The following is a 71,636-nucleotide window of genomic DNA, read 5'->3' on the forward strand; positions in this document are numbered from 1 at the left end:
GGATATTACTAAAATTGATTTACAAAGACCTCTGTGAAACTTGGAAATTAAACTGGAATGCGTGGTGTTCCTCTGGGCAAGATGCAAAGGTGGCTTCCCGGGTTCCTGTCCAGGTGGATTCGAAGAATGAAGCCACGGACAAAAGGTGGTACAGGAAAAGGTGGAAATTTATTGAGAAACAAGCACAGACTCCCATGTGGGGAGGGAGAAAGACCCACAAGTCCCTCTTTCTTAGGGTTTATAAAGGCTGCAGTTCTTTGTGTCCTGATATCCCCTCTGATTGGTCACTATAGCAGCTTCAGAGCTCAAACCCCATGTGAGGGTTCCCTCTTTTTCTCCCCTTTGTTTTTCTATTCCATGTGGCCTTCCTCTCTCTTTATTCTGAGAATGGGTGGCTCCCTCTCCCTTTATTCTGTAAATGTATACCTTTTGACAGCTCCCAATCCCCTTATTTTGTGAATGTATGCCCTTTGGCAGCTCCCAGCTTTGCAGCCCCAGGGTTCTCCCTCATGGACCCCTTAATTCCTAAATCTCCCTAAACTTGTCTATTTTTACCCCTAAAAACTCCTTTCATCTGTTTAATTGGCTTAAAGAAATTAAGCACTTATGCAAATTAATAAAAATAATAAAAACTCACTCAAATGTTTTTTAGGTTCTGGGTAAATATTTAGTATTGAAGCTAATTTAAGTTGTTGGTTTAATTAACTTAAAAAGTCCTGTCTTTAGATTTATACACATTTTTATGATACTTTTATTTTACCTGAGTTTACTGAAATAAGTTCATGTTTTCTCTCTTACAAAATTTGTCAACAGAAAAAATCGTTTGGGATAATAATTCTGTCTGATGTCTCATAAAGTTTCTGTGGGTAATCTAAACATAATTGTTGAGAACTAATAAATTAAGTATTTGTAAATAGAATAAAAAGTGTTTTAAGTAAACTTTTTAGCAATAATTATATTTTTTATGTACTTAAAAATTGCTTCCTCAATCTCTGGTAAATTGAAACTTAAAAATTAGCTAGCTACATTAAAATGATGGTTAGTCATTGAATAGCTAGATCGTTTCCAAATAAAACACAAAAATATTAATTACTAAACATAGATTATTTACTTTTGGCTTCTTACTACAAAGGAACTAAAAGACAAATTTGGATTTGTTAACGTTTTGCACTTTGTTGAGGAAGCATATGTTTCCAAAAATTATAAAATATATTTGTCAATAAAAGAGGCTGTGTTTTTAGAGATCATTAAACAACTTAATGGTTTTGTCAATCTGTAGAAGCCTGCTATAACAACTTGTAGTTGCTTACTTTTCGTTTTTTAAATGAGAAATTAACATTTTTAATGGTTAAGAATTCTAATTCAGGTGGAAGAAATTACTATAACATTGGTTATAATACCAGCATAAGGTTGCTTTCACTGGAATGTCATGTTTGAGAGAGACACACATCAACCCAGACCGCATTAGGCATCCTCCTCAGTTTATGCAGCCCCACGCAATGGACTTGTTCCGCTTGCATCCAGTTTTTTCATCAGTTCCCTTGACCTTGCCTGATGCTTGAGGGTGATAGGTACAGTGAAAATGCCAAGAAGTTTCCAAGGCTATACGTCAAGGCTTGCATGATTTGCTCAGTGAAGTGAGTGCCTCAATCACCAGAGATTGTGAAAGTTAGACCCAAACTGGGAAGCAAATTTCCTAAAAGTTTCTTTGCCACTGTGAAGGCATCAGCCTTGTAGCAGGGCGAAGCTTCAATTCATCTGGAAAGCACACGACAACAACAAGAACATATTGCTAGCCCACACTAAGGGACAGTTGCATGAAGTCCAGCTTAAATGCACTGTGGTAAATGAAGGAATAACAACAGCTGAAAAGTAAGGTTTGCCAGGGAGCCTTGAAGAATACGTGACCATCTTGGGTTTCCCATAGCCCAGACTACTTGTTTAATTTATAGCCACTGTTTACCCACATTAGTTTCTCTAACTTAGGAGCAGACTGCTATCATGTTACAAGGGCGTCAGGATGGTGAAAGTCTGGCAATAGGGGGCCGTTTTTGCGGAAGTAGAATGGATGAAGAGTTGCCTCTTATGAATGAACAATAAAAGTGGTTTCTTGAGACGGAATCTACTCTTGGTAAAGATGGTGTGAAGACTGTTGAAATTACAACTGGGGATTTAGAATATTACATAAGCTCAGTTGATAAAGCAGAGGCAGGCCTTGAGAGGATTGACTGCAATTTTGAAAGAAGTTCTACTGTGGGTAATATGCTATCAAACAGCATCACATGCTGCAGATAAATCATTCATGAAATGAAGAGTCAATCAATGTGGAAAACTTGACTATTGTCTCATTTTAAAAATCGCTTCAACCATCACCACCCTAACAGTCAACAGCCATCAGCATCAAGACAAGAGCCTCCACCAGCAAAAATACTACAACTTGCCAGAGGCTTAGATAATGGTTAGCAATTTTTAGCAGTAGAGTATTTTTAACATCTTTGTAGATATTAGATTCTGGTCCCATTTATTGTCTTTGAGGCTTTGTTATAGAACTATAAACTGGGCTGCATTCTGAGTTTTAATTTTCTACAACTCACCAAACTAAAGTTTCCAATTTTCTCCCACCCTTCCCATTTCTCGCACGAAGCTCCTGGGAAGGGACAGTCCAAGGTCTTCCTCATGACCCAGATGGCAGCCTGACTTCAGGGGCTTGAACCTCAGATATACATCTCACAACTGAAGAAGACCCCTCCTGACACCTGGTCTTGCACACACCCAGGGGACCTTCAAATCAAATCCACTAGGAAGAGAAGTATCTGACATTGATGTAGATTGTTCCTCCCCAAAACGCCAGATCAATACTTTCTACTCCAACTAAACAGAAAACCTTTCTTGTTTTCTTTCTTTCCTTCACTCTGGCATTAACCTGGAAAGATAATGCCACCACCTGCCTCTCTCAGGCCATTGCTAAGGGGGGTCAGCTCTGGAACATAGAACAAGTTTTTATTTCCAGGTGGGTGAGAGCCTAACTGACCCCTGCTTTGAATGTGCAATTGTGCCTCAACAGGATTAATCTTTGTATGTGGTGGTTATTGTTCTCCTTGTGCCTATGAATGCCTAGATGGCTTGTTCACTGCTGGACAATCACTTTTAAATTATTTAACTGCAGCCATTACCTGTTCTAGAAAGGACCTACCAGAAAGCATCCATGTCTGAGGAATCACTTCCTTTGGCAGGGCCATATTTTCCTAATTAGAAATAGGCACTGTATTCTATCAAAAGCTCTAAAGGTATGGTTGTAGCTGCTAACCACAAAGCAAATGATCTCCCTAAGACTGGAACTCAAAAAAAGAATGAAGGGAATGACTGAGTCAAGGATTATAAACCTAGATTTGTGACTAATGAATATCATGGAGATTAAGCAGAAACATCACACCTCACCAAGGGTCAAGAGAGCTGCAGAGCAGTACTGAGAGTGACACTAATGCCTTGCTATTTTACAGTTAAGCTGAGAGTTTGATCAAAAAGGATAACTTGGTAAAGAAAACTACAGGCCCAAGATGGTGTCACTTGGGCTAAAGGTCATAATACCAAAACTAATTGTTGTTTCAACCTCTCCCAGACTGTAATCAACCAGTCTGGTATTTTATGGTCAACACCAAGGAGGCAATCTGTCACTCAGGCCCTCTCTACTCCCCCACCCCCAATACAAAGAAGAGGAAATCTGCATGATGAAAATGGTTGCCTTTCCTTCCCACCTAAAGATGGCCTGGTCTAAAAATAATCTTTCTTTTCTGTTGTTAACAGCTCTTTTGCCCACCCTTCTTTCTATAAAACCTTCCATTTTGTACAACCCCTCGGAGTGACCTTCCAGGTCCTAAATGGGAGGCTGCCTGATTCATCAACTGCTTAATAGAGCCAAATGGATTTTCAAATGTATTTGGGTGAATTTTGTTTTTTAACAAATTTTAAAAAGTGGTAAATCTGTGAATTAGATTCTCCCTCTTCCTCAAAGTTTGCTGGGGGCGTTTGGTTTGTTTGTTTTTTATTATTTTACTAGAGGCCCGATGCACAAAAATTCATGCAAGAGTAGGCCTTCCTTCCCCCAGCTGTTGGCACTGGCTTCCCTCTGGCACCCGGGACCTGGGCTTCCCTCCTTCAGACACCTGCAGGCACCCAGGACCCGGGCTGGCTTTCCTTTGGCTGCTGCTTCATCAGGAAAGACGTCTGGAGGACATCTGGTCTAATTAACATATTACCCTTTTATTAGAATAGATAAAGTGTCTCTGTGCTTAAGGTTTCTCAGGTCTTTTATGAACCTGCCCCTTTCTTTGCCATGGGTTCCTGGCACAGAGCTCCTAAAACCCTGTAATTTCCTAAGTAAGAAGAACAGGAGTGGCACCTACTTTTCTAATATTGGTCTTTAACCCTGTCTCTGACACAAGGCTCCTAAAACCCTTGTGAATTCCTGAGTAATAAGAGCAATAGGAGCATTTTGTTGTTCTATTGAGTTGATTCTGAGAGGGCTCTTGAGTGATTCCTGGGTGGGGCTAATAACAAGAAAGAACAAACGTAGCAAGAGAATGCTGTGTCTTAAAAAAAACAGAAGAGATTGTTTCACAGAGGAGAGAGTGAGCAACCCTATGAAGTGCTTCTGATAAGTAAAATGATGACTAAAACTTGCCCATAGAACAGCACCATGTAGTGTCCGTGGGAGATGTTAACAAGTGTAGTTTTGGTTGCATTGGAGTGGACTTCAAAGAGCAGGATAGATGAGAAACTGCAGACAGTGGGTAGAGACAATTTTGAAGTGGTTTGCTAAAGAGGAGGGCAAAAAATTTGGAAGCAGGTTGTAGAAAGTAGGTCAAGGGTTAGTGATTTAGGAAGGGAGAAATAATAGTATGTCTGTTTAGCAGTTGGGAAAAAACCCATAGACAGTGTAAAGTTGATGTCGTAGAGGACAGAGAACTGCTGTTGGCCAAATGCCCTTGAGTAGGTGAGAGGCGAGAGGATTTAGTACACAGGTCAAGGGATTGGCTCTTGATAGGGGCTTGGAAATTTCTATCTGCATCTCAGGAAGGAAGGCAAATTCTCAGTGCAGATGCTGGTGGTGGTGGGAGTCTGAAGAATTTCACTTCTAATTGCTTGAATTTTCTTAGTGAAGGGGAGATCTAAGTCATCAACTGAGAGTGAAGACAGGAAATGAAGTGATGATGAGTGAAGACAAGTGTGAAAGAACTGTTTGGGAGGGTAAGTTGAACAAAGAACTATATACTACAATTGCCAGACAGGATTACGGTTAATTTGCAGTTCATGTCAGTAGATCAAAATGAGACCATTAGCCTGGTCACACTGTAAGGTCATGAATTGGCCTGATTGTCTCAGGGAATAGGGAGGCCTGAGAAGAAGGGAGAGAGATGGGGATTGGCTGGTTTCCAACCAAACTGGCTTCCCTCAGTTGCATTCAGATGCATGGAGAGTTTGAGTTAACCTGCATTGTGGTTTTTGTCAAGTACAATGAAGCAAAAGAGGGGTAAAGTAGTTGAGGATGTGTGCAAGGTTGTGATTAGATTAAAGTTGATTAAGTAGAGGAGAGAGGACATGAAATGGGAAACAGATAGTGGAATAGTGGTGGAACAATAGATCAAAAGTCCTAGAGGCAAAGGATTGATGAAGGCAGTACACAAAAGGAATGAGCTGAAAAGACAGGAGGGTGAAATAGATGAGTGATTATGAAGAAGTTACAATTACTAAAACCAAGGTAGGGCATGGCCCTGGGGGCATGTGACTGGGGGAGGATAAATAACAAGCTCAATGGAGAAAATAAGGGTCTGTTTTCTTTTTCCTTTCTCTTTTTTTAGAGTTACTGTATTATTTATTTGTATTACAACTGTAAACTTACTTTTGCCCACCCCTGTATAGTCAAATTTATGAAAACTAAAGGCGAATACAAAGCTTAAAAGCAGTTAAGGAGAACTGACACCTTACCAACAGGATAAAAACAATTTGAACAACATTAGTTTTCTTTTTTTAATTTAAATACTTTATTGTTTAAAGTAGTACATATGCCTCCTTTTCCCCCCATTGATTTCTCGGCTGCTCCCACCCCACAGCACATGCCCTCAGCCCCCTATTGTCTGTGTCCATTGGTTATGCTTATATGCAGGCATACCAGTCCTTTGATTGATTTCTTAACCCCACCTCCCCTGCCTTCCCTCTGAGGTTTGACAGTCCGTTCAATGCTTCAATGTCTCTGGATCTATTTTTGTTCATCAGTTTATGTTGTTCATTATATTCCACAAATGAGTGAGATCATGTGATAATTATCTTTCTCCCACTGGCTTATTTCGCTTAGCATAATGCTCTCCTGGTCCATCATGCAGTTGCAAATGGTAAGAGTTCTTTCTTTTTTACAGCAGTGTAGTATTCCATTGTGTAGATTTACCACAGCTTTTAAATACATCTGCTGATGGGCACTTAGGCTGTTTCCAAATCTTAGCTATTGTAAATTGTGCTGCTATGAACATACGGGTGCATATAGCCTTTCTGATTGACGTTTCTGTTTTCTTGGGATATATTCCTAGGAGTGGGATTATTGAGTCAAATGGGAGTTCCATTTTTAATTTTTTGAGGAATCTCCATACTGTTTTCCACAGTGGATGCACCAATCTGCATTCCCACCAGCAGTGCATGAGGGTTCCTTTTTATCCACATCCTCGCCAGCACTTGTCATTTGTTGATGATAACCATTCTGACAGGTGTGAGATGGTACTTCACAGTTGTTTTGATTTGTTTTCTTTTCTTAACAGCACAGAGCTTGGGACACAGTAAGCACTAATAAGCATCTATTGAATGAATGGGGGATGACTGACAACTACCTCGATGGCGATTTTGGTTAAGTTTCTATCTTCCCTGTTCCATCCCATTTGCTCTTAGCCCAGGATTGCTCAGGCAAAACTGTTTTAATCAGATCAATGGGAATTAGCACAGGTGACCATTGGCACCACTGTGCAACCTGCAAAATTCCTAATAATGGCACTTGCTTTTATTTTTTTTATTATTTTATTTTTTTAATTACAGTGGTATGCAATATTGTATTCATTTCAGGTGTACAGCATAGTGGTTAGACATTTATATAACTTAGGAAGTGATTCCCCTGAGAAGCCGAGTACCCACCTGGCCCATACATAGTTATTACGATATTGTTGACTATATTCCCTATGCTGTACTTTACACCCTGTGACTATTTTGTAACTACCAATTTGTGCTTTTTAGTCCCTTCCCCTTTTTCACCCATTCCCCCAACCTCACTTGCATCTGACAACCATCAGTATGTTTTCTGTATCTATGGGTCTGCTTCTATTTTGTTTGTTCATTTACTTTGTTTTTAGATTCCACATATAAGTGAAATTACATGGCATTTGTATTTCTCTGTCTGACTTACATTACTTGGCATAATACCCTCTGGTCCATCCAGGCTGTCACAAATGGTAAGATTTCATTCTTTTTTATGGCCGAGTAATAGTCCATGGTGTGTTTTCAGTGCGTATTTAACAACTTCTTGGGCAGAGTCTTCCAGCGTCCTGGTTGGTCCCACTGTCTCCTGCTCCACCATTTCCTTCAAACCGCAGACCTGCTCTGGGAAAGGAATAACATTGCTCATTTTTACTTCAGAGTGAATAAGCCACTGATTCTCTCCTAGGAAAGAATACATTTTAACTAAGGGAATGAAAGGTTTGGCTCCTGTGGAAATATTGCAGGTCACAGGGGGGCAAAGCATAGTCTGGGGTCAGGAGAACTGCATTCCTGAAATCAGACAAGAGAGCCGCAGCTGCCTCGTCAGCCTCTGCCCTGGGTGGGCCCTGCATACGTGGGAAAGTCTCCCCATAGACCCGTTTGCTTCCCTTTCATTCCACTGTTCTGAGAGCACAGCCTGCAGTCCTGACACATTAACCCCATAATGTGAGGGAGGATGCCAAGACAGGAAGAAAGGGTGTGAGGGGACCTCCCAGGTGGGGCACCTGGGAAGGCAGCCCCCATTTACACCTGCTGTGGGGAGGCTGACACCCGCCCCCCCCCCCCATGGCTCTCAAACAGTTAACTCTGTGAGTGAGGGCAAGATCCACTGATAATGATTCTGTATTCTTTTTCATTTCTGTTTTACTTAACTTTGCTGAAGTATAATTTATACACTGTGTTCAATTAGCTTTATTTAAGTGTCATGTGCAAACTATATACACTATATGCACATTTCAAGTTAATACTCCAATCAGGATCTAGAATGTTGCTATCACCCCAGAAATCTCCCTGTATTTGCCTGCAGTAAATTCTCCCCCACTGCCAACCCAAGAAACCATGGCTCTATTTTCTAACAATATAGACGAGTGTCGATTGTTCTGGAACCTTACATAAATGGAACCATGCGCCGAAACCGGTTTGGCTCAGTGGATAGAGCGTCGGCCTGCGGACTCAAGGGTCATGTACCTTGGTTGCGGGCACATCCCCAGTAGGGGGTGTGCAAGAGGCAGCTGATCGATGTTTCTCTCTCATCGATGTTGCTAACTCTCTATCCCTCTCTCTTCCTCTCTGTAAAAAATCAATACAATATATTTAAAAATAAATAAATAAATAAATGGAACCATGCAATCTGTCCTCTTTGGGGTCTAGCTTCTTTTATTCAACACAATGGCTTTTGAGATTCATTCATGTTGTTGCTTATTTCTTTCTATGCTGATTAGTGTCCTAATGAATAGATGTACCACAATTTATCAATCTCTTTGTCTACTCACCTGTTGATGGCCATTTGTGTTGATGGGTCTTTAAATTTTTCAAATGGATCAGCAGTTACTCTTCACTTAGTACCAGCCAGTGACAGAGGCTGGGGGCACTGACCACCACTGTCAGCTCCACTGACAGGAACAGTGAAGTCAACAGGCAGAATTGTTAACATTTGTCTCCTCGGCTTTTTCTTTAGCGCAGGTTCCTCTTCCCTGGGCTCTGCTGGCGAGCTGGGGCAGGCGGCAGGCTCGGGCAGATGCCAGGCTCAGGCAGCGGCAGGGCAAGTGGCCAGAAAGCTAGTGAGGTGTGCTGGGACTCGGGGTAGTGCGGAGACTTGGCTGGCCTGCTTGCTGTGGGGTCGTGTCTTTTTGAACATTAGTGGTTTTTATATTGTGTGGTAACCTGGTGGCCCTAATTTCAAGCTGGAATGGGGTTACTCAGGAGTTCTAGGTGATCTTCCAGGTGGCCCACCAACTAGACTAGTTTGGGACCCACTAGTTCACAGAGTGTCCAGTCTGCAGAGGCCACCAGGAGTGGGCCGCCTTTGCCTGGGACTCCAGTCCCACTCCCCTGTCTACTAAAGCACTTGAATCACAAGGTGGTCACTTTGGAGAACAGCAGAGCTTGATAAAACTACAGCAGAGCCGCTCTGAGCACACATGTAGATTCCCCAATCCAGTCATAGGCACTCTGCTAGAAAAATAAAGCCAGCCCTGTATTTCTTGAACAACATGCAAGTCGACCACTTCATCTGGTGCTTGGGGACGTAGGGAAGTAGCAGCCAGATCCATGCTTTCGAAGACAAAGGTGTCTGACTGCACAGTTTCCCCAAATTGTGTGCTTCGTACATTATGGAAGATCTAGGGGGCTTTTAAGGGTAACCTTGACAATGCAGGAGTTCCACATTAGGACGTGCGGCTCGATAGTAGATGCTGTTCTCCTGAGAGCCTTTCATTCACAAATGTGCTTCCATTTCTATCTAGTTTCATCCTCACACCCACGCTCTGGGCAGACAGGGAGACTACTGGGACCCTGCTTTGCAAGTGGGGCTGCTGGCGTGCAGAGTATGCGCAGGGCTGGGGCCGGGGAGAGGGAGAGGTCCCTCATTGCAAGTGCAGCATGGGATCCTGTCTTTACTGAAAAAGCCATGGTTTGTTCATGATGGGCTTTTTGCATAACTTTCACTATTAAAATATTGTGTTCAAATATTATTTACCTTGGTTACTGAATCTTCTGCACCCCAGGCAAAACTTCTGCCTGAGCTACCAGCTGCCTCAGCTGCTTCACTCTAGTCTTGGCCCTGCAGGCTGGATGTGTTAGCCTAAATCCTATGAAGTGGCCTTTATCACATGTCCAAAGGGATGGATATCAGTAATTTCGTATGGTTCAGCCTAATGGATCCTGCCAGGATGGAGTCGGGAGGGCCCACACGGGTCTGCGTGCTGCCTGTGACCACTGCATTGTTCCGTGCAGGGGCCTCAGCCTGGCTGCACCCAGAACCCACCAGGGGCTGTTAAAGCCAGAGCCCCTGGCTGGAGGTGAGGACTTCAAAAAGCTCCTCTGGGCAAATCTCTAGCTTCCAGCTCCTGGATCAAACTGGGCTTCTGGGTTTGAATTCTGGTGTCAACACATTCTAGCCACAAGATCCGAGGCAAGTCCCCAGTTGTGAGTGTTGAGTAATGTGGGTAAAGTCTAGCACAGTGCCCGGCACCTAATAAATCCTGGGTAGCGGTCGATGGTTCTACAAGCCATTACTGAGTGCTGAGGTTCAGAGAAGTTACGTAAGTCAGTGAGGTCACACAGCAAGTTAAAGAAAGAGTTGGATTTGGATCCCAGGTCTGTCTGGCCCCGTATCCAGAGCCAAAGCATCGATACTTGACACCCACTAAGTGTTCCCTCCACGGCTGGTGGAATAGGAATGGGCCCAGAGTTTTCCCATGAGCCCCTTCCACACCGCCACCCAGGAGGACGCCCCTGGCCGGAGCTGAGCTGGCCAGGCAGAGAGAGGAGGCACTGCGGCCTAAGCGAGGGGTTCCTTAGCTGGGGGAATTCCCTCCTGCAGGGGAAGCCCCCTGAGCCTCTATTAGCTTGTGCGGTCCACCCAAAACTGCTGCCTGAGCTACCAGCTGCCTTCCCGGCTTCACCCGGAATCTCCTTTTAACATTTCTGTTCTGGCTTCTGTTCCTAGCCCTCAGCCCAAACCAGAGACTTCCTGAATGTTGAAACTGTGGGCACCACTGAGACCTCTGCCTCGTGGGACATTTTTTCCCTTTTCCTTTCTGCCATGCCACGGGGCAAAGAAAGTGAGTTAGCTGGCCGAGGCTCATCTCCCGCCACCTCTCCTCCTCACCTTCCATCCCAGGTGGCCCAGACGCCGGGGTTCCCGCCTATGTGAGGCCGCGCTTGCCATTCCTCCTGCCCGGAGCCCTGTCTTACCTTGCTCTCCAGGTAAACCTGTGGTCATCCCGCTAAACCCAGATCTGATCGGAAGCTCCTTGTGGTATTCCCAGCCCTGCCTCCCCCTCAGGCCATGTCCGTCCTCTCCGGCACTCCAATTCCCACCACACTTCACAGAAATCTTCTGGAATTCAGGTGTCCCCACCTCCATCCTGCAGACTAGAGCGTGCCTTTGGGCAGAGGCTGTTTCCTTCATCTCCCTGGCACCCTGCACGGTCAGGGTCTCCGGTGCTAACGGGCAGCAGTACCTTAGTGCTCATTGCCCACCAGGCACCTCTTAGCCACCTTGCCTGATTCATTCATTTAACCTGCATAATAATTATTGCAATCTTTCCTATTTTACAAACGAGGAAAGTAAGGCACCTAAAGCTGCAGAGACTTGCCCACAGTCACATGGCTGCTATGTGGAGGAGGTGAAATTTGAACCCAGGCGTTCCAGCTTTCAGGGTCTGTGCCTTAACCACTGCCCCACACAACCTCCCCTCAAGTATCTCAGCTCTTACTGGGGCCAGAGCAAGCATATACGTGCACACATGGGACATGAGAACACTGTAAGGGGAAATGTAGCTGCATGCTAAACGGTGTGGCATAGAGCAGTGCTCTGCAATACTAATGTGTACATACATCAGCTGGGGTCTTGTTAAAGCGCACGTCTACGTCGGGCCGGAGACTTCATTTCTAACAAGTTTCCAGGCGCAGCCAATGCTGCCAGTCTGTGGCCCACACTTTGAGTGGCAAGGATGAGCTCCAAGAGGAGAAGGAGACAGGGGAGGGAGAGCTCAGTGTGGGCTGGAGAGGCCCTGGGGCAAGGAGTTGGGTCTGGGCTTAGGTAGGAAAGGGGAGGTAGAGAGCAGCCTCCCGGGGTCATCAGCGATCCGCTCTCAGGAGCCTGGGAGCAAGGACTTGTGCCGAAAGCTGCCTGGACCCTCCTTGACAAGCAGCTGCACTAAGCAGGAGCTGCACACGTGAATGGCCCGTTTCTGGGAAATGCCCGATCCTGATCACGGCAGGAAACATTTTGCAAATTCAGAAGTCCGAGCCAAAGGGAAGTGCTCCGAGATCTACAACCAACTACCGCAGTCAAATGGGAACAATCTTCCCCCAGTGGTTCCCCAGGAGGGTTGCATTTCTGCTGGCTCCAGGACTTTGACCCTCTATAAAGCTTAGCGATGGAACAAAAGGAAATTCTCAAGGAGGAAGAGTGCCTAGCTAGCACTGGAGAAGCAGCTGCTTTGGACCAAACCATGTTCTCTACGATGGAGTCCTTTGAAATCAATGGTAACGTACTACTCCCCAGTGACGACCCTGCCTGGTGAGGTAGGCTTTCTGTTGGTGATGAAGACTGGAGATGCCAATAGAAAGTCTGGGGTAGCACACAGACTCCCACTAATACATTTCTGGAATGTTCAATCGAGAATTTGTGTGACGCTAATAAAGGATGCTGTATTTTTAGCATATGGTGGGGGTTTTCAAGCTTCACAATTTCTTTCAATTGCATTTCTATAAGATTAATGTTAATGCTTATTATATGCACCTTCTTTTTATCAGTGTCTTGGTCTGACACACCGGTTGTGTGATGAAATGGCAATGCAAGAGGAATGAGAAGCTTCCACAGAATGGAAGCCAAGTGCCTCATATTTATTTAATGCATTCCTTTGAAATGTTTTAAGGTGACTGCTGTTCTAGCTGTTGTGTTGACTAGGGAGTGATTTCTCTAGCTTCATATTTAGTTTGTTTAGGTTAAACTCAGATTTTAAAAATTCAGTCAACTCTGTTGTCTTTATTTATTTATTTTGCTCAGTGTTTTGCGGGTGTTGCATTGTTTAAATCTTCTAGAATTCGTAGCATTTAAAGTCACAGGTGAGTGCTTCCCACGGGAAGCTCTGGTCTCCCATTCTAGAATATCCTCTGCAAATCACCTTCCAAGTCAATCAGCCTTTCCCACTCCCAGTCTTCCCTGGAATGACTGCAGCTCTGTCCACGGGCCTCGGTGCCCCTCTCAGCCCGCATCTGTTTGTGCAGCTCGCTGGGTGCATTTACGGGGGACAAAGATGAAGGGTCTGCTGTGCTGCAGTGCAGGAACCGTGCTGGGGAATGACTTTAGTAACTGCTGGCTGTTCAGAACTTTGGGGAACGCAGCATTCTGGATATATGACTGCTGAGATACTGAAGTGTTCAAACAAAGTCAGCCGGTCAAACATATTCGGCATCTGCTACCTGCTGGGCATTGCACCCAGCACTGAGGAAGCAGACACCAATAAACATAGCCTCTGGCCTTAGGGAGCCCACAGTCCTGCCGGCGGTGGCAGGAGGCTGGCAGGGCGAGCCCACCGTAAACTACTTCTATACAGTTCACCCCCGGCTAGAACATTACAGAGGAGCCTGGTATGGGCCCTGGAGGTCAGAGCTGAGATTAATGGATAAAGGGGATTAGTTATAAAATGGTGTGGTGGCTGGGATGGGGAGGAAACCATATGTGCAAGATATATTCGCGAGGAGTATTCAGAAAAATGCAAACAGCTCGATGTTGTTGGACCAAAATTGGGTGGGGAAAGCTCAGCGGGGATTGAGACGAGGGCCAATTTGAAAGGGTTGAAGCTGGGCAGAGAGGTATTGGTGTGCATTTAAGATTACTCACCATCATAGATGGGGACAAGCTAGAAAGAGTAATGCTGAGGACAGAGGAGCGTGGCAGCGACAGATGAGCAGCAGTTATGAAGAAGGAAAGGGAGAGTGGTCTGGGGAAATATTAGAAGCCAAATCAGTGGGATTGTAATGGCGGGACCCAGCAAATGAGGGAGATGCAAGGGTCAAGGGTGAGTCCCAGATTTCTGACTTGGGTTGTGGATGACACTGACTAAACAGCTAACCAAGAAACAAAATCACTCCAGTTTGGATGGAAGGACTATTTTCCTGAATGCATTTATGACTGCCTGTCTTTTTGTACAGAGATCCTGGAACAAATGGAAATTTCTAGATGAGTGCCATTATGGACAGTAATCTCTATGGTGCTCTGTAATATAGCGACCCCTCAGGTCTGTCACATCACATGATTATCAGTTCTTGTAGTGTTGAGAGCAATGAAGACCTAGTCTCTCAGCAAGTTTGATCTTCATAACAGAGTTCTGTTGTCTATAATCACTGTGCTGTGTATTGGGTCTCCAGGACCTACTTATCTACTCACTGCAAGTATGTACCATGTCTTCCAGCCCCTCCACTCCAGTCCCTGCTAATTTATATTTATCTGCATCTATCTTTTCCTCATCTTTGAAGAACATTCTTCTTGACAGAGAAAACCCCAAAAAATAGAGGTAGAAAACTTACAATTTTGCTTTTGTTTTGTTTTTTAATCTTCCCCTGAACATATGATTTTATTGATTTTTTTAGAGAGAGAGGAAGGGAGAGAAACATCAATGTGAGAGAGAAACATTGATTGGCTGTCTCTCATATGGGCCCTGACTGGGGATTGACCCACAACCTAGGTATGTGCCCTGAATGGAATTGAACCCGTAACTTCCAGTGTATGGGATGATGCTCTAACCAACTGAGCCACCTTACAGGGCTGTTATTCGTTTTAACTAACATTAAGCATTGACTCCCAGCCATGGGCTTAGCTCTACAGATCATTTAAAAAATTTCCCAACATCTTAACCCTGGAGTCCATTCAGGGTCAGCCCTGCTGATGTGACTACTATTTGTTCATGTCATTGTTCTGACTTTGTTCTTTGTCGTGTCACTATTTCTCAGCATCTTTTAACCTTTTGCACTCGGATGTCGAGATTAAAATTACTCTTTGAATGTATCAATAATTTGAAATATAAAAAATCCAAATAAATAAGTTTGTATGAAAAGAAACTCCAGTTTTTTATTCTACTGCCGCGCTTTGTAAAATCTGGGGTATTTAAAAAATTAAATCCCGAGTAGAATAAAGGAATCGAGAAAAAAGCAAGCGAGTGCAAAGGGTTAAGCATCTGGCTTTACTCCAGAAGTTTTTTTAAGCTTTATTTAGAAATAATTATAGATTCATGGAATGTTGCACAAAAATGTACAGGGAAGTCTCTGTGACAACCCCAAGTTTGCTCCGGTAATGACCTCTTGAATTGCTGAGGCACAATATCACAACCTGGAAATTGGTATTGTGCAACCCACAGAGCTTATTTAGATTTCATTAGTTTTACATGCTCTCATTTCTGGGTGAGAATACAGTTCTCTCCAATTTAATCATATGTGCATATCTGTGTAACCACCACCCAAAGGTACAGAGTGTGTGTTCAATCACCACAAAAATCTCTCCTGCTACTCCTTCGTAGCCACACATACCCCTCACTCCCCCACCAGCAATCATCTCCCACAGTCACTACTCAGTGTTTTATTTCTATAATGTTGTTATTTAAAGACTGTTATATAAACGGAATTGCACAATATGTAACTGTTTTAGGATTGGCTTTTTCCCACATAGCATAATTCCCTTAAGATTCATCCAAGGTGATGTGTGTATCAATAGTTGGTTCTTGTCATTAATGGTTATTCCTTGATGTGAATGTACCACAGTTGAACAGTTCACCCATTGAAAGACACTTGGGTTGTTTCTAGTTTGGGCTATTACAGATAAAGCTGCTATGACTATTAGTAAACGTTTTTGCGTGAGCATGAATTTTTATTTCTGTAGGATAAATGCCCAAAAGTGCAATTGCTGGATTCTACGTGTATGTTTGGTTTGCAACAAGCAGCTGATTTATTTTTCCAGTGTGGCTATAACATTTTACATTCTCACCAGCAATGTACAGCTGATCCCATTTCTTTACATCCTTGCCAGCAATTGGTATTATTACTATTTTTACTTGAGCCATTCTGCTAGAAGTATGATAGTGATACCTCATTGTAATTTTAATTTGCATTTTCCTAGTGGCTAATGATGTTGAATAATTTATTGTGTGTTTATTTACCATTTATGCACTCTCTTTGGTGACATGTCTCTTCCTGTTTTTGCCAATGTTCTAATTAGATTGGGATTTTTTATTGTTTACAAGTCCTTTGCTGGATATGTGGTATGCAAATATTCTCTCCCAGTGTGTAATTTGTCTTTTCATTCTCTTTAACAGAGTCTTTTGCAAAGCAAAATTATTTAATTCTATTGAGGTCCAACTTGTCAATTTTTCTTTTTTTGAATGTGCTTTTGGTATCAAGTCAAAGAATTCTTCATCTGAGGGTCTTCTCCTAACCTTAATTCTAAAAGGTGTAGAGTTTCACATTTTAAAGTTAAGCCTATGGCTTACTTTGAGTTGACTTTTCTATAAATGTGAAGTTTAGGTCAAGGTTTTTGTTTTGCTTTGTTTTGTGGTGTGTGTTTTGTTGTGGGTTTTTTGCCTATTGATGCCCAATTGCTCCAACACCTTTTGCTGAAAAAGCTAAACTTCCATTAAATTATTTTTGTCCCTTTGTCAAAATCAGTTGCGTATATTTGTGTAGATCTATTTCTGTCTTGATTACTATAAATTTATTATAAGCCTTAATTTCAACTTCACACATTTTATTCTTTGTTTTCAAGATTATTTTATCTATTCTATGGCTTTGCCTTTCTATTAAATTTTAGTATAAGCGTATCTATACCTACAAAAACCCTTGCTGGACTCATGTAGGAATTGAATTACATCTACATATATTTGAAGAGAATTTACATATTTACTATATTCAATATTACAATCCATGAACATGGCATGTCGCTACATTTATTTAAGTCTTTTGCTTTATTTTTTAAATCAAGATTTTGTAATTTTCAGCATATAGTCTACACACTTTGTTAAATTATATCTAAACTAGGGGCTCAGTGCATGAATTCGTGCACCTTGAAAGGAACTGTGGGCTGTGAAGCTGCAATGGGCACAAGGGCAGGTCTTGGCCCATCCTCTGCACCTCTGCCCAGCCCCTCCTGCCGCGGCCCCCCCGGTTCCCTGTCTGCCAGCAGCCCTGCTCCCATCACCACCGCTCCCACACGCTGATGGTGCCAGCCCTGCTTGCACCTGCTGACGGTGCAGAACGATTGGGGCTGCACCAGTAGTGAGTGAGAGCGGGGCTGGTGCCATCAGTGGGTGCGAGCCGTGGCTGCCGGCCCTGACTGCCCCTCAGGAGCAGGGGGAGGTGGAGAAGCCCTAAGGGTTGATCGGGGCCACCAGTTGCCACTGGCACCTACTGATGGCACCGAGCGATCGGGGCCAGCGCCAGGTGCTAGCAGCAGGTGCAAGTGGGGTCGGCACTGGCAGTAGGTGTAAGCGCTGGGTGGGACTGCAGCACAGGGGAGCAAAGAATTTTCAGTGACCACCAGAGGCTCACCCTGATGACAGCGACGGCACCCTGCCTTGGTCTGGCACCCTCGCTCACCTGCTCCACCATCCCACCACGGCCAACACCCGCCATGTTCACACACGCCCCCTGGTAGTCAGCGCACATCACAGCAACCAGTTGTTCCACTGTTCAGTCTATTTGCATATTAGGGATTTATATATATACTAGAGGCCCAGTGCATAAAATTCGTGCACTCGGGGGGGGTCCCTCAGCCCAGCCTGTGCCTTCTTGCAATCCAGGACCCCTCGGGGAATGTCTGACAGCTGGTTAAGGCCCAATCGGGCCTAAACTGGCAGCTGGACATCCCTCTTGCAATCCAGGGCCACTGGCTCCTATAACCACTTGCCTGCCTCCCTGCCTGATCGCCCCTAACCACCTCTGCCTGCCTGCCTAATTACCCCTAACTGCTCACCTGCCTGCCTGATCACCCCTAACTGCCTCTGCCTTGCCCCCCCCCCCTCCCGCTGAGGCTTCATCCAGAAGGATATCCGGAATGACATCTGGAAGGTCTTTCGGCTGTCCAGTCTAATTAGCATATTACGCTTTTGTTATTATAGATAGATATTCTATTTTCTTTGGAATGATTGTAAATGCCATCGTGTTTTAATTTTGATTTCCACAGGTTTGTCAGTAGTTTGTAGATATGTGATTAAGTAAGAGAGTGAGAACAGACTTCCTCATCTTGTTCCCAATCTTAGGAGGAAAGTGTCTGTCTCACCATTATTTATCAAATTAGCTTTAGGTTAGAAAAAGCTCTTAATTGATGTTGCGTGAATAAAACAGTCACTCAGAAATGCATTGATAAGGCACTTTACTTCTGTAGAAGGATGCTGCAACTAGCAGCAAAAATGAGCAGCACAAAGCAAGGGAGTCTGCTTCCCTTTTATCCATGACAGTTACTGCACCCACCCCAGATTGACTTAAGGGCTTAGTTTCACAATCTGGTGTGAATGTCTACCCAGTGGTTCCCAGCCTTTTTTTGGCCATGCCCCACATAAGCATCTTTAAAATCCTCCCCTGTGACATATAATTCTTATTATTTAAAAAGTGAACTATTCACATGGGGAAAGCCTGAAAGACCATTAACTTGGTCTAAACAAGCTTCCAAAGAACATGACATCCATGAAAGAGGAAAATAAAAGAACAAAAGGACAGTTGAAGTACTGAGGAAGAAATCGCTAAGAAATTGTTAAAAAAATAATAATAATATGATGTGATATGAAAAAATTTATACTAATAAAAGGGTAATATGCAAATTAGACCAGACATCTGGATGTCCTTCCAGACAAAGCCACAGTGGCAGGGGCCAAGGAAGAGGTGGTTAGGGGCAATCAAACCAGCAGGGGAAAGCAATTAGGGGACAATCAGGCTGGCAGGGGAGGGCAGTTAGGGGGCAATCAGGCCGGCAGGCAGAGGTGGTTAGGGGTGATCAGGTTGGCAGGCAGAGGCAGTTAGGGATGATCAGGCTGTTAGGGGAGCAGTTAGGGCACCAGGCTGGCAGGCAGAGGTGGTTAGGGGTGATCAGGCAGGCAGGCAGGTGAGTGGTTAGAAGCCAGCGACCCCAGATTGTGAGAGGGAGCAGGCCAGGCTGAGGGATCCTCCCGCCCCATGCACGAATTTTCTGCACCGAGCCTCTAGTAGCAAATAAAGTTTCAAAACATATAATAGAGAACTGAAATGCATAAATATGTCACTATATTATTGTACTGTATATGAGGCCCCTAGAACCATAAGAAATGCAAAAAATTCTCTGTTAATAACTCATTCTTGAATTGCCCCCCCTTAAAAATCAAACTGCCCCCCTGTGGGGCGTGTGCCCCAGGTTGGGAGCCCCTGGTCTAACCTGAGGAGGGCGGTGCAGCAGGGATGGGGGCTGTTTCAAATGCCTTGCAGGGAAGTGGTGCAAAACTACTAGTATGTCTTTGTCTCCCACAGGAATGTTTGCAGTGTTAACTACCTGTTAAGCTTTAACTTCTGCCAGAAAACAGGAAGCACTATGCCTTTGTCTTTTCTAGGAAGGGAGGCCCAGATTGATTTGAGTACAAAATGGAGGGGAGTTTATAAAAGGGAAATGTAGTTAATATCTAAACTATAACTTTTGATAGAAAAGACTTCCTAATCCTTACACTTAGATATTTTGTAGATGTTCCTTTTTTTAAAGTTGAGGAAGTTCTCTACTTCTAGTTTTCTGAGAGGTTTTATTATGAATTTATTATTATGAGAGTTGAGATTATGAATTATAATTATGAGAGCTTTATTATAATTGTATTTTGTCAACTGCTTTTTCTGCATCAATTCGATGATTATGTAATTTTCCTGCTTTAGTCTGTTGATTTGGTGAATCATATTGATTGATTTTTGTATATTGAACCAGCCTTGCATATCTGGAAATCCCATTTAGCCTTGATATATAAATTCTTTTTATATATTGCTTGACATGGTTTACTAATATTTTATTGATAATTTTTGTGTCAAATTTCCTGAGAGACATTGATTTTTTTTTCTTTTTTTGTACTGTCTTTATCTCGTTTTCATGTCAGAGTATTCCTGACCTAAAAAAAAAAGAGTTAGGAAGTACTCTCTACTCTTCTATTATCTATAGGAGATTGTATAAAAATGATGCTTATTCTTTATTAAAGTTTTGTCAAGATACTCCAATAAAATCACCTGAGCCTGGTTATTTCTTTTCCAGAAGTTTTTAATTAAAATTAAATTTATTTAATAATTATAGGTATTCATATTATCTATTTCATATTGACTGAGTTTTGATAGCTTATGTTTTTGAGCAATTGACCCTATTTCTTCTAAGTTGTAAACAGAGTTAGTAATTTCCTTATTTTCTTTTTAATGGCTGCAGGATCTGTGGTACTATCCTCTGTTTTATCCCTGATATTATGATTTGTACCTTTTTAATAAAATCTTTGTCAGTCTTGCTAGAGCTTTATCAATGTTATTGATTTTATTCAAAGAACTAGCATTTTGTTTTGTTAATGTATTTTTTTGTATTTCTATTTTAAATCTAATTGATTGCTGCTTTGATCTTTTTTTTTTAAAATCCTTGCCCAAGGATATGTTTATTGACGAGAGAGAGAGAGAGAGAGAGAGAGAGAGAGAGAGAGAGAGAGAGAGAGAGAAAGAGAAACATCCTTCAATTGGCTGCCTTCTGTATGTGCCCTGATTGGAGATGGAACCCATAACCTCGGTATGTGCCCTGACTAGGAATCAAACCCTCAATCTTTTGGTGTATGGGACGATACTCCAACCAACTGAGCCACCCAGCCAGAACTGCTCTGATCTTTATTATTTCCTTTTTTTCTGGTTGCTTAGGATTTACTGTGCTCTTCTTTTCTAGTTTCTTGAGGTTGGAATTTAGTTTATTGATGTGAGATCTTTTCTCATTTGTAATGTAAGCATTTAGTCCTATAAATTTCCTCTTCGTGCTGCTTTAGCTATATCCTATAATTTGATATGTTGTATTCTCATTTTCATTCAGTTCTTTTTTGTGTTTTGTTTGTTTGTTAAATTTTCTTTGAGACTTTCTCTATGACCTTTCCATTATTTAAATGTGTTTTGTTTGTTTGTTTTTTGACTAAAATAAAATAGAAACAGACTCATAGATAGAGAACAGACTGGCAGCTCTCAGACGGGAGGGGAGTCGGGGAGTTGGGTGAAAAGGAGAAGGGATTGAGTTAAAAAAAAACAAACACCAACTCATAGAGACAAACAAGAGTATGGTGAAAGGGGGTGAGAGAGGTAGAAGAGAGTGTGGTGGGATAAATAGTGATGGAAAGAGACTTGACTTGGGATGGTGAACATACAATACAATACTAGTGTACAGATGATCTATTATAGAACTGTACACCTGAAACCTATATAATTTTATTAACCAATGTCAGCCTAATAAATTACATAAAAAAGTAAAATAAAATAAATGAAAGTCTTTAAAATTTTTTTCAAGTGTTTTGGGGATTTTCCTATTGTCTGTATGTTACTGGTTTCTATTTTTATTCCAGAGAACATACTCTATATGACTTTGTTTATTTTACATCTTGTTGAGGTTTGGTTTATGACCCAGGATATGGACTGTCTTGGTGCATGGAAAGAATGTGTATACTGCTGTTGTTGTGTGGGGTAGTCTATCAATGTTGATTAGATCCTGTTGCCTTGTGGGGTTCAATTCTTCTATGCTTGTGCTGATTTTTTGCCATCAACTGCTAAGAGTTAGTTGTTAAAGTCCCCAATTATAATTGTGGTTTTATCTATTTCTCCTTTCACTTATATCTATTTTTACCTCATGTGAATGGAAGCTCTATTTTTTGGTTTCTTGTAAATAGTATATAGTTGGATCATGCTGTTTAAACCATTTTGCCAATTTCTACTAGTTATAACTTCTCTTAGTTTTTGTTCATCTGAGAAACTTTTTATTTCCCATTCATTCTTAAAAAGTATTTTCATTGGACATAAAATTCATGGTTGATAATTGTTTTTCTTTCAGCACAGGAAAAAAAATAAATGGCACTTCCATTTGATCTCCATGGTTTCAGATGAGAAATCTGCTATCATTCAAGCTGGTATGCCTTTATAGGCAATGTGCCATTTTTCTCCTGGCTGCTTTTAAAAGTTTTCCTTTTTCTTTAGAGTTTTAATTTTCTTTTTATCTAGATTGTTTGTTTGTTTGTTAGTTTGAATTTTACTTGTGATGTATCTTAGTATTGATTTTTTTGCATCTATCATGATTGGGTTTTCTCAATTTCTTGAATTTGTAGGTTTATGTCTTTCACTAAATTTGAGAAGTTTTCAGCCAACATTATTTCTTTGAATATATTTTCAACCTCACACTCTTTCCGGGACTTAAATGGTATCAATATTATGTGTTTTGTTATTGATTCACAGGTTTCTAAGGCTGGGTTTGTCTGTTTTTCAGATTGGATAATTTTAATTATTTAATTATTTAGTTTATTGATCCTTTTTTTGTCATGTGTATTACACAATTGAGGAATGTCCATGGAAAATCATTCATTGCAGAAAGCAAGGTGTTATATTATATGTAATGTGATATCATTTATGTAAAATTAAAAGAAAAGTAACTGGAGTTAGGAGTATATGGGTATTAAGTTTCTGAGAGCAAGGACCACCCTCTTCCAGCTATGATACGTGGTACGGAGGTTTGTCCTGGGGAGGAAGGGCACACCCCAGAATGCCTACCAAGCCCACCTCCTCGGTTAGGAGCTCAGGGGGTTGAGGGAAAAATCATTAACTCTTGTAATGCTCTCTATATGGTTTAATTATATTAAGAATGTTTTATATATATGCTTTATTGATTTTAGAGAGGAAGGGAAAGGGAAAGAGAGATAGAAACATCAATGATGAGAGAGAATCATTGATCAGCTGCCTCCTGCATGCCCCACACTGGGGATTGAGCCTGCAACCCAGGCATGTGCCCTGACTGGGAATCGAGTCGTGACCTCCCAGTTTATAGGTGAATGCTCAACCACTGAGCCACTCTGGCAGGGTATATTAAGAATGTTTTACTGTTACAATTTCAAAAGCTAAAGACAAAGAAAAAATGGCCTGGACATGAATTCCAGGTCCGCATCTTAAAACCTAATAGGTTTTTTCAGCTTCTCCAAACCTTTCTCCTTGTTTATAAAATGGGAACAAGCTCCTCTTCTCTGGGTTTTAAACAAACACATCGATGTACTAATTCACCTGATAAACATCTTCGGAGAGCCCCCTGTGGCCAGGCACTGTGCCACCAGCCTAAGGACCACCCTCTCCCAGCTATGATACGTGGCACGGGGGTTTGTTCGCTTGGCCATAGAAACGAATGCGCCACAACGGCACTTCCTGTGCTGGGGCAAGAGGGAGGGTTTGAGGGTAGTAGGCCTTTGGTGTCCTCTCCACTCAGCTTCACCGGGAGCCCTCTGCTCGCGCACACAGAGGGGATTCCGGCCGCCAGGGGCCCCTGCTCCCCACCCTTGACAGCAGCCACCTTCCCCCTGGTTGTTTCAGATCCAAAGCCCAACAAGAGAAATGGGGTGAAGTGCTTCATGGCCATAGTGGTCACCTATCTGATTCTGCTCTCCGCGAGCACCGGGCTGCTGCTGATGAAAGGTAACGCAGGCTTGGTCCCGTCTGGTCCCCCTGGGAGTGACCGCACACGGCCCTGACCCGCAGAGCTGCAGCTGAGTGCAGAGCCCTGGGGCCACTGCTGCCCGCTGGAGGCGGAAGGGGGAAGAGTGTGTTGTGTTGCATGTGTGCATGTGCATGTGTGTGTGAGTGTGTGTGTGTGTGTGAGAGAGAGAGAGAGAGAGAGAGAGAGAGAGAGGAGAGAGAACGCGCACGGGAGCCTGTGTGTCCAAAGCAGTGAAAGGTGCAGTGCTCTCACACGGTGTGCCATGAGCACCTTGCATAGAGGTTCCAGCCTCTGAGTGGGAAGGGGCTTTGCTGGTCAGTGTGCGTTTCAAAATGACTTTCAAAGTGTTCCAGTCCAAATGTGAAGCTCATGAAGCAACTCCACCAACAGACACCGAAGTCACGCAGGAACAGCGTGTGCCCAGATGCCACAAACACATGTCGCATGCACATTCAGGTCACACATGAATAAGTCAGACCAGCACAGCAGTTGTCATGCATTCACACCTAGAGCAGGCACGTGACACTGTGGGTACGTGAGTGTGAACATGTAATGCCATGCCTGTGTGGAGCACACACGTGCAAGGTATAGCTAAAGCTCTGTGCCCACACGGTCCTCACAGCATAGGACATGTGTTTGTCTTCAGGGCCCACAGGAGTTGTGCACCTGCAACACAAGCCTGTGGGGAATGGGACCTAATGCCTAAACGCCTGGGGCTTTAACGCGGTCCTAAAGAACGCGGTGGGGCGGGTGGGTGTCTAGTTCTGTATCTGCAGGAGCAGTTCAGGGCCCTGGAGATGCACTTTGACAACGGAACGCTGGCCGCGGAGGACAGCCCGTCCTTCGCCTCACTCTGGTCGCAGCCCAGCCCTCCGCTGCCTGCGGGGGCTCTGAGGCTGCAGGTGCTGCAGGCCCAGCTCAGCCAGGTCCGCGCCCGGCAGGAGCACCTGCTGCAGCAGGTGGACAACTTCACCCGGAGCCCAGGTTTGGCCCCTCCCCTCCGGATCGGGACTCCTCAGAGGAGGAGCTGCTAGTTCATGGGCCCTTCCCAAGGGGGTTTTGGGCCTGAATTTCCTTCCCTGGCAAGGTCTTCCCAAACCCTGGCTGATGGAACCCTGGGATTCGAGACATGGGTGAGAGCCATATGAGAGGGACATGAAGCCGCATGTCCCATGGGCTCAGGCAGGGCGGTGGGAGAGTGGGGCCAGGAATATAGGAGCCACAAACCTGTCCAAGCAGAGTGTGACCTCAGGAGCCAGCGCCTGGAGCAACCTGCCACAGGCCGAGTCTGAGTCACAAAGCCGTCAGCCTGATCCAGAGTGTGTCTGAGGTCGGGTAAGACACAGAAGCCGGGGTACCTCCCGGGACCCCATCCATCCATACTAGGAATACTGGCCCATGGCTGGCAGAAAGTCCTGGGGAGACCATGGAGGGGAAAGAACAGCTGGGCCTGCAGGTAGGGCCACAGGCAGGAGGAAGTGGAGCCAAAGGGGTCCCTTTCCCCTGGCCCTTCTCTCAGGCCGTCCTAGAGTGGGAGGGCGAATCCAGGCACATCCGGCTTCTAGGTGCGACCTGGCTGCCTCAGGGCTGGCACTGTTGCCTGGAGCCCGGGGCCTTGCCTGTGTCTGGGTGCTGGGACCTAGGAGGTGAGCCTCTGCCAGGGGCCGTGCCCACGGACCACGTGCCGGACCCAGGAGCCGGAGGGCAGGACCGGGAGAGGCTGCTGCCTCCCAGTGAGCAGAGATGAGAGCCCAATGGGGGGGACGCGAGGGGCGGGGACAGTGGCCGAGGAGCAGAGCCCAGGCTCTGGTGCGCAGACACAGGCGGGTGCCTCTGCCCCTTGGGAGGTGAAGGGCTAGCTCTGATCATACGAGGCCCTTCCTTTAGCCCGAGGCACTTGCCCGGCTGGTTGGGCTTCATGGTCTTCTGATGACAAGGGTTGCTCTTCGGGGTCCCGCACTCTGGGACTCGCAGGGACCTCAGGCTCTCCTGTGTAGACCAACCAAACATCTGGCCCTTCGTAAGGACTCGTCCTGAAGAATGCCAGGCTCGGCTCCTGTGGCCCAGTGCCCGGCCGCAGTGCTGCCTGCCCAGAGGGCGCTCCGGCTCCTGTGGCCCAGTGCCCGGCCGCAGTGCTGCCTGCCCAGAGGGCCCTCCGGCTCCTGTGGCCCAGTGCCCAGCCGCAGTGCTGCCTGCCCAGAGGGCGCTCCGGCTCCTGTGGCCCAGTGCCCCGCCGCAGTGCTGCCTGCCCAGAGGGCGCTCTGGCCACACCACAGCTCTGGCTGCAACCCTCTCTCCTTCCCTCGCAGAGCTCCTCGGGACCAAAGGCGAACGCGGCGCTCCAGGTGGGTTCATTTCCACTCCGACCCCCTGCCCCCCCCGCAACCTTCTCCCCCAGCCCCGTGGCCGGTGCCTTTCTGGGCCTCCACACCTGACCCCAACTTACCTTCCCTGGGTCCCCACCGCCTCTCTACCAACCCCTGGTCCAATGGGAAACGGCTCCCTCCAAGCATCACTCCAAATCCAGCCTCGGCGAAGACAGCCCAGTGCACCCCTCAGCTGGCCTCACCCCAGGGCCCCGCTGCAGCAGGTCTCCCCCTTCCTCTCCCATCACCGCTCTTTCCAGGCCCTGTTACCTGACACCTAGCACTCAGCGCTCCTCTGGCTGTGGCCACCGTGACGACGGGAGGCAGCCTGCGGGGCATGCTGGCCTGCCTGGGTCCCAGGTCTACTACCTGCATGGCCTTGAGCCAGTTATTAGTTTTTCCGGACCCTCAGCTGCTCACCTGGTAGAAAATAATGGAGATAAATGTACGCCCTCGCCGGGCCTGGGCTTAGCTGCCTGTGCTTCCTCCCTCAGCACACACAGTCACACACACACACATAAACACACACACACATAAACACACACAGTCACACACACACAGTCACACACACACAGTTACACACACACAAACACACACACATATATGCACATACACACATACACTCACATACACACAGTCACACACACATACACACACAAGCACACACACAGTTACACACACACATACACACATAGTTACACACACAAGCGCACACAAACAAGCGCACACACAGTTACACACACACAAGCACACACAGTTACACACACAAGCACACACATACACCGTTACGCACACAAACACACACATACACACACCGTTACACACACATATACACACAAGCACATACACACAGTTACACACACAAGTACACACCCACAGTTACACACACACACAAGCGCACACACACAAGCACACACACACATACACACAGTTACACACACAAGCACACACATACAATTACACACACACAAGCACACACACATACACACAAGCACGCACACAAAAGCACACACATACACAGTTACACACAGTTACACAGAGTTACACACACACAAGCACACACATACACAGTTACACACAGTTACGCACACAGTTACATACACAAACACACAGTTACACATACACAGTTACACACATGCACACGCAGTTATACACACACAAGCACACACAAACACACACAAGCACACACATACACACAAGCACACACATACACACACAGTCCAGTAGCTGAGTGGTAGAAATTTCATCTTGAAAACAAATGTACACAACATTGTCAGGCAGAACTCTTTGGCCTCATAATTTTTCAAGTGTGGCCCCGATCCCACCGCTGATGGGAGGGGGGGGGGGCGGGGGGGCGGGGTGTGCGGGAACGGGGGAGTGCTGACTAAGCCTTGCAAGTGGCAGCAGCCTGGCTAGGACGACGGGACCTCTCGGGAGCTGGGTGGCCTTGAACGTGTCGCTTCCCGCTCTGAGCTCTGCATCCTTCCCTAGAAGGTGGGGATAGGATGGGACCTCGGGACTGCTGTCAGGTAAAAGGATGAATGGATCAGTGCTCAGCCCAGTGCCCAGCTTGGAGTAAGCACTCGCTGGTGCTGTTACATTTGCTTCATTGTTGCTGCTGTTGAGAGGGTTCAATGAGCTCATGCTCAGACGCCCCCGCCGGAGGAATGGGGCCCCTCTGCTCTAAGGACAGGCTGTTCCAAACTCCAGGCACTTCGCTGACAGAATCGATGCTTAAACTTCTTCAACCAGTGGTTTGGTCGGACCTTTAAAATCTGCTCCCTCACCCGCCCCAGGCATGGAGCCCACCTTCCCCACACCAGGGTGTGGACAGGCTCCCGCTGGCCCTCTGTCTCTCTGTGAATATATATATATGTTTATGATCTCCACTGCTATGTCTCAGTGTCTCTCAATCTCTGACACTTCTATCTCTGTCTTTCTCTCTCCCTTCCCACTCTCTCTTTGGAGCCAGAAACCAGAGGCAGGAAACAGCAATTGCAGCAGCACGAGCTGCAGAAGGTCTGGGCCCCTCTCACGCCCACCTGCCTTCCCAGGTCCTCCACCCCCTTGGCTCCCCCCACCCCCGGGAGGCTGTGGCCTCTCCCCTCCCCCATGGCCTGCCTTGCCTGGGCAGGTCTCCCCAAAGATGCATCCTGCTAGAAAGCCCCATGGAGACCAGTAGGCGGACAGAGAGGATTGGGGGACGAGGGGGGGAAGGGGATGCAGTGCTTGGCCCAGGCTTCCAAAGACACAGCTGGGAAGGTGGGGGAGGGGCAACTGCACCTAAGTCAGGCTCTGGGGAAGGTAGTGGTCCCGGGTGCAAAGAGCACGGAGGGGCTCACCTCCCCAGGCCAGGCTCCCGAGCCGCCTCTCGGCTGAGACGAGGGTGAGGGAAGGCGTCAGGGGAGCAGGGGCCCAGGCAGAAGGAAGCCGAGCGCAAGGCCCTGCGGTGGGAAGGGAGTTGGGTGAGTCAGGAACGCTAGTGCCTGCAGGGCAAGAGCAGAAACATGGGTGGGAGGGGGGAGCGGCGGGGACTAGGCAGACTCGGGGTGGGGTGGGCCCCTGGTTAAGTGAAGGCACATTTTGTCTGTGCTTTGCTGATTCTCACACTAACCCCGAGTGGCTGTCGCTGTCATCCCCATTTCACAGAAGAGGGAAGTGAGGCTCAGAGGTATTATAAGAATTCTAGACATGATTTAAAGTACACAGAAGGATGCGTGTAGGTTATATGCAAACACTTCGCCACTTTATATAAGGGACTTGAGCATCCATGGGTTTTAGTACCCACGGGGGCCCTGGCACCAGTCCCCCTTGGATGCCAAGGGGCAACTGTAGGAGCTTCCCCACCGTGGTGCCCTGGCATGGGCGCAAGCGTTGCCATTAGGAGATCCCAGATCTTCTGGCCTCCTTCCAAATGTGCCACCTCAGGCAACGCCCATGCCTCTCAGAAAGTCATTCTTCCCTGTGGGGATGTGGGGCTGTGCTGTGGCCTGAATGTCTGTGCCCCCCCTCCTGCCCCCAAAGGCATATATTGAAAGTCTAATGCCCAAGGTGATGGTATTAGGAGGCGGGGCCTGTGGAAGGGGACTAGGTCACAAGAAGGAGCCCGGATGAGTGGGACTAGTGCTCTTACAAAGACCCAGAGCACCGTAGTTCCTCCCACCACGTGGGGACACAGCCAAGGTCAGCTGCCTGCAGCCTGCAGGGGCCTCACCGTGCCTGGCCGTGCTGGCACCCAGGCCTTGCCCTTCAGAGTCCAGAACCTTGAGAAATGGATCTGTTGTTTCTGAGCCGCCGGTCCGGGTGTTTGGTTACAGCAGCCAGAACGGACTGAGGCAGGACAGGAGCCCTGTCCGTCCTGCCCGCGAGCCGTGGAGAGACTGGAGCCGCATAGCAGGCGGCCCTTGGAGAGGGAGAGCTGCATGCGCGTGCAGCAGTGACGGTGCCACGTAACCCGACCTGCCGCGCGTTCCGTGTGGCCGCCCTGTGACCACCTCGGGGCAGCCCTGTGGAGCTGGTATATCAACACCAATTTACTGACCAGGAAGGTGAGGCTCGAGGTGACTGGCATGAGGTCCCCCTGCTGCTGCGGGCCCAGGTGTCCGGCTCAGAGCCCGAGGGATGCCGCTGCGCCTTGCCCGCTGGGCCATGGGCTCCTTGAGGGAAGGAGCGCTGTGTTGTTTGCTTCCTTCCGCACCGTTTGGCTGGTGCTGGGCGCTCAGTGAGTGTGCTGAATGATCAATCGCATTGAGTGGCATTGGACACCCACCTTGTTGGTTGGCTCATTGGTGTCTCTGCTCCTTTTCCTCAGATCTTCCGGGTCCCAAGGGCCTGGCATTCACGGCTGAGAAGGGGCCAGGGCGGCCAGGGATACCCTGGAGCCACTGATACCCGCCCCTTGTCTCCTGGCCCGCAGTCCTCTTTCTCCTCCTTGTCCCGGTGACATGCCCAATGCCTTTTCCTTTCCAGGCCCCCCAGGACTCCCAGGCCTGCCAGGAATCAAGGGAGAGGCCGGTAAGTGGGGGCCCGTGTGTGTGCCGGCACCCACAGCCGGCTCTCAGACCAACACTCGGCAGGCCCTGTGTGCCGGAGGCCAGCTTCGTGGGACACCCTGGGTGGACTGGGCATGCTGAGAAGCGCCCTGTGTGGTGGGGCGACGGGGGGGCGGGCTCTGATGAGGCTGGAGGGGGTGGATGCTCCAACCTCCTCCTCAGGGCTCAGGCGTCCAAGCCTCTGAGCATCACTGGGGAGTCAAGCTCAGTGGCATAGCAGGGACTCCAGGGTCAGACACATCTGCCTGCAACATGCACTAGCTCTGTGATGCTGTTAACATTCTCTTACCTTTCTGAACCGCAGTTTCTTTGTCTGTAAAATGGGGATACATGTGCTTCTGAGGGTCACTGGGGGTTTAGCAGTAATGATGAAAAGCCCGCGATTGTTTCTCTCTTTTAGGCTGTAACCTAAACCTGCCCAGCACCTCACAAATGGCCATGGCATGGCTGGGGCAGAGAATGTGGGGAGCTCGGCTGCACCCCCCCCCCCCCGAGGGAAGGGGGCAGAACCCATGACCCTTACAGCCCAGACCACTCTCCCTGGAGGGGCTGAGGCTGCTGAGTGTAAAGAGGATACGACGTTATTAGGGAAGGAGCTGAGAGGGAGGGTTGCCAGCAAGGGCAAGTACACAAACCAACAGTCACGAGGCCTCTGGGCCACTGCGGCAGGAAGAAACACCAGCAGTTTTGGGAGGGAAATTTGTTAGCAAATAAAATCTTTTGGGGGGAACTAACTTGGGAGAGGAATTTAATAGGATCCCAAAGAGTATCCCGTTCTACGTCTGCAGCAGGGGTTTTCCAGGGAGGTTTTCGGGGGTGGGGGTGGGGTGGGCAAACAATGGGAGGAATTGATGGTGCAGTGAGGAACCTATGCAGGCGGCTGCACACCTCGTGCTCACACAGGCACGCACATGTGCCTCTGTGTGCGCATGCGAAGAGGAGACACAGAGACAGAGAGGGAAAGAGACCGCCTGCGGGGCACCTTGCCCAGGCAGGGCCCAGAATGCCTGCTGATTGAAGACCCCAGACCGCAGAGCGACTGACGCGTCCTCCTTTCTCCCAGGCCTCCAAGGACCGCAGGGTGCTCCAGGGAAGCCGGGAGCCACTGGTAACTTGCGCTTTCTCTTCTTGGAATCAGTGGTGCACGGGCCCAGGCACGTCCGCTGTCCCCTTCCCCTCGGCTCCTCCCAGCCCCAGAGCATTGGCGCCCTCCTGCTGTCCTCTTCTCCTGAGTCTTACTGGGCCTCCGTGAGATTACCCACGAGATGAGCTACACGCCCCAGACTTCCTCTGGGGACGCCCTTCTCTTCTGCCCAGAATGCCTCCTGCCCACCGCCCAGGAGCCCATGCCCAGGAGGATGCTGGGAGCCCACCTCACAGGCCGTTCCCTCTGCAGGCGCCCCAGGACAGAAGGGCAGCAAAGGCGATGGGGGTCTCATTGGCCCAAAAGGGGACACTGGTGCTAGGGGAGACAAAGGAGACCCTGGCCTCCCAGGTAAGGGCCTCGCTGGGTGTGGGTGCCGCTGGGAGGCCTGGGGGGCTGGGCCCCACTCTATGCAACCATGTCTGTTCAGCGCCTACTGAGGGCGGGGCTACGCTCTGCCTACCAGCATCCTGGGGTGGGAGATGTGGTAGCTGCCATCCAGGTGAGCCAAGGGCAGGAATGTGAAATAAGAGCAATGCGAAGGGGCAACATGTCGCACCGGGTGGCACCTGGGGACAGGGCAGCTAGGAAGTCACAGGAAAAGAAAGTGAGGCACCAAAATCGGTCCTGAAGTGGGCGTAGGGAAGGCGGGGGCCTGGGGGCAGTGGGCCAGGGCTGACGCCTTGCCCACTGACGGCAGATGCTCTCTCTGGAGCAGTGCCTCTCAGGCCATGGGGAAGAACTATCCTGGGTGCTTGTTCAAAATGCAGGCCGGGCCCAGCCGCCTGCCGTAGGGACCCTGGAGGTCGAGGGGCCAGGGCTGGGAGCACTGCCCTGGGGCTCTGGCCGTGACTAAGCCCCTTCGTGCTCCTTGTCACGTGGCCTCTTTTGTGGCCCCTCAGGTGGCTCTGGAGTGCAGCAGGGGAACAAGGGCTGCAGGGCTCGTGGCCTGGCTGCCATCTCGGCTCTGCGCCTGTCCATCTGTGTGACGAGGCACGTGGCTTCGCCTGCTGAGATATGAGCTCTTCATTTCAGAAAAAAGACAGTGATTCCATTAAAATAGTAATAATTAAATTACATACACCTTTCAGGATAGTTATAAGGGTTAAAGGTCATGTTTTCAAACTGCCACATGGTTGACACTAAAAAAGTGACAATCGTTACTAATAGTAGTGTTAGTGATGCTGTAAGATGGGAAGGGAAGACTCTGTTCCAAGATCGGACAGATCTAGTTCCAATGTGGCTCACTAGCTGTGTGACCTTGGACAAACGACCTAACCTCTCTGAGCCTCAGTTTACCCACCTAACCAAAGAGGAGAACAGCAGTAGCCTTTAATGAGGATTAATTACAACAGGAATATAAGACATAGAAGAAGTGTGATCCTGTCGCCGCAAACTGAAGTTACATGATAAGAACTAGGTACACTTGCCGTGGGGAGAGAGCCCTTGGCAGGGCCACCAGCCACCCTCAGATCTTAGGAAGGCACTTGTGGAAGAGAAAATGGACTCGCTCTAGTGGTGCCCAGCAGAACAGGGACCGATGGGCCAAGGTTTCAGGAGAAGCACTTGTGCCGGAGGGAGGGAGGAAGAGCCAGGTAAGGCTTGGGGCTGCCCCCTGGTGAACTGAACAGACGAAGGTTAGGGAAGAGCTGCTGCTGGGACGGGAAGACGAGGTGCTGAGTTCTCCCAGGTGGCACTGCAGGGGGTCCTTGCACCAGGCGGATGGTGGACAGTTGGCCTCTAAGGTTGGTGCCCCAGGTGGCACTGTGAGCTCTCTTTGCAATAGGAAAGGGAGGCCCAAACTTTTCTCAAGGTGGCGCTGCCGGACCCAGAGAGGGGGCAGCAGCCAGGCCTGTCCCAAGGAGTCTGAGCATCCTGTTTCCCATCCCACTCACCACTGCCCCGTAGGAGGCATCGTGTCCACACCCCGGCACCGCCTGGGAACACTGTGGTTAGCGAGGGAAACGCGGCAGTTTCAGTTCTTCCGAAATCGGACTCTGGCCTGCCCCTCCTCTGCCCCTGATCTCCCAGGACTGCAAGCCTTCCCACCCACAGGGCTAGCCCCCCACGTTCGACCTGCCCTGGTGGTACTGAGCCTTGTCCCAGCAGACAGTGGGGAAGCCCCAGGGGACACGCTCCGTCGTTAGCTGTGATTGGGAAGGTCTCGGTCAGACCCAGCTGTGATCGCTCAGTTGGCGCCTGGTCTTTCCCCCGATGCTGCTCTGCTTCTAGGGTTGCCCCCTCTGATGGAGGCACGGAAGTCATCCACCGCAGGCCCAGGCCCAGGCCACGCCCAGAAACCCCATGCAGCCCTCAGCGGTCACAGCATGGTGGTCCTGGCTGGCCCAGAGCGGTGGGGCCCCAACCAGTTCCTCCAGGGAAATCATTTCTAGTCTCTTCTAACTAGGGCCCTTTGGCCCTTGTGCCCAAGTGAACACTCCGAATGACCAAGAGCTGCCTTCTCGCTGTCTGCATCAAGGCTGCTGTAAAGCTGTCAACTCTAACCAAGCTCTTCACGTTTGTTTTGTCTTCCACCGAGAAATAATCATTCTTTAAGTACCCAGAGCATCTCCAAGAACCTGATTTTCCGGCCTTGTCCCTAACATCACTCAAAGCTTAGATCGAGATAGGTTTGTACAAGCTGCGTCTCTCCTCTTCACTAGGGAGAAAGCCTCTGGCCTCCTGGGCCCTCTCCAGCTCTGATATCATACAGGAATGGTATGGGTATGGAGGCTTTCAACCGATTCTATCCCCACAGGCCAGCCCAGGGCCCGAGGGAGTTGCTCGGCTGGGTCTTTGCTGATGGTGGGATTCAGCAGCTTCCTGAACACCAGCCAGCCCGTGGGTTCCTGATGAGCTGGCCCATGTGGTGCACTGGCAAGGGCCATGCAGCCCGCTCCCAAACCCGACTGGCCACGTGGGGAGGGGTTGATGGATCCTGCCCTGTGAGGAGCTGCCCTCAATTGATATGCACCAAGCACTGGCAGGAAAGAGGAGGGAGCACAGGAGGATCGAGGAGTGGACCGGCTGGGGCAAGCCTTGAATGCTGATGACAAGTGGAAAATTTGAAACCTTGGGCACAAGGAAAGCTGATGGCAGGAGCACGGGCAGGAAAATGAGCTGCTGCAATGTTTTTCTCTCCATCGATGCTTCACAGTTTTGATGCTCAGCACTTGGGGCCTGCCTTCTGGAATATTCAGATTTCAGTTTGGGAGGCTTGAAAAAATAATTCCGCACGTGAGCCGGGCAGCATGAGTTGAGCCTGGGCTGTGGTCCCTCCTGAGGGGATCTGAGCACTGATCTGGGCCCATAGAGCCAGACCTTCCACTGTCCAGCAGCCAGGCCAGGTCGTCTCGTCCGTTTCTGATGAGTTTATGGCTGTCTCTGGGGCAGCCGTCGTGTCTTTGAGGGGGGCGAGACGTGTCAGTGGGACCTGGTGCCCAGGCTCGCCCTCCTCCCAGGCCTGACTCTGACTCCTTGGTTTTTCAGGAAGCAAGGGGAGCATGGGCGTGAAAGGAGACATGGGGGTCATGGGGCCCCCCGGAGCCCAGGGCAGTAAAGGGGATGCTGGGAAGCCAGGCCCTCCAGGTAAGAGGCTGCATGGTCAGGTCCACTGGCTTCTACATATTACGTTTATTTTCCCTGGAAGGCTGAGCGACAGGAAAAACTCTCTAAAAGTCCTTCTTAATTGTAGGTGTGGCTGGAATTCCTGGAATCAAAGGAGATCAAGGTAAGAACTGTAGGAATGTGGGCACCACGCCAGCTCCCACTGTCCCTGGGCCAAGTCAAGTGCAGGGCCTGCCTCCAGTACCGTATTCCATTGTGGTATTCATGCAGAGCATCTGCTTCTAAAGCCTGCCCCTCCCCAGAGGAGCAGTGCAGCCGCATCGCTGATGCTCCTCTTTAGGGCTCACCCTCTGCCACCTGGGCGGGGCTGGACCTTCGCAGCCCGGCTTCCTAGTAAGTCCCCAAGCTGAGACTGTAATTCCCCCCCTGCGAGGGCTGCCTCTTGGCTTCCAGGGAACACATTAGGTGTTAGGACATCCACGTGTCACTGCTGGGAACAGAGGTGTGTGGAGGGGACGGCAGCCAGGCCCTCTGCCGGCCGCCCAGCCATGCAGTCATGACTTAACTTTCAGGACCTCCTGGAGCAGAGGGTCCTCGAGGCCCTCAGGGTGCGGCAGGATCCCCAGGTGCCAAGGGTGAGCCTGGCAGTGCTGGCCCCACTGGGCTAACAGGTGAGGTCTCTTCCGGTGGTGGGCGTGGGGAGTGATGTCTGAAGGTCCATCTACCCAGCTCATATGCTCACTGTGACGTCTGTTGTCCAGGACCACCAGGGAGACCAGGGAGTCCAGGACCTAACGGCATGAAAGGAAGCAAGGGAGACACAGGTGACAGAGGGTGTGGGTCGGCGGGCAGGCGGCGATGGATGGGACAGAGGACTGGCTCCCTGCGGGCTCACCAGAAGGAGGCAGAGCGCCTCCTGTATGCTGCCCTGTGAAGGTCCTAGGGCTGTTCTTCCTCTGCCCAGGGTTCCTTAAAGGCCTTGAATGCCACGACCAAACCTCTAATGTCCCAGAGGAGAGCAGGGCACCTTGGCCATGCTGTCCCCCTGTTCTGCCTTCCAACTGTGGACATGGTTTCCACTCTCTCCTGCTGACCTGAGCAGGGCCCCAAGGTTCAGGGATTCGAGCATGGGGTGTCAAGAAATCCCTTCTTGCATATCCTCCCAGGGTTCTCAGGCTGGGAAGGGCAGCCCACAGCAACTGAACTCACAGAGGCTACTTTCTAAGCCATGTAGCCACTTAGCTACGTTATAGACTGTCATGTCAATTTAGTCTGTGTTATAAACCATCGTGCCAACTTGGTCTAGCTTACAAACCATCACACCGATGCGGTCTAGTTTGTACACCACTATGCCAGTTTGATCTAGTCACTACCCAAGTCTGGACACCTGCAATGGTCTAAAAAGTTGGGGCCACCGTGGTGGGTGCTGGGTCCCCATGGAACACAAGACCTGGCTCCTGCCCTCAGACATACGGGTTAGTATAGACTTGCTGTACTGCGTCAGGCACACTTTGATGTGGACATTTTCATGGAAAATAGTCACATGCCATTTAGAAAGCTGGGTGCAGGCCAGGAGGTGCGGTAGCATGTGGGGCTGTGAGAAAGGGCTGCGTGTCTCCCAAGGACGTCCGTGGGCAGCCTGCTGCAGTCCCCTCCTCTGCCAGGTCCTGCTGGTGTTAGCAAACCTAGATGTCCTCACCCCAGGGCCATGCTATGGACCCGCACAAGAGGCAGGACCTCTCAGTTTTCATTGAGCAAGTGGTTGACTAATTAATTCCTTAAACAAATGTGACTTAACCCTGCTAAATGCTTCAGGTTAGCAGCGGCTGGGGTCTGGTGGGGGTGGCGAATGGCAGTCCAGTGCAGGGGCGATGTAAGAGCATGAGCTGAGTCTTGGAGGATGAGTGGCACTCAGACATGTTCAGGAGGGGAAGGCAAGCCTAGAGGGAGGACACAGAGCCGGTGATTCATGGCGGAGGGAGGGCTCTGTAGGGTGTATCCCTGGCACCTGGTTGGTGTCTTGGGTTGGGATGTGGAGCTCTGGTCCAAGGGATAGGTGAGGCCAGCTCCTAGTCAGCTTTGGACTTTGGGCTTTTGTCATCTGGGGTTCTCCTGAAGGTTGTCGGGAGCCATGGCGCAGGCAGCTCCTACACCCACCCTTCTTCCAACCCACCCAGCCTTGGAGCTGCTTTCTTTCTCACAGACTGTGTGTTAGTACAGGAGGGGCTCTGCTACCTGAGGCCACCTGAGGCCACCAGCAAGGTCTCACCTTCCAGAAAGACTCCATCTGGGTGCAGCTCCCCTTTCTGATCCTATACCTCCCTTTTTCCTGAAGATCTCAGGGTGACTGACTTTGGCACCTGAAGCTGTCTTGCCTCTAAGTTTTCTGCTTGGCTTCATGGAGACGATGGCTTTCCTCCCTCAGTTATAAACAGAGAGCATCCCTTCACCTCCCCTGCTCCCCGCCTTACTAGACTAAGCAAGAATATTTGTGCTAAAACATGATTTTACCCAAAGGGGTGCTGTGCCCACTGTCTGAGAGCAGGAACCCTGCCCTGCACCCTGCATCCTGGAGTGTTTGCGTAAAAACAGCTCCTGACCATGAGTACTCTCAGGACAGCCCAATGGGCTACGCACTCTCGTGAGGGCTGTTTCACAGTAAGAGAGGCAGCCTGGCTGGCCCAAAGCTGGGGCTTTAGCCATTACACTTTATCATACCATCTCCCTCCCCAGGCAGCCAAAGGTGTCCCATCAGCACACTCTGATGAATGACACTTACCCTCCAACCCAGTCCAAAAGGATGAGAGCAGAAGTTGCAGCAGCCTCTTCCACTCTTAGAAGGAAACCTGAAGCTCTCAGGCCAGGTTTTGGCTCTTTCTCATTCACCCACAACCCCATCCCCGTTTTAGCCCAGTCTGGGACCATTTTCACTTCATCATCGAGTCCTTGTCTATTCATCAGGCACCCTTCCAGGGATCTCCACCCATCAGACTTAGTGGTAAATACCAACCAGGCAAGTTCCAGCTGCCCAAGTAAACATGGTGAATGACAGTTTCATTTTGAGGCATGTGATAATTACAACTTAACCCTTTGCACTCGCTTTTTTCTCTATTCCTTTATTCTACTAGGGATTTAATTTTTTAAATACCCCAGATTTTACAAAGCGCGGCAGTAGAATAAAAAACTGGAGTTTCTTTTCATACAAACTTATTTATTTGGATTTTTTTATATTTCAAATTATTGATACATTCAAAGAGTAATTTTAATCTCGACATCCGAGTGCAAAAGGTTAAGTAAACTTGCATAAATTTCCCACACAAATCCCAATGATTGCCTTGAACAAGTAGCTGATGGTCCACATGGACATCTCACAAGGGAATTCCACAGATAGGACCATATCTGGCCCATCAGAGCCAGGTCTAGATATCATCCTAAAGGAAAAGGTTAACGGTCTTTGGGAGAGGTTAGCTTTCTGAAGCAGGAGAAGGAAGGATGGGTGGAGAGTGGTGGCCAGATCTCATCATGGAAGATAATGCAGACTTTTCAATGTCAGGACATCGGTATTCCCCAAACAAGAGGTCCTGTGGGGTTTGTCCAGTTTTGATTCTATCAAGCCCATTTTTCAAACTGATGTATTTTTCCCATTTTGTAAATAAAATCATTAATCTCTCAAGAGGATATCTGGCTGCATTGGATGAAAACAGAAATTACAGTGCCTTGGGCTTGACCTGGGCAATAGCTAGCTTTCAATATCATGCGTTAATAATAAAAACAAGAGGTCTGTTCATTATCAACAATGCCCCTGGGCCAGACCCTGTGTTCAGGACTTGGATTCCCATGGTGTTATTTCATTTACCCCCACACCTGAGTTTCACCATCCTTCTACCTTACAGCCAAGGAAGCAAAGGCTGCCAGTGGGCAAACGCTCTCCCCCAGGAGCTGAATCCGGGACTCATTCTCAAAGTCTGATTCCAAGTCGGTTCTTTTCCAGACTTTGTTGTGTAGAATAAACCAGAGAATAGGACTCAAAATGAATAGAATTGCCCATACCTCCCACCCCACAGTAGGAGGGTAAATCCTGGCTTAGTCACCACATCTCCCTGCTGTCACAAACAGTCACTAACCACACGCCAACCCATTCTGGTGAAATGTTTCCTCTCGCTCACACCTCTGGAGAAAGAGGAGCCATCTGAGATGAAGGATGGTGGCGAGGACCCCTTTCCTCTGTGGGAAGGTAAACTGCATAGCTTAGCAAGTAGGCATTACCACCCAGCAGAGCTTCTCCAGTGGAAGTTTCCGTTACCATTCACAAAGCAGGGGTCTGTCCAACCCCCAGAACTTAGTTTTTCTAACTTTTGTCTTTCAAACAATTGCAAAATCATTTAACTAATTTTTTTTTCCAAAAACAAACAGACAAACAACCACCCCTAAATGAATTTTAGCTCAACGTTCCATAAAGTTTGTTCGAAATGAGGAGGACTCGCTTCAACTCGTCATAATGGCATTTCTCTTTCTATTTCCATCTCATGGGCTAATGTTAGAAGCAGCCAAACCTTTAAGCTCCAAAACACGAATCTGATCAGAAGTTTTGCATCTCAACAGCCTTCAAGTCCAAAATATAACAAGAACATGAATTTTCTGTTCTTTCATTTTCCTCTTGAGGCAAACCCAAAGTGCAAAATAACTTGAAGTCTATTTTCTCATCTGTATTTTACAATGTTTTATTTTAAAGATAAGCAACAAAAAATAATTCATAATAGCAATCAAACCCTATATTGTGAATTTACTTTCTCCGCATTCTAAGTACTGAGTTAGCCCAAGAATTTATTAAATTCTACCATCATATTACTAGATTGTCACTTACAAATCTTTTCCTTGTTTTTCTCTAAGTTTCTTAGAAACATTTGCAGGAGTCTATGTGCCTCCCAGTTTTGGGCCAGCTACCCACTCGCTTACTTCTTGACACACAGCTCCATTTGTTGATTATGAAATTAACCCTAAATTTGCCAGGCTGTACTTAGTCTGTATATCAGGATGGGGTTGAAGAAAGTTTCCTAATGTACCGGAAATTTCTATATTCGATCAGAGTCAGGAGACCTGCACTTCAACTTGGACTTGCCACTGACTAGCGAGGTGACAGTGGGTGGGTACCTGCCTTCCCTGGTCTCAGTTTCCCCCTCTGTGAGGTGTGAGGAGCATTCTAGAATAATATCTGGGTCTGGCCAGCCCAGCAGCACTCTGGGATTGAAATAGCCAATTTTCCCCTGGAGCAGGAACAGTCTCAGACTTTAGGCAGGACACCAGCTGAACAGTAAACAGTAGGAAGGCATTTGCTTTCTACCTAAACAATGCTGGGGGGAGAAATATCCCCCTGAGTAAATACATATGTTGGGCCCTCTCAGCTTATATGGTTGTGAGTCCAGGAACCAGTCTGTTGTGGTCAAGAAGAAAACCCAGCATCATCTGCTTTCCAGTGTCATTTATAGACATCTAGATCCTGTTTTCAACCTTTTCTCCCTGATGCAACCGGGTGCGGCCTTGATTTATTGTGAAGCAATTTCTAGTCCTTCGTTGGGACAGCCAATGCCAGCCACTCTGGAGCGTCCTCTAGAGTCCAGAGGCCGAGAGAGAAACCACACAAACCCAGCTCTGTTCCTCCGCCCAAAGAGGGGAGTTTTGAAGACAAAACCACCACCCATTACACACATACTAGCAGCATTCAAGGCCAGAGGTTCTGGGAGCGTTCAGGCCTGGGAGGGGCAGGGACTCCTCACACACAGGAAGGCAGCTCTCAGGAGACTGACGGTGAGCTGGGCCCAAAGATCCAATGAGGTGTGTTTGGGGAGGTGCCACTCCAAAGGCGGTCCCTGGACCAGCAGCAACACTCACCTGGAACCTGTCAGAAATGCAGTCTCAGGTCCCACCCAGGCCCATCCACGGAATCAGCCACTCCGGGTGGGGCCCAGCACGTTGCTTTTTAACAACCCCTGGGCAGGCGATGCCGAGTCACCCTGCGGTCTGACTACGTTCAGGAGAAAGGAATGGCCCAGGCCAGCTGCGAGTGTCCTTGGATCCAGGTGGACAGTGAGCCAGCTGGCCACTGCAGGGCCCCGTGGGAGACCGGCCCTGCGACCCAACCCCAACTTCGCCTTAGAGAAATCCCTCCATCTTTGAGTGAGGGCTTCCTTCTCCATAAAAGGGAAGTGGCCTGCTTTGCGAGAGATGGAACAAGGCCGTGCAGGTGAAGCCCCTGGCAGGGTGCCTGGCCAGTGCAGCAGAGGCTGAGTCCCGGGAGGCGAAGGGTTGGGAGAAAGGGTGTGAGAAAGGAGGGAGGGTCAGGCCAAAGGGACCATGGACCTTGTGAATAAGGGCCTCCCTGTGGCTCCTTCTGCACGGGGTGTCTGTCGGTCAGTGCAGCGGAGGCAGCTGGAGAGGGGCACTTCTTTGAGGGATGAGGGGGCAACAAAAGGCGGTCACAGTGCTGGCGTCCCCAAGCCTTGCTTATAGGGACAGGGTCTTAAGGTGGCGATGTCTGCAATGGGATGTGCCCTAGGATGCAGACAGAGAGGGCCAAGGGTCTACAAATGGACCATTATTTCACTTAGTCACAAGCAAAGACTTGTATCCAACTGTGTCTTCACCTCCCTAATCTTGACACGTGATTCAGATGCAGGTGAGCAGAGAGGAAACGTCTGCCCCCCCTCTGCCGTGACCTCGGGTCAACAGCAAACGGGGGCTGGCTGGACAGCAGGCCCAGCGGAGGGACGGGAGGCTCAGGGAGGAACACCCGCTCAACGTTATAGGTGGACACAGCCCAGGGTGCCTGACTTGGCCACTTTGCTGCCTTGGGAGGAAGTGTGGCATCACTGGGCAAGGCCAGAGAAGGCTTCATAGTCAGTAACATATGACATTTTAGCAGGTTTTACAGGATTGATAGGAATTCTCCGGGCACCAAAGGGGTGAGGCATTCTAGACAGAAGGACCAGAGCACGAGTAAGTGGCCTGGGTGAGCTGGAGCCTGCCTGCCAGCGTCAGCCCTCTAAGGTTCCCCATCTCCCCCCAACTCCTAGAAGCAGCTCTGAGCCTCAGTCCTGTCTCCATGCCAGTGAGGGGCTGGAGCAGCTGTCCTCTCGAGACCTTCCAGTGCATCCTGCTTCTCTTAGTGCCAAGGCGTGTAGAGGCAGCTCGTGGCTTCTTGGCTCTCTGACCCTCCTCCCTAGGCAGCGCCTGGCCTCAGGCAAAGCATCTGAAAGGCTTCCGGGAGCCAGGTTATTCCAAGGTGACCCAACAGACCTGCCAGGCCTCCAACTTGCCCTCCATTGACCAGCACACAGTAGGTGCTCAAGAGTCAGGCTCTGGGAGGTAGGAACTTCCCCATGTAGGAATTTTTCCCAGGCAGTTGGCAATGAGGAAAAATGTGGTTCCTGTTGAACATCAAAGGGCGGCCTTTGGTTGAGGCTGGGCTTGCATCACGGTCAAGGGCATGGCGATGAGCACAGCGCTGACTGCATTCCTATGTTATCCTCTAGTAACTGTTACTTCACATCAATATACCTCCGTAAAGCTTCATTTTCCCAAGTTTGTGTAACTGATTTGGAGAGTCCTGTTTCTTTGAAATGACACTAATATTGGCCCTTATAATCAAGAGGCCATGATGTGGCTAAACCAATAAATTATTATCCCACAGTGACCCAACCTGGTGCTGGGAACAGTGGACCTTCCATGGAAGTTAGTGAATGAGCGGATGAATGGGAGGAAGGGAGGAGGACTTTTCCCATTAGAACTACAATAGTATCACCATCAGTATTGCAGTGATTATTTTTCCATTTTCTGGACATGAGACCCTTTAGCTGCACAAACCTTTAGCCACACTGGGGGTCCCAATGAAGTAACCCAGCCAAACTATTGAACGTCTGCGTGGGTGAGGGCCTGCAGATCTCCTCACTCTGAGTACCCTCCACAGTCTTTTGGAAAAAGCGATAATTTTATTTGCAAAATATCTCTCAATTCTTTTCCAATAAACTCAACAGGAAGGAATAGACCTAGATTTAGACACCAAGTCAGGCTACCACTGGCAAGGAAGGCCAGCCAGTAAGTCCAGGGCCTGTCTGTCTAACTCAGACGTCTACCCAGAACATTTCTATCTCACCCCAACGCACGGTCCCATTTATGTGGGCCCACTCCTTGTGCTCTGCGGAACAGGCTTGGAACCATCGTGAAGAACCAACGTGTCTTTCCATCTGCATTAATCAGACAAAGGTAGAGGTTGTCTAAGATTAAAAGTGTCTAATATCCAAGTTTTATTATCTTCTCCCCTTCTTTGTATTTTGATCCTAGGACTTCAAGGACAGAAAGGAACAAAAGGAGAATCAGGAATTCCAGGTAAAGGGCCGACTCTATTTTAATTTCCTCGCAATGATGACTGGAAAGGGCGAGGCTGGCTTGCTGACTTTGAGCGCACCGCTGTGACCTTCCCCCAGGGTGACCGGCCCGAGACCATTTGAGGCGAAGACTGCAGGGCTCTGTTACACACACAAGCCTCAGATGTTCTCCCTGGGAAACCTGGGCAGTGACGGGAACTCAGTGAAGTGAGGGGAGAGGGAGAAGGTGGGGGAGGGTGGTGAAGGGTGAAAAGTGCCGGGAGAGCAGGTGGTCAGGTGGTGGCTTAGGCTGTGCAGCCATCATGGCGCCTCCAGCGCCCGCCCCCCCCCCCCCCCATTCTTTTCACTGGACTTCCACCCTCCTCGCTCACAAGCCCTTGCTGGGAGTTGGTTGTTGTGCTCGGCACTCGCTCAGCATCTCTGTCTTCTCAGTGCCCGACCCCAGGGAGCGCCACAGCAGGGCTTCTCAGACACAGCGCTTGAGCAGTCTTCCTTCCTCCAAGACTGGACACTCTATTCCTGTTTTAACTTACTGAGGAGAAAACGAGGCCTAGCAGCATTCCAGCAACTTCTCCCAGAATGGCTAGAACTTCCACACAATGATGTAGTCCACTGAGGGCCAACCACTCTGGACTCCCGTCAGCAATTTCTCAACCAGCATTTACATGGGAGTCGGGAGACTCGAGCGGCACCCCGCCCCCCAGTTGGACCAAAGACACCAGCTGAATTTCCAAACAGTTCAGAGGGAAACCGGCTGGTTAAGGTCCACTCGCTCATGAGGCACCAAGGCTCTGGGGCCCCGTGTAAAGCAGGGCAGAGCATCTGACAGGGGGTCCTTCTCCTCCAGGCCCCGCAGGCGTGAAGGGAGAAAGGGGAAGCCCAGGCCTGGCGGGCCCCAAGGGTGCAACTGGACCAGGTGGCCAGAAGGGGGACCCGGGAATGAAAGGTAAGGCCCTGTTTCTCCTTTGTGGTTTCCAAGGAGAGGCCCTGATGTAGGGGCGTGGGGTTTTCAGAAGCAGAAGGCCAAGGTCTGTGGGTTCAGTGGGTGAGTTCTGAGCTGGGGTTGATCTCAGTCCTGAGCCCGCAGGCGCGCGTGAACGTGCACCCACTCCACACCCAGCGGTGCCCGGCCACCGCACAGCCTCTCCCGACCACAGCTTCCCGCAAAGGAGATGCGTCCCCTCCCTGTCTCTTACCCGTCAAATGTCCCTCCTGCTGTGGCTTAGGTCCGTTTCTTCATGCTTAACTGTCGGAGCCCGTGGAACCTCCTGTCCGCTTAATCCCAGGTCACCGGCAAAGCTGGGACAAGAACCTGACCTCCTCCGCACGCTTCCCCCCCCCCCCCCCCCCACACACACACACACACCGCTGGCAGAGGAGGGTGAGAGAGTCCTGGCCTGTTTCCTTCAAATCATTGGTTTTTCTCCTTGCGACAGGATCTTCCGGGCCACAAGGAGTAAAGGGAGAAAAAGGTCAGAAAGGTAATTGCTGTTTTTATTCTTTTTAATCTGTGCTGTAGAGTCAGTTCTGTACTTGAACATTTGTGTGCGGTGGGGGAGAGGCCTTGGTTCTCAGAGATGCCTCACTTGGGGAAGGTTAACGGGCTTTCCCTTGAATGGGCCTGCTCAGAGCACAGCCACAGCGCGGCAGCTCCCCGCTCCCGCCCTGCTCCCCTCTCTTCCTCTCTCTCCCATCTCTCCCTCCTGTCTTTTCTCTCTCCCTCTCTTCTTTTCTTTCCTCCTTTTTCTCTACTTTTCTTTTTCTCTCCCCACCACACAGGCCAGATGTGGTCGCCCGGATTTGCTAGGCCAGCCACAGAGGCACCTGACCCTGCGGCCTCGTGGCTGCGGGCCCGGGGGCTGGAGGCTGCTAGCCAGGCCATGTTGGTGCCATCGGGGGTCTTCCTGGCCAAGCAGGGTTTTCCCCTCTAACTATAGAACGTCCTTCATTGAAGAGGCAGAGCCTGCACTCACACAAGCCCCAGGCGGCCGTCCTCACCTCTCGCACGTGTGTTTTTCCCTCAGGCGAATCCCTGGCAGCCGTCAGGATTGTCGGCTCTGCGAAACGAGGCCGGGCTGAAATTTACTATAACAACGTCTGGGGGACAATTTGCGATGATGGCTGGGACAATTCTGACGCCACCGTCTTTTGCCGCATGCTGGGTTACTCTACGGGAAAGGCCCTTTTCAATATGGTCCCTGGTAAGTGGTCCTCCACCAGCTGCCTCTTGCCAGGAGGAGCGGCACGGGCTTTCTGTCCCTTTGGTGGTTTGGGTTAAAAGAAAAAGCTTGGTTCAAGCAACTGAAAGGTCTACAGCTCAGGGCCCTAGGCTTCCATCCTTGCAGCCTGACAGACCTATGACCTTCCTTCCCCTGAAGACCTATGACCTTCCTTCCCCTGAAGACCTATGACCTTCCTTCCCCTGAAGACCTATGACCTTCCTTCCCCTGGAAGACCTATGACCTTCCTTCCCCTGGCAGACCTATGACCTTCCTTCCCCTGAAGAACTATGACCTTCCTTCCCCTGAAGACCTATGACCTTCCTTCCCCTGGTAGACCTATGACCTTCCTTCCCCTGGCAGACCTATGACCTTTCTTCCCCTGGCAGACCTATGACCTTTCTTCCCCTGGCAGACCTATGACCTTCCTTCCCCTGGCAGACCTATGACCTTCCTTCCCCTGGCAGACCTATGACCTTCCTTCCCCTGGCAGACCTATGACCTTTCTTCCCCTGGCAGACCTATGACCTTCCTTCCCCTGGCAGACCTATGACCTTCCTTCCCCTGGAAGACCTATGACCTTCCTTCCCCTGGCAGACCTATGACCTTCCTTCCCCTGGAAGACCTATGACCTTCCTTCCCCTGGAAGACCTATGACCTTTCTTCCCCTGGCAGACCTATGACCTTCCTTCCCCTGGCAGACCTATGACCTTCCTTCCCCTGAAGAACTATGACCTTCCTTCCCCTGAAGACCTATGACCTTCCTTCCCCTGGTAGACCTATGACCTTCCTTCCCCTGGCAGACCTATGACCTTCCTTCCCCTGGCAGACCTATGACCTTCCTTCCCCTGGCAGACCTATGACCTTCCTTCCCCTGGCAGACCTATGACCTTCCTTCCCCTGGCAGACCTATGACCTTCCTTCCCCTGGCAGACCTATGACCTTCCTTCCCCTGGCAGACCTATGACCTTCCTTCCCCTGGCAGACCTATGACCTTCCTTCCCCTGGCAGACCTATGACCTTCCTTCCCCTGGCAGACCTATGACCTTCCTTCCCCTGGCAGACCTATGACCTTCCTTCCCCTGGCAGACCTATGACCTTCCTTCCCCTGGCAGACCTATGACTTTCCTTCCCCTGGCAGACCTATGACCTTCCTTCCCCTGGCAGACCTATGACCTTCCTTCCCCTGGCAGACCTATGACCTTCCTTCCCCTGACAGACCTATGACCTTTTTTCTCTAAGAGTGACAGCAAAGGCTTGGGTCAATGTCTGCCCGCCCTTGAGCGGGAACGCGCATGGCTGCAGTGCCTGTGAGGCGGGACTCTCTGAAGGGCCGCTGAGCTGCTGGGACTTCAGAAGCGGAAAGCACGCCAGGGAGGTTGGACCCAGGCCTCGCTTCCAGCTCCCTGGAAGCTAGAGGCCTGGAATGCCCACGCTGTGATCACGTTTAAGGAGAAGGTGGGAAGCAAAAGAGAGCAGGGACTTCCTAAAATCCGTTTGGGGTGTTAGAGACTCAGCCTGTGTCTTTCAGCAAAAGGTTCAAACTTTCAATGAAGGAGTGAAGCCCGAGGCTGACACCATTTCTTCAGCCGTAAGGGCTGACCTGGCAGGGGCTCGAGGCCCCTTTCTCCTGCTCCCGCACCCAAGTGCTCTCTGCCCTTACCCCACCCCAAAGTGCCTGACTGTGTTTTATTCTGAGTCCAGTTGGTTTGTAAGCCAACGTTAAAATACACATGTCCCTCACATGGATTGCCACACTGTGGTGTAAATTTCTGCAGTCAAACAACCCAACTGGTTTCCTCTGAGCTCTGGGTCTGAAATCAGCTGTATCAGAGAAAGGGGCTTGAGGAAGGTGAAGGCTTGGCAGGAACATGGATGGATGCGCTGTAGCAAGTTAGTGGGAAGAGAGGAATGCTGGGAGCACACAGGAGGAGATTTCAAATAGTTCATGGATTAGTATTAAATAACTTGGATGAGACTTTGTCAAAAAGGATAGAAAACAGAACAGAGGTAGAGTCATTAAAAGAGAACACCCCATGGGTGGGGGGCAGGGGCAGGGGCAGGATGGGAGAGATTAGTGGGGGGAAAGGGGACGTATGTAATACTTTCAATAACATATTTAAACAAACTAGCAAACAAGTAAATAGATTAAAAAATTTTAAATGGCCTCTTTGAGGAATAGCAAGAGAGAGAGAGAACAGTCCAGCGTCAGCACCTTGGGCCTGAGTGGGTGTAGGAGAAACCGCAGTCTACCCAAACTGGGAGCCCCCAGCCACCAACGGGCCACTCGGCTTCGAGCCTCATCCCACGCTGTCCCCTCCTGTCTCTGTGTCTAGGCTCTGGGTCCATCTGGCTGGATGATGTTGCCTGTCAAGGGACAGAACTGACCCTCTGGAACTGCAACAAGAGTAACTGGGGCTCTCACAACTGCAACCACAACGAGGACGCGGGGGTGGAGTGCAGCTGACCTGCAGGGCCTCGGGCTGCTCCCCCCCGCCCGCCCCCCATGCCTGCTGGCATAGACACGGGAAGGCTGGCGCTCTCAGAGGCTCCCTGAGAGTGGGTCATTAATAAAACGCAAAGTGCTACCTGGCACTTCATTGGCCTTGGCTGAAATCACTAGTGTGTACCTCCCACCCCTTCTTGATGTGCCCACGCAGTGCACACAACACTGCGCCGAGTTCTCACGTGCCCCTGTGCACAGGGACCTTGGAGTTTCAGCATATAGCCAGGGGATAGTGGGGGGCCGGGGGATCTAAGTGCGATGCAGTCACAATTAGTCGTGACCGTCCCTTCAATCACTCAGATGTGACATCTCTCATAGCGAGTGGGTTCTCCCTCCAGCACTGGAACTATTCTCCAACAAATGAAGAGGTTGGCATGTAATTGGCACCATGTTGCCTGATCAATAAGAACTGTACCTTTAAGCATGGAAATCAGCTCTCATTAGGATGTGAGCTCCAGCAATGCAGGGACTTTTGTCTGCTGTAGCATCCCTTAGGGGCTCAGTAAATATTTGTTCAACGAACAACTGAATTAAACCAAGAAGGTAGAGCAACTCACCCTCTAAGAGGAATTTGGATCCTTTTTCATTCTTCCCCTGGGATATACACTCTCTCTGAGTGCAATCACATTCCCTTCCTCTCTCTCCCTCTCTCCCTCTCTCTCTCTCTCTCTCTCTCTCTCTCTCTCTCTCTCTCTCTCACACACACACACACACACACACACACACACACACACACACACATTTTCAGGAGGACGAAAGCGGTTTATAAGCACAGAATAGTCAAAATCCTGGCATGGAATGGACTATCCGTGCCACTTAGCAGGGCTGTGGCTCAGCCATGCCCAACACTTCCCTTCCAGGGCATTGGTTTTTATCTCTGAGCTGCTGATGAGGTGCAGATCTGTCTCCTGAGCTCCAGTCATATCTATCTGCCTAGCAACTGCCTCCACACAGGACCTCGCAGGCCAGGCAGTTGGATCCTGACTCATCATCTGCCCCTCCTCTGTTCCCATCTCAGCCAGTGGCTCCCTCCATCCAGAGCCCAGGACAAACACTGTCAAAAGCCATGCCTGCCCTCTGTTGCCCCTCTTCCACCAGGCACCAAGTCCCGCTAATTCTACCTCCCAAACACATCTCCAGTCCACCCACTGCTCCCCAGCTTTGCCATCACAATGGTCTTGGGTTTACTTGGAGCATCTCCTAACTAGACTCTTTCTCTAGCGCGCTCCAACCACCACCCATTTCTTCCCCACACAGCAGCCTGAGAGACCTTCAGAAATGGCAAAGCTAACCATGCCTCTCCCTGCCTAAAGCCTTCAATGCTCCCAGTCCCTTAGGCAGTGGGCCAGATGCGTGACTGGGGCTTACAGGGAAGTGACCCTGTGGTCTCACACAGTCCTCCAGCAACCTTAATGTTTCATCCTCTATTCTGTCTGGCCCTGTGACCATGCAGCTTCTCCGACTCAATGTCCTTTGCTTGTTACTCCAGCTGACCCCTGAGCAAGGCCCTTGCCCTTGAATCCTCGCTCTCTCAGCTCCCTGCCTGCGAGCCTGCCCGCTCCCTTGTCACTTCCTTTGTATGCCCCGTCTTGGCCTGCAGACCCCGTCTCTCTAGGACCTGGGAGTGTAATCACCTTTATTCCCCGCACCTCTCCTGTGCCCACTCTTGTGGCCGCACCGGACTAACCATCCCCCAAAGAACACAGAGCACTAAAGCATCATGGGATACAAGTGAATCACAGCTTTTTTAAATTAGCAAACTTCAGCACAGAGAGGTTAAGCAATGTGGTCTGTTGGCTCCAATTCACACCCTCTGTCCAGCGCTTTTACCCTGTGGCTTTGCAGCTCTTCTCATCAGGAGCCAGGTCTGTTGCTCCTTCACTCTCTCTCTTGGAATTCCTGCCGCATTATAGCAACAAGCCCAGGTTCGCCCTCCAGAGGATGAGTGGGCGTGTAGAGCAGGGGAGGTGCACCCCTGAGCCCGTGCTCCATCAGCTGACACTGCTCAAGCCAGGCCCGTATCAGAAGGATGACTGGCCAACCAACCCATCAATTCATGAGCAATGGCAGATGGTTGTGGCTTAAAGACACTAGGCTTTGGGATGGTCTGTCATACAGTAGTAACCACCTGATAGGGTTAGCCTGATGACACACAGCTGGTAAGAGCAGAGGGGGATTCGAACCCCGGTCTGTCTGACACAAGTAAGATTAAGAGATAAAGGAGAGTTGCTGCACCTGCCCCTCTGCCGGGCAGTTCCTCTGAGAAGCTCTTAGGCCGAGCGAAGCTGAGGAAGCTCCCCTTGCATACACAGGGGCTGCAGTGCATGGCAGCAATGTGGGCACGCTGGCTCTGCGCTGGCCGCCTGGAGGCTGATGTGGGCGGAAGAGGAACTGGGTAAAATTAGCAGGACAGCATCCTCAACTGCTAGAGAGCAGTTGCCTCTAACTGCGGGGCACGGCCTCCTGACCTCTGCGTGACACTTGGCTGTGATGTCTACTTGAAATAATTCTCCTTTCTCCTTTCTCCTTCCCCCTCCTGGGACAGTATGACCTGGCTGAGGCCTGTGGGACAGACACTAGCACCGAACAAACTAGCTGGGCAGGACAGGGATGGCCCCTAAAGGACCCTCTGTGCACAAGCCCCCGCCCGCCCCGGCCCGCCCCCGCCCAGAGAGCTGGCCCGCATCCCGCTGTAGAGACACAGCTGAGAATGAAGGTTCTGGGTAAGGATCCCGGTGCTATCACGTAACAGGTCTTTACCTGGACAACCAAGTTATTGAACCTCTCTGGGCCCAGTTTTCCAGTCTTAACATAAAAATAACAGTCCTCTTCTCTCAGCATTCTTGTGAGGAGTAATTAAAATGAGGAGCACAAAGGGAGCATCTGAAAGGGTACCTGGCACATAGTAAAGACTCAGTGTTAGTTATTATGGTCCTTCAAGATCCTTCACAGTCCCCCCTCCCCGCAGCACTGCCCCCTAAGCCCTGCACACTGAGCAGACAAGTCTCAGGGCCCTCTCATTGGGACTAGGACTGGGGTGGGATGATGAGGATGGTGAGTCTGTGGGACCTAAGGGACAGGAGTGGGCAGGACAGCCTCAGAGCAACCTGCAAACATGACCCAGTCTCAGCCAACTCTGCAGGGAGTTCCGGAGCAGAGAGGAATAGCCAGTCCCTCGTGCAACCCTGCTCGTCCCTGCTGGGAGGGGGGCTGCCCCGGAAGTGCATGGCCTTGACCGGAAGTGGAAGTGGCCCCTGAAGATGTGCAAGGAGGCAGGCGGCTCCTCCCTCCTGCGGCGGAACTGCAGTTCCCTCTGGAATCCAGAGACTCAGAAGCACCTCCATGGCTGCGAGAGATGGTTTGCTGAAAAGAGGGTGGTGACCAAGTCTGTGGCTTTAGGGAAGTCACACAGCCTCTCTAGTTTCTGCTTCCCCACTTTTAAAGCGGAAATAACAATGATGATAAAAATAAAATGCTTCTTTATGTGGGTAACTGCTGTGCTGTTGGCACCCACTGGGGACTGGAGAGCAGTCACATTCATTAGAGCAGCTCTGACTCCAAGCCTTGGCCTGAGCCTTGTCTGCAAACACAGAATATCTTCCCTTTTCTACCCACCACTGCCAAACTGTTCCTCTCACTCAGAAAAATCTTTCCTTTCTCTCAGCCCTGTAGCTCTTCCATGTAAGGAAGGAAAAACCACTGCAAATCTGTTTGGAGGGCCTACTGTGCAGGATGCCACATGCTACATGCATTATATTTTTGTGCTGGTTGTCCATAATCTTATTTATTCTTCACAGCAACACTGACAGAAGGTTCCATTATTATCTCCATTTTACAGCTGAGAAACTGAGGGCGAGAGAAATAAAATGAGTTTCCTTTGGTCATTATAACTCATCTTCAGGTCTTCTAGTTCTGAATACTTTTTCATTTGCACCCCGATGGACTCGGGAAGCATTCAGAAAATATGTGTTGTTGCAACATAGGAATCTGCATTATTAAAATAGTACGCAAACAGAGCTGTTTTAAGTCTGTGGGGCTGAGGAGGGGACCAGAACTCAAGGAGTTCGTTCATTCAAACCCTCTGTGGCAGGGTAATCAGAGGTGAATAAGGTCAAGTGCCAGGAATATAAACCATCAGTTCACAGAAGAGAAACCATAGGCCAGTAAATATATTTAAAGATGTTCATCCTCACTTACAACAAAAGAATTGCAAAAAAAACCTAGATCATTTATTTGCATGTCAAATTGGCAATTTAAAACAATCCTTGGTGTTGGACAGATGGGGGAAACAAGCTGTTACCCGCTGTGAATAGAAATATAGATGGATTTCCTGGGGGTGAGAGGGATTTGGCAAGATGTGACCTAACCTTTTTAACAGATAAAGAAACTACAGTTGACCCTTGAACGACATGAATTTGAAGTGCACGGGTCCACTTATATGTAAATTTTTTTCAAAAGTACAGGGTGTCCCCAAAAAATCTATACACACTTTATTTTATTATTTTTAAAATATATTTTATTGATTTTTTACAGAGAGGAAGGGAGAGGGATAGAGAGCTACAAACATCGACCAGCTGCCTCCTGCACATCCCCCTACTGGGGATGTGCCCGCAACCAATGTACCATGCCCTTGACGGGAATCGAACCTGGGACCCTTCAGTCTGCAGGCCGACGCTCTATCCACTGAGCCAAACCGGTTTCAGCTCTATACACACTTTAACAGCTGATAGCTCAATTTTGAAAATGAAATGTATTTTAATAAACATTGCCTTTATAATTATTCAAAGTATGTGTATATATTTTGAGACACTCTATATTTTCTCTTCCTTATGATTTTCTTGATAACATTTTATTTTTTCTAGCTTACTGTATTGTAAGAATACAGTATATAATATACATAACATACCAAATAGGGTTAGTCAACTGTTCATGTTATCAGTAAGGCTTCCAGTCAACATAGGCTATTAGTAAAGTTTTCGAGGGAGTCCAAAGTTACACTTGGATTGTTGGTGGAGGATCAACTGTAATTAGAAATGCCTACTGTATTGATTAGTTGCTGCTGCATAACAAATCACACCAAGACTTGGTAGGCTGCAATCATTTGTGCTCGTTCATGTATCTGCCAGTCGACTAGAGATGGGCTGCTCTGGGCTGGGCTCAACGAGGCAGCTCTGCTTCAAGCTGCAGGTCCCGCTGGGTTAGGCTCCTTGCTGTAGGTCAGGCTCCGGCTGGTCCACCTGTGTTCCCTCCAGCACCTGCCTCCTGGTGAAGGCAGCAGCACGAAAGGGTAAGCAAGAACACATGATGCCTCTTAAGGCCTGTGTTCAGAGGTGGTGCACGGTCACCTCTGCTCACACTTCTATTGGCCAAAGCAAGTCACATGGCTGGGCCCAAAGTCCCAGGGCAGGGAAGTGGCGGGGTGGCAGGCTGAGGCCAGTGAGGCAGCTGCCAACTCACAGAAGTGCATCGAAGTTCTTAGGAGCATTGGGTAGAGCAGTGTGGAGTCATAGAGATGTACCTTTAACTTAATTCAACTACCGTGTTCAGAAAAACTAAAAGAAAAATGGCTATTAAATAGTGGTCTAAGGTCATGTTTTGCACATAGCTTCTGTATCAGATGCTGTACATTATGTATTTACATATATACCTTGCTATACACGGCAGAACAACAAAGACTGTGCATCATGGGTGATTTAAGGGGGTTTCGAAGGTAGTTTGACTGTATGTGATTTCCCCCTTATGAGCTGAGGTTTGCTTCTCTTGTTAAAAAAAAGGAAATAGCCAATAGCTGACAGTAGAGCAGTAGAGTTTGGGCTAACGGACTGTACATGAAATGCAATCACAGATTATTTGACCATTATAAACCACATGAGAGGGGATATTTAGGAATATGGGGAAGTGTTCATGCTACATTTATTTTAAGAGAAAAGAGTTATAAAACAGCATTACAGAAGGACCACAATTTAATAAAAAGTTTCCTCCTTCTCCTCACCACCCCTGCCCCAGGCTCACGTGAAAACATGTGAGTCTCCCACAGATGCCTCTCTGGTGAGCCCTCTCTCTGCACCTGCCGCCCCCTGCACCAGGCCCAAGTCACCTGCCAATGGCCTAGATGACTGCAACAGCCCCAGAGCTGGTCCCTCTCCCTTCAGACTTCCCTCTTCCTAGCCATTCACCCAAACAGCCGGAGTGGCCTTCGATCCTGTCCCTCTCCTTGTTTCAAACCCTGCCAAGACCACCCACTGCCTTTACCGAGAAGTGCCCGCTCCCAGCCATGGTCATCTGGCCCCTGCCGGCATCTCAGCCTTGACTTGCCACTGGCCACTCAGCCCACATTTACTCTCCAGCCTGAGGGATGTCATTCGTCATCTCCCCTTCCTCCAATTTCCCCCAGCCTGTTTCCTGACCTCACACGCCTGGATTCAGCCAGCATGACCACACTCGGCTAGTTTGTGGACCTTACTGTGTTGCCTCTGTTTTTCTTTCCACCTGTCACAACCTGTCCAGCCTCACCATCTCACCCTGCCTCTCTCTGCAAGAAGGCAGGGACTGTGTCTTGCTGTACTCCCATTATTAATCACACACACACACACACACACACACACACACACACACACACACACATATATGTATGTATATATGTATTACTATATGTCATATGCATTATATATTATATATATATTTAATAAATTGTTTTTTAAAAGTATATGCTTAGGGAAAAATTGGGAAAAAGCACACCAAAATGTCTCTCTTTGGCAATAGAATTATGATTAATTTTTATTTTATTTTTTACATTTTCCATAATTTGGGAGTCGGCTACCATGAGTATATATTTATAAGCAGAAAATAAATTATTTAAAGTAAACAATGAAAGTACAATATGCATCATCAAAGAGCCCTGAACCTTCCTCCTCCTGAGCTCAGACTTCCAGCCCCGTGAGGTGCTGTGTGGCGCTGGTGGAGGACCCGAAGTGGGGGGGCTTGGGGGAGTGACAAAGTCTGAGAACATCTCTGCTGTGTGAGCTGTGAGGAGAAATGGGGCTGCAGCTAGAGGGAGACAGGTGGGGTACAGGGGAGGACTTTATATTTTATAAGAAGATATAATAAGTGCTGTTTGCATGCTGACGGCAACGACCCAGTAGAGAAGGAGAATTTAATAATTCGGAGTGAGGGCATAATTTCAGGAGCCGAGTCCTTACAATGACTAGAGGGCAAAGGATTCTGAGCAATTGGTGGGAACAGCAATAGTTCTCCAGGAGAGCAGGAAGGAAGGAGAAAATATGAATACAGATGCAGAAGCCGTGGATTTGGCGGTGAGGAGATAGGGACGGGGAGTTCTCATCTCATTGCTTCCACTTCCTCCAAGGGCATGAGCCAAGGTCAGCAGCTGAGCGGAGGTGGGTGGGGGGGGGGGGGGGCGGCGCGGGCGGTGTTGAGGGAGAAGGATCCAGCTTTGGGGTGTGGACATGTCATGCAGCCATCCACTGAGGGCTCACCCTGTGCCAGGCTCGCGTCCGCTCGTTTAATCTTCACAGCAGCCTGCAGGGTAGGGTCCTGAACCACTTACAGAAGAGGAGCTGTGTGGTCAAGGTCACAGAGCTGGTAAGAGGCAGCGGCTGATGTGAAGACAGGGGTGCCTGATGGCAGAAAGGAGTGGCCCTTCGCTACTGCACTCAGGCCGCCTCGCCTTCGTGGAGCCTCACGTCCTGCCTCCCACTCTGCCCAGCTGGGCACCACGTCATGCCCTGACTCGCCTCCTGGGAAATTCCTGTTTCCTGAGGGCCAGCAAATTTGGGGGCTCGAACAATGGGCAGCTGCCATGAGCTTAGTGTCCTACCAGGAGAGGGTAGGGTCCCTCACTTGCCTGGACCTTACTGTGTTGTCTCTGTTTTCCTTCCCACCTGTCAACCTGCCAGCCTCCTCACCATCTCACCCTGACATTTTGCCTGGCTTGACAGCCATTTACCTGTGCCTCTATGAGCAAGACTCTACGTTGGGCATCGCTGACACAAAGACTAAAGACCCAGTGCCTGTCCCCTGAGCTCTGGGCCACGGGGAAGCCACAAGTGAACACAGGCTCAGTACAGAGTGCTGGGCTGGGCTGGGTTGTGGGGTCTCTGCTCCGAACCCCTACCAGGCTTAGGGCCAGATTCATTCCTTTCCTCAGTGCACTCACTCCTCAAATGCATGGAGTAAAATCTCAATGAATACATACAAAGCAGCTTTGTGGTGTTTCCTCGTTAACCACACTCAATCATACAAAAGATAAACAGGAAATGTGCATGGTTGTTAAAACAGCATTTTTCTGAATTTTCTGGTTGCAGCCCTCCGGTAAGCTGAGGGGAGCTCTTCTCTGGTCCTCTGCCCCATGGTGGCGGCTGGGAAGAACACAGTAGGTGCACCACGGAGCATAGTGGGTGCTGGTTACATGCAGGCTCCTGGCTTCCAGGGGGAGTTGGTAAATGTGGGGAGATGACTGACCATTGCAGGGTGGCAGGGCTGAGACTGAGGAGCAGTCAGGGAAAGGTGGGGCCCCAGGCGTAACCAACATAACCCGTTGCCTCCCTCCAGGCCTGCCAGCTGGGCCTGCTTTCCCTCAGGGCACCAGGCCTGGGGCTTCCTTTACCTGCAGAGGCTGGCGTGGTTTGGGAGGTCACCTTCTATCTCTGGGCACACGAGGGCGCTGCAGGCCTGCTTAGCGCACCAGGCGCAGGCCTTGATCTCTTCCCAGCTCCGCTGGTCTGGACCTCGAGCAAAAGGCTGGGATCTGGTCCCCAGAAGACTCCAGGGCAGGTGCCACTGGGACCCAGACCACCCACCTCATAAGAAATACACCCCCTTCATTGTGCCCAGGTCTCCACAAAACTCTCTCCTCCTCCCCTCCTTCTACCCCAATAATAGCCCATGTGCTCCTGCCCCGGACAGAACGCATTCTAAAGGGCATGTTCAGGGGGCCGGCTCCCTTAGGAAGTAGGGAAATGTCCATTAATTAAGCACGGACTGTGACCGGTACTGTGTGAGGTTCTTTCTATACATCAATCCCATGAGCTTATAGCTAAGCTCAGAGAGGGTAGGTTATTTGCTGAGTGCCACACAGCAAGCTGGAATGCAGCAGAGCTAATGGTCCAAGCCCAAGGCTGACCCAGGAGCCCATGTCCTTCCCTTATACCTCCCTTCTACTTCCCACATCCACATCCCAAGGTAAAGAGTTTGCGCAGGAGGATGTGGCCACTCCAGAAGGTTTGATGGAGGGGGATCTGAAGAGCTTGGGAGAGGCTGAGGGATCTACAGTGCAAAAGCACCAACGTAGTCAGGGGACCTGAGTTCTAGTCCTCCGTCAAACACTGGCTTGGGACCTTGGCCTCCAGCACTGATTTCTTGTTGGAACAAGGAGGGATGGGACGAGGTCATTCCAAGCCCCCCACCCACCAGCATCTCCAACGGTGTGCACACGGAGGACTCCCTGACGAGGGCTTCCTCTGGCAGCTGGCCAGTGAGGAAGAAGGGAGCCGAAGGGGCCTTCAGGCAAACGGTCTCAGGGCTGTGACGAGGGGGCGGGGCACCAGAGGACCGGAGCCTCTGAAAAGTGCCCCCATCCCAGGCCTCCTGGAGGGGTGGCGGTGGTCTGAGAAGGCAGGCAGCAGGGCAGCACATGTGTTCCCAGCAGGTGCTCACCATGGTCTCGGTGGGCTCTGATTCTCTCACCTTCCCTGCACCAGGAGGTGCCCAGCATCTGACAGCCCACCCTTCCCTCGTAGGAAGCGTCTCTCTCCTCAGGCTCGTTTCCCTGTGAGTACTTTGGGTTTAATTCCATTCCAGCAAACCCTGCCAGAGCCCATGCTACACGCCAGGACCTGTAACAGGTGCTGGGCATGGAGAGGAGCTCAGGAGCTCCTGGTCCTGCTGGGGAGAGACTCGTCCACAGACACTGCCGATCCATTGCAGGGTCCAGGGACACAGAGGGAGCAGTGAACCCGCTGGGGGTTTTGGAGGTCAGGGGCAGCTTCCTGAGCTGGGAGGATGAGTAAAGTCAGCTAGGGAGTGAGGGCAGAGGGAAGATGCTCTCGGAAGAGGGAGCTGGATGAGTGGGGCCTGGGAGCTGGACATTCAAAAGGACAGGACCAGTGCAGCTAAGAGGGGATGAGGCTGGAACAGGGCAAGGGGCATGGGATGGGCCCTCGCTGCCCAGAGCGTAGGGTGGACTCCAGGCTGACTCCTGGCTGAGGTGCCCAGGAGTGCAGTGGCACTGTTCACAAAAACGAAGAATCTAGAGGAGGGCAGGTTGGGGTAAAGAGAAGCGTGGGTGTGACTTGTGAGACCCCCCAGAGGAGCTATCTGATGGGCTGTCTGGGCCTGCCGAGGAGGCCCCCCAAGGCACCCGGAGTGTGGAGTTCTCAAAGACAAGGCGATTCTGCGATGCTGATTGTGGCCCCTGCTGTCACTGCTGAAGAGGCTGTGATTAATCAAAAGGAGCCTCCTCCGCTGGTGAGCAACGCTGACAGACGCCGCCCTGCAGCACCTGAAGGCTCTTTATCCCCTTGCCTCTCCCAACCTCTCCCAGCTGAAGACTGAGTTCCCACAGGGTACAGGCCGAGGGGCCACTGCTGACATCATTTTGCCCAGAGAGCCCTCTCTGCCCCCATCCATGAGGGAACCCTCCTGGGTCTGCTCAATCGGAGAAACGTGTGGGCCAGGCAGCCGCTTAAGGCAGAGGCAAAACTACCCTCCAAAGCCTGCAGGCCGCTCAGGCCTACCTGTGGCGGGAAACCCCATGGGTACACATGCTTGACAAAGGTGTATCAGGAAGCTTCTCTGTGCCAGGCACTGTGCCCGGTACTGGGGATCAGGGGATGAAAGTCACATCCAGGACCCCAAGGAGTCCATAGTCTATTCGGGGAGACAGAGAGCTCAATGGACAATTGAGTAGTGTGTGACGCAAGTCAAAGGAGTGGTGAGGAAACGCCCTGGAGAAGCCCGGAGGAGGGGAGGGGCAGGCATTCTGTGTTCTTCTACTGTTGCTTTCTGGTACAATTATAAGAATTTCCCAAAGGGTATCTGCCTCCTAGGCTCAGATTCTGTGCCCCAGGGTGCCATCTAATCTATGCCCCCATAGGTTCAGCCCTAACAAGACTCCACGGGTAAAATAGAGAAATGGAAGAATATACAACCATAGATTGAGTTGGGATCTAGAAAAATTGTAGAAAACCCAGAATGTCTGGCCTGTGAGGCTCATCAGAGGTCCTGATGTGAGTTGAAGTCCTTCACTTCAGAGACAGTAACGGCAATGCAGCTGGCCCCAGGCCTCAGCTGTTGAGTGCTGAGCTGGATTAGAATCCAGGTCTCCTGACCCTGATTCAGGGCTTCTCCTCCTCATCAAGCTGTGCCACTCACCTTGGGAGACACACACACACACACACACACACACACACACACACACAGTTGCCCCAATTAGTGATTCATTTTATCTTTGACCAAGGCAACACTTCACAGGATAGAGAGACAACGTGGTGCCCATCAGAAAGACTTGGCCCTTGTTGGCTGAACAAGTGATTGGTGTTTCTCCATGTGGCCTTGAGCCAGCTACTCATTTATTGTCTTAATATGTAATTTTATTTAAAGTCTATTCTAAAATAAAAGTAGCACATGCCCATAATTAAAAAGTTCAAATAGTGTTTGAAAAAAATAAAATAAAGCAGTCCCCCTTTCTACATGAAGCCCCTTTTAGTATTCCTCCCAAATGTAATTTACACTCAATGGTCAAAAGCCAGACTCATGCCCTGGCCAGTGAGTTTTGATCACCCTTTGGGGCGAGTACAGGAGGCAGCCGATCAATGTTTCTCTCTCACCTCTCTCTTTCTTTCTCTCTCTCCCTCTCCCTAACTCTGTCTCTAAAATCAATAAAGATATCCTCGGGTGAGGATTAAAACATAAATAGACAAGAAAAGTCAGATTCATGATTTCCACCCAAAGACCTGCTCCTGAATTTCTCATCTCACTTGGTGAAACGACCATTCATATCGTATCTCAACACAGACATGGTTGCCGGCTTTACATGTATCCTTCCAAAAAAACTTGGCATGATCCATACATAATATATATGTTTGCTGTCAACATATGACATGACGCTAGAACAGTGTTCTCTCCTGAGCTGCTCCACGTGTGCCTCCTCCTTCCCACTGCGATTCCACAGAACAGATGCAGCACAGCTCACCGCCCCAGACATTTGCAGCCGTGGCTCTTTTACAGGGTGCTGTGGAGAGCGCCCTCCCAGGACCCCTTAGTAACCTCCGCAAGGACCCTGTGGCGCTCATGCCTAACGTGGAATTGCCGGGTCAGTGAGCTGTGTATTTCAAAAGGCTGGACCAGCCGACTGCCACCACAGTAAGAGGATGCCCTTGCCCCCCACCCCGGATGGCAGTGAATAGCAACGAGCATTTTTATATTTGCCAATCTGAGTTGTGATTATTGAAGACTCATTGCTGTTTTGAATTACATTTCCCTAATTATGAGTCGGGTTGAGAATACTTTCATATGGGCTTTCATTTTTAAGAACTTCCTGTTCACACCTGTTCATTTGGGGTCTTTCTCTCAATGATTCTTTCCATGGAAATTAAGGAAATTAGTCTTTTGTCTGTCATGCATTGCAAATACCTTTACAGTTTGTCCTGAAGATATTTTTCCTCTGTACTAAAGCTTTTAATTTTTTTGTGTAGTCAGATTTATCAGTCTTTTCCTTTTGGCTTCAGGGTTAAGCTGTTTTTTAAATATTTTATAGCTAGTTTCAATTTCACTTGATTAAAGATTCTAACACGATTCTAAGGCATGACTTAAGTAGTTACTGATTAGATAGATGGGGAGATGGATGGGGGGTGGCTAGAAGATAGATAGATAGCTAGATGATAGATAGAGGATTTGACAGTGCTAACCGTTACCCCTTTCAAAAACTGTTTTTAAAATGCTTTTGGAAACATTTTCTCCCCTTCCTTTTCTCAACCTTTTTTTTTTTTTTTTGAGTCTTGCCCCACTTTTCTCCCTGACTCCCCCTCAGCCTTCCTCCCAATGCCTTTCTCTCTGCCCACCCCTTGAAATTGACATTCACCCTCTTCTTTCTCCCATATCCACATGTTCCTTCTCAGAGATGACACCCAGGGGTGGCTAGGGAGTAGTTATCCCCAACTCCATCTGCTTCCTCCCAGAGTCACCTCCAAAGCAGAGGAAGAAGAAAGAGGAAGAAAGAAAAAAGTAAGTGAAGCATGTGTTTTCTTATAGTTCAGTAAAGTTTGTATAAAAATGTCCTAGAAAACAAAAATTTATATATATATATATATATATATATATATATATATATATATTATTGATTTCAGAGAGGAAGGGAAAGAGAGAGAGAGAGTTAGAAACAGCAATGAGAAGCATTGATCAGCTGCCTGAAATTTCTATTCATGTGACCTAGGCAAGAACAGGACATGTACACGCAGCCCCAGCCCGGCGTGGCCCGGCCCTCCCAACGTTGCTGCTGCTGCTGCTGCGGCCCTCCTGGGGTCAACCCGCTGCCTGGGCCACCGTGCCCACCCTGCCACCGTCACCATCCTCTGGACGCACCACGAGTGCCTTCCACTGCCCAGTCCCAAACCAGCACCAGGGCTTTTCAAATCATAGGCCTCCTCTCACTTGAAGGTGTCGTTCACGCAATCGTTCAGAAAGGAAGCAAAGGGCTCACTCCAGATCCCCTGGTTCTTCCAATTCATTCTGCAACCGAGTCACCCTCAGACCCGCCCCTCTTCCCGGCACCTCTCTCTTAACCCAGATCTCTGCCCTCTCTCACCTGAACCAGCCTCCAGTTTACCACCTGCTTCAGGTTTTACCCCTTTAGTCTCTGTGCCCCCTGCCACTCAAGGGGTTTTCTAACATTTAAATCTGACTCCCCCGTTCCCTGGGGCAAAACCCAGCCCAAAGCCAGGCAGAGAGTGGGCGCCAGACAAGTATTTGTGGGTCTGAAGTGAGACGGGGACCCTAAGAGATGGGCCTCCAGGGTGTGCTCCCCATGTCCCAGCTGCCCCTCCGGGCCCCACGCAGGCCCTGCTCACAGGGCGCCTACATGTTTGCTGGATAAGGAGTGACTGCCTGGCGGGTCTGGGCTGCCCTCTTTCCCTTCGATCCCATCTCCGTGCTACTCCGCTGGCTGCTCAGGCAGGAGGTGCTCCAGGGAGGGGCCCTGCTGCCTCTAGTTTGGGCAGACAAACTCCTCCCGGCCCTGGGCACCTGTGAGGGTGTTGCTGAGAACAGAGTGGGGACAGAGATTTGGGGAAGTAATGGGTCTTTACAGTTAAGACACCAAAGCTTTCATTTCTATCGCCCTTAGCTAGATTTTTTTAATTGAAAAGTTACTTTCACAAATGGTTAAAAAATGATGAAATCAATGCAACAGGCTGTATTATGGAAAGTAAGTCTCCCCCTGACTCAAACCCTAGTCCTCGTTCACAGTGTCTGTGAACATGATAGTCCCAATCCTATTGCACACGGACAGCGGCATGTGCTCTGTCCCACACGATCCTCAGCTCCCTCTTCCTCCTGCTCTCAGTCGCCGTTTCACTTGTGGTGTCTGGGAGGTGGGTCCCGGTGAGCACACACAGCTCTGTGTTCCGATCCTTGGCCACTTGGGATCCCATTAATCCATGTACTGTAATGGTTTAACTAGTCCACTAGTAATGGCCAGTTAAGCTCTTCAAGTTCCTTGCGGTTACAGATCGTGCTGCCGTGAGTAGCTTTGCCTGCAAGCAGACTGGCACATGAACTCCATGAGGCTGTGTGGCAGACAGCACAACGACCCCCAAAGGTGTCCTCGTCCTAGTCCCCGGGCCCCGTGAAGGTTACCTTAGGTGGCAAAAGGGACTTTGCAGATGCGACTGCATTAAAGACATGGAGATGGGAATATGAGCCTGGATTACCCGGGTGGGCCCAGATGGAAGCCCAGGGTCTTTATAAGAAAAAGGCAGGCAGGTCAGCGTCCGAGAAAGGATGAGGTGGCCACCAGCCAAGGAGTGCAGGAGCTTCTAGAAGCTGGAAAAGGTAAGAGAACATCTCCCCTGGAGCTTCCAGAAGGAACTCCGCCCTCCTGGCACCTTGATTGTGGCTGACCTCCGGACTGAGATGCAAACTCGTGTTGTTTCTGTCACTCCGTTTGCAGGGATTTGTCGCAGCAGCGGTAGGAAACTAACCCAGGGGTTTGCCCTCCCCGCGTGCATCCCAGTGCCAGGCGCAGTGCGGGGCACACAGAGGAGCGGACCCCGAGGACACGGGAGGTGACAGCGGTAGAGCCTCCTGGCCGAGCACTGCCTCTCGGAGGGGGGCTCTTGGTAAAGTCGTGAAACTGTCATCCAGGGGCCCCCACCAGCCCAGACCCCACAACAGGCACTGCGTCTCCCTCCCCACCCCTCGCTGGCTGCACTGTCATCATCACTTCGTGGATGTAACTGTAAAAACGGCATCGCGGTGTTTTGATGGGCATTTTCCAACGAGTGAGTCTGCGCTTCTTCTCATGTATTTATTCATTGACCATTCGCACTGCCCTTTTTGTAAACTGCCTATGTGTTCATTCACTAAATTTTTAAATGGAGTTATTATTCTTTTTCACTAATTTATGAGAGCGCTCCGTGTTGCATGGAGATGAGTATGTAAATGTATTCCCTTGGTTTGTCCTCTGACTTGGTCCAGGTATGTGCCATGGAGAAGTTTTTAATTTGACAAAGGCGTGATGAGGCGCTCACCCCGGTTTGGCAGAGAGAGGAGGGAGATCACTCAGTTGCACCTGACAGGAGCGAAGGCTCGGAGATAAGAAGGAACAAGGAGATTAATATGACTGGAGCAGTTAGGGGAGAGAAGGATTGATGGGGAGTGTGTTGTCAGGGTGGGGACGGGGGCGGGAGGCGGACAGGGACAGTGGAGACAGTCAAAAGCTGGAAGGGGATTCGGATCATCCACTCCTTGCAGGCACGTCTGCAGGCGAGAGAATAACCTTTTTTAAAAATTCTTTGTAATATTCTAGGTATTATGTTAGGTGTTTAAAGCACTTTACCCTATTGTATCTCCACAGCCCCGGGAGGTAATACTATTATGCCTATTTAAAAACTGGAGAAATGAGGGTTCAAGGGAGGTTAGGTAATTGTGCAAGTTCACACAGCCACCTGCCTGACCTCTGAGTCCGTGGTCTCAATCATTGAACTCGTGGCAGTCCTGTGAGGCAGAAGTATCTTGTTTACAGAAGAGAAATTTGGATCTCAGAGAGGTTAATTAACTTGTTCTAAGTCACACAGCATAGGTGGAGGAATGAGGATTTGGACTCAGGCTTGCTGACTTCAAAGCCCTTGCTGTTCTCATCTCCTCTCTTCGTCTATTTTCTGAACCAAAAGCCCCAGGAGATTCTGACTTAACTGTCTGGCAGGGCTCTTGGAACAGCACCAGGTAACCCCAACGTGCAACCAGGTTGGGCACCCCTGCCCTGGACAAAAAGGCAGGGCCCAGGGAGAAGCACTGGCCTGTTGAGCAGCCTCCTTGGTGGACCAGACTCCGCCCATTTGCCCCACCACAGCCCAGCCAGGCCCACCGCCATTAGAGTAAGCACCAGTCAAGGCAGAGACATGCTTACGCGTTTCAGTTTTTCATGAACCTTGGATTTATAATCTCATCCAGCATTTTCTTTGGAAATACCCGCCTTGGGTCTAGGAAAGCAGACCCCTGCCCTGGCCCTGTGACTCAGGAGGCCCACTTTGGGATGCCTGCCTTGAAATTCTCTGAGTCCCTCTTGGGTACCGACAACCAGCTAGGGCTGGGAGTTCTGTCCAGCAGATTACCCCAGGCCACCCAGGCCCAGAACTGGGTTCCAGGTTCCAGAGGACCCTCCTCTACATTTTCTTAGGTCTGCTCTGGTACCTGAGGTGCTCCAGGGCTGGCAGAGGCTGTGAGAAGAAACCCTAGTCTAGACCAAGACCAGCATGAGCCTCTGGCCCTGAGTCTCCCCTTCCAAGTGCTCTCAGACCCTCTGCCATGCACACGGGATTGACAGGACAAGTGGAGGAGCTCCAGTGCCCATGACCAGGGGATCATCCCAGAGCCCACGGCCAGGCCATGGATCCAAGAGGGTGTTTGAGGAATGCAATGCAACTGCTGGCTGGCGTGCTATTTCTTTCCCTGGATGGCATGACCCGGGCCCCTAGAACGGTGCTGACATACTGATTTGGGGTAGCTCTTGTTTATGCCAGTCAGAGGATGAATTTGGGTCTCTGAGCTATCCTCGGTTCACCGTAGACGCTTGGGCTCGAGCCACCGTGTGGCCCACGTGCTGGTTCTCAGTGATTGTGTTTCAACTTCGGTGCTGCTCAGGTCCAAGCACCGAGGCTGGTGGAACTGGTGGCAGGCTCTCTTTCCTCTGTGCGTCTCCCACCACTGGCACCCAGGGTGATGCCCACATCTCCTCCCCAGGCTCCAAGTCAGGCAGCTTCTGGAGTGGCTATGCTTCTCTTCTCCTGGGCTTTGGAGGAATGCCAATATACTTTTCCAAATGATGCAGCCTCCTGCGGCTGATGAGTGTGGTGACACCAGGCTCCCTGGCCTGGCTTACGAGGTGCCAGAGAGGGGAAAGACACTGGGTATGTGAACGCACCAAGCTCTCCATACACCCTCACCTGTCCTCCAGCGGGCGATGGTCTGTGGAGGGCAAGGGCTGGGCCACAGTGAGAGCGATCACATTCTGGGGATGCAGTACTTACAGCTTAACAAGTTCAAAGGAAGACGTGGACAGAAGATGTGTTGTTTCATGTTTATGCTACAAAATTCCAGGTGGCTGGCAAATTTAACGTGACAAGGAAAGGAATTACTGGTTCCATTTCCCTGCAGTCTTTGGGCAAGTCTTGCACATGCAGCCATCAGTAACAAAGCACAGGCACAACCTAAGTCAGTGAGGTCAGTACTCACGGGCAGCACATGGAGCTCTGTGAGAAATGACCTAAATCAGCATTAAATAAACAGCATTAGGGAACTGCAGAGGCAAAAAGATTTGCATGGCTTCAGCATACACAAGTTCTGAAGAACTATGCCATTGTGAGTTTAATGGCATTGCCATCTTTTCTTTGCAGTGGGAAATATAAAATTATTGAGGAATGTGCATTGGACAACAAAGAACACAAGAGATGTTTCCTGGAGTTCTGCACAAGATGGCAAACAAGTAAACATGGTACTCAGAACCTCCCACAACCACATCAAAATTACAACTAAACTATAGAACAAACATAATTCCGAATGCCTGAAATCTAGCTAAACAGAAGTACGAAAGCTAAGGCTACAAAGAAGAAGCCAGGTCAAGACTAGTAGGAGGGGTAGAGACTACCTGGTGCCATTCCTGCATGTGGTAGTTAAAAATCAGGAGAAGGTCCCCCCCAGCCCCACACCAGAACCCCCAGCCCAGGATTCCAGTGCCAGGAAGAAAAGTCCCCATAACTTCTGGCTATAAAAACCAGAGAGTAAGATAGAAGGCCTGTGCCCGGACTTACTTGGACTCACAGGCTCTGAGCTTCAGGTCTAGCCCAGCAGCTCAAAAGACTCCAGAGACATACAGGGAGGAACTGAATTGTCTGGCTTTAGGATGAGGGCTGGATGGGCAGCTTTCTCTCAGACAGAAGTGCTGGTAGAGGCCATTGTTCCTTTGCTGAGCCCAACCCCTACAGAGCTGGCAGACTGGTGCCATATCTGTGTTTCCATTACCCTGGCTAACGCTGTTTGCCCCTCCCTGGTACCCCACTCCATCCAACTTACAAGCCCACCCAAACCATTTCCAGTGTATTTTCCATACAGATGGCCTCTCTTGGCTCATGCTTTGAACTTTCCTGAAATCTCTCAAACAAGCAGCATCTGGCCTCTGCATACCCCATACCTTGTGCGGACACTCGTGGCAGCCAGCCCCAGTTCACAGCTTGGCCTCTCCCATGCATCTCCAAGCCCAGCACAAGTAGCAGCCATCTGCAGATCACTCTGTAGCCATGTCAGGTGGCCCCAGGCAAGCCACAGATGGTGGCCAACCTTGGCAGATAGTTACCTACAAGGGAGCTCCCATAAGACTGTCAACTGATTTCTCAACAGAAACTTTGAGAGCAAGAAGGGAGTGGCACAAAATATTCAAAGTAATGGAAAGCAAGGACCTACAACTGAGATTACTCTACCCAGCAAAGCTATCATTTAGAATCCAAGGAGAGATAAAGAGTTTCCCAGATAATGAAAAGTTAAAGGAGTTCATCACCATCAGACCAGGATAAGAAATCTTAAAGTGCTTTTTTTAAGAAGAAGATAAAAAGGACTTAAAATATGAATAATAAAATGGCAATAAATACATATGTATCAGCAATTACTTGAAATGCAAATGGATTAAATACTCCAATCAAAAGACATATAGTGACTGAATGGATGTCAGTGCTGACATGTACACATAAGGAACTGTTGGACATTGAAATTGGGTCTCAAAAGAACTGTTGGCCCAGAAAGAAACTCACTACACACTGATTCATTTGCCTGTCACCATAACCATTATTGCTTGTCTCATTTTCGGTTCTTATAAGTGTATTTCTAATAGCACATGATCTCACTCATCTAGGGGAAATAATGAACAACATAGACTGATGAACAAGAACAGACCCAGAAACAAGGAGGCATGGATCAGACTGTCGGGCCTCAGGGGGAGGGTAGGGAAGGGTGGGGGTAAAGGGGGAGACCAACCAAAGGACTTGCGTGCAGGCATATGAGCCTAACCAGCGGTTAAGGACAACAGGGGGGTGGGGGCATGTGTGGGGAGGGGTGTGGGATGGGAATGGGGGGACGAGGACAAATATGTGATATCTTCATCAATAAAGAAATTTAAAAAAAAAAAAGACTCTTACATATGCTACCTACAAGAGACTCACTTTTCAAATCAAAAGATACCCAAAGACTGAAAGCAAAGCATTAACCCCTGGAAATGGCATCTAGGCTCAGCTGCGTTTCAGCTCCAGGCCCAAAAGAGCAGCAAAACCAGGCAGAGCGACACCAAGGCTGACTCAGGAGCAACTGCAATAACTAATGCCCTCTGCTCTGGTGCTGTCCAATCAGTGGAGGCCATGACCCTGAAAGGACACACCTGGAAAGCTGGTGAATGTTCTATTGATGTCCTCCCCTGAGTCTCCAGATAAACACCCTCAAGACCAAGGACCCAGTGCAGCTCTTTTTGGAGCACACCCCACACCTCTCTCCACCCCTTTTTTATCCAGTGAGGCTCTTTCTACAAAGCATGCGCAAACCTCTCCTTCCTCTTTTGTCTCTCAAGGCCCATCTCTCTCTCTCTCTTTCTCTCTCTCCCCTCCCTCCCCTAATCTCCATGGGCCTTTCTTTTGCTGTTACTTCTTTTTTGAGCCCATTTCTTCCATGGCTCACTTCTTCTACCTCTGTGACTTTCTGAATCAACTTTCTCTTACAGTTTGAGTCTTGGCTCGAAATTCTCTCTTAGCCAGAACTCAAGAACTGAGGCTGCTGAACTGAGTGCCAGTTTTCCACCGCGAACAGGTTCTGTTAACATTTGGTCCCGTATTAACCAAACCTGTCAAAGTGTCCTGTTAAGGAAGCTTCACCAGTCTAGGCTAGGCCTTGTCAGGCCCAGGAAGGCTCAGCTAGACCATGGAGAGTGTCAGCGATGGGAAGACAGGCTGGAAGGAGGTGGGTGGGGCTGCAGGAGCAGGACAGGGACCAGTGAAGGGAGCCAGGCATTGCAGAAGGAAATGGATGCTTATGGAGGGACTCCCAGGTGCCACGGACTGGGCTACGAGAGCATCATAACAACTCTATGTGGAGATCACACTGTGACCACTGACAAGGGGAACCTGAAAGCTGAAGAAAGTGGCCCAGGTGTCACTGGGTGTAAGTGGCAGAGCCGGGACAGCTCTGAAGCTGGACACGCCCCAAATTCTCCAGTGCCTTCCAGCAGCAGGGTCTGAAGAGAGCTGGAGGGGAGGAGTGGAGGTGCAGGCAGTGAGGCAGAGGACCAGACTCAGGATAAAAGGGGCACATGCGCTTTGCGACGGGCTATTGGGCAGAGAGTGGCCAGTTTGATCTGGTCAACACTTGTTGCACACCTGTGCTGGGCACTGCGGGTCAGAGGTGAGGAAGGCAGGTCATTGCCTGTCCTCGGGGAGGGCCCAGTGGAGGGAAGGAGAGGCAGTATAATCCAGGCAGCAGATGGCAGAGGTGTGAGGAGCGGAGTGGTACAGGAGGAGGTGATGCCCTCTCCTGGTCTGTGGGCTTCAAAGAGAAGTCCGCCTTGCAGGGCCCACCTGCAGTCCAAACGGCTCTGCGCACCTCTCCCGTGGCTTGGTTGTGCCTAGTCTTTGTCTCCCCAAAGCATTCCAAGCTCCTCGAGGGAGGACCTCTGCCTTCTAGTTCTCTGAAAACTGCAGTCCCTAGCATAGGACAGGGCTCAGGTGGATGGGTGACCTCCTGGCTGATGGTGGTGGATGTGCAGGCTGCTCCTCAGGCCACAGAGGGGAGACACGAGATCCCGATGCAGCTGGAGCTGGGCAGCACCGTGCAGACTGCTCGAGGGGCCTTGAACTTACGGGGAGGGACTGGCCAGAGCAGGGCACCAAGTTCTGGATATTTAAGGAGAGCCAGCTCCCGCCCGAGAGGCTGGGACGCAAAGAGGCCCTGCAGCAGGCGGTGCAGCAAAGGGAGAGGCCGCAGCTGCGGGCTCTTTACCCTTCTCACCCAGCACTCGGCAGGTTCCCGCAGCGCAGGGAGAACCCGGGCATCAGGAAGACAAACGGGACACAGTGTTGGGTGTGCCAGGGCACCCGGCACTGGGCATCTGATTCCAGGGTGGAGGTCGGAACTGGCTGGGTGGGTTGGCTGCCCCTTTAGGGATCAGCCGTCAGGACTGCCAGCATGTCCCCAGCCAGCATGCTGGAGTGCCTCCTACGGGGCGGGCACTGGGTGCAGAGCTGAGCAGGAGGACAGTGGCCCACTCCGGGGGCTCGCCTCTGCTCTGGTGGAAGACACCGCCCTCCTGCTCCCTCCACCCCCAGCTTGCTCGTAGGCAGAGTCTGATGAAGAGTTGGTTTAAAAGCCCTCTCTTCTATTTCTTGAGGAGTGTAGGCTGCAAGTGAATAAGAGGGAGAGGAATAAAATGTCCTGTTTAACAGGCAATTGGGCATCTAATAGGTGAATTTTATTGATAAGAGAGTCCAGAGCCCCACAGTAAGATCTGTGAAGGGTGCTTGACTGTGGCCTCTACAGACTAGGCAGCTGGCCAGCCCTCTCCAGCAGTAACTGGCTGGCTTCAGATGAGCTCTAAATACTCATGCAATCAAGACAGTAACTTTATCCCGTGCATATTTCTATAGTGTGCTAGTCTTTGCCACAATTTTCTAGGCTTTTCTTTTAGTGTGCTTGTGTTTTATGGGTAGTAAATGACAGCTTAGTGGTCCTACAAACTTCCTTCATTCTCAATGAACTGAGAGTTTGACCTGGGAATAATATGTGGCCAGGCTCTCTGGGAAGATTAAAACCCCGCACATGTCATTCCTGCCCCCTGTTGACTACTTGACGTTGAGAATCAGGTCTCATCTATCTGGTGGCCCCCAGCAGAGTGCCTGGCATACAGTAGGTGATCCACGGGTGTGGAAGGAATAAATGAATGTTCTCAGAGGCCGGTGGCACCTGCAAGATGTCCTGCTTAGGAAGCCACAGGGCTTTGCTCCACATGAAGACCGCCAGGGTGACAAGATGGGGGTGAAACGTGTCTCAGCCCCTTTGTGCTTGAACTGGTGAGTTACTCCTCTGCTCCTGAGACTTGTTCAACAGTCAGGTCTCTGGGACCGGGCATCTGACTTTCGAGGGTTGAGGTCTGGCCATGGGCCTGCATTTTAGCGAGCATCCCTGATTCCACCCCTGGCGGTCACTGGACAACACATTTTATTTTATTTTATTCTATGCCATAAAAATCCCTTTTTTACCTTTTTTTATTGTTTAAAGTATTACATATAGTAGTACATATTTGGACCACACATTTTAAAAGATCACATTTGTCCATCCCAAACCTCAGGGGTCCATATGGACACCTTGCCCCTTTTTGGCTATATGAGGGGCAGTCAGCACAGTGCCTGGCAGTCAGTATCTTTAGACACATGCAGTGATGTTGGTGGCTTTTTGTCACCCTAGTCCTCTTCTCTTCTGACAATACCCCTGTACACACATGTGCATGCACACATATGCACACACCCATGCACACACATACATGCATACATCCCCTTGGAAAACTGTTCTTCCTCACTCCAGTTGTACCACTGGTTTGCCAAGTATGGTGCCACCATAAGGGGTCCAGAGGGCGGGCACATAGTCCAGCGTGGACAAATCACAGCCAAGCAGAGGAAGGCAGAGCAGTGAGGTGGGGGTGAGAACGGGTGCAAGGCGTGAGAAAGCCAGGGGGTGGGGAGAGAGCAAGGTGTGTCCGAGGAACACACTCTGTCGGCCCAGGCTGTGGGGTTCAAGCCACCAGGGCCCACACAGCTCTTCTGCCTTTCTATGAACGTGCCCACCCCCACGTACCTTTCCTCTTAACTCTCTTTCCTCTGGGTTTCTGTCCCTGGAACCTGGAGGAATTCTCAGCTCACCGATGCTCAGCATCCT

The 71,636-nt window shown here is 49.6% G+C and overlaps 1 protein-coding gene across 1 annotated transcript; it reads left to right on the forward strand.

Annotated features, from left to right (window-relative positions):
• Positions 1 to 12,401: 12,401 nt before the first annotated feature.
• On the forward strand, positions 12,402 to 48,026 carry MARCO (macrophage receptor with collagenous structure; the record flags this gene model as incomplete). The annotated part of the gene is made up of 16 exons (XM_079781813.1): positions 12,402 to 12,510; positions 23,587 to 23,688; positions 24,473 to 24,694; positions 26,020 to 26,055; positions 30,046 to 30,090; positions 31,192 to 31,236; positions 31,525 to 31,623; positions 34,762 to 34,860; positions 34,967 to 35,002; positions 35,412 to 35,510; positions 35,601 to 35,663; positions 43,177 to 43,221; positions 44,068 to 44,166; positions 44,657 to 44,701; positions 45,245 to 45,421; positions 47,776 to 48,026. The coding sequence occupies 16 exons, from the start codon at positions 12,402 to 12,404 to the stop codon at positions 47,904 to 47,906; spliced, it is 1,452 nt and encodes a 483-aa protein (XP_079637939.1). The 3' UTR covers positions 47,907 to 48,026.
• Between the last annotated feature and the right edge of the window lie 23,610 nt (positions 48,027 to 71,636).

Source organism: Cnephaeus nilssonii, assembly GCF_951640355.1.
Source record: "Cnephaeus nilssonii genome assembly, chromosome: 10".
Lineage (NCBI taxonomy): Eukaryota > Metazoa > Chordata > Mammalia > Chiroptera > Vespertilionidae > Cnephaeus > Cnephaeus nilssonii.